Source organism: Populus alba, chromosome 19 (assembly GCF_005239225.2).
Source record: "Populus alba chromosome 19, ASM523922v2, whole genome shotgun sequence".
NCBI lineage: Eukaryota > Viridiplantae > Streptophyta > Magnoliopsida > Malpighiales > Salicaceae > Populus > Populus alba.
In genome coordinates, this window is record NC_133302.1 from 6,648,614 (window position 1) to 6,720,702 (window position 72,089).

The 72,089-nt window shown below is 35.0% G+C and overlaps 2 protein-coding genes across 7 annotated transcripts; both read left to right on the forward strand.

Annotated features, from left to right (window-relative positions):
* The first annotated feature begins 15,583 nt into the window (after positions 1 to 15,583).
* Positions 15,584 to 54,377, forward strand: LOC118050593 (probable DNA helicase MCM9). Of its 6 annotated transcripts, none has more exons than XM_073406486.1 (23): positions 15,584 to 15,803; positions 15,889 to 15,991; positions 16,090 to 16,189; positions 16,284 to 16,422; positions 17,117 to 17,183; positions 17,610 to 17,784; positions 18,557 to 18,656; positions 19,125 to 19,222; positions 19,426 to 19,491; positions 19,688 to 19,780; positions 20,772 to 20,888; positions 21,599 to 21,671; positions 21,836 to 21,902; positions 23,076 to 23,157; positions 23,404 to 23,525; positions 23,615 to 23,682; positions 24,109 to 24,218; positions 24,308 to 24,355; positions 24,423 to 24,575; positions 25,121 to 25,290; positions 25,528 to 25,764; positions 26,072 to 26,287; positions 26,974 to 27,463. In XM_073406486.1, exons 1-20 carry the CDS (start codon positions 15,652 to 15,654, stop codon positions 25,207 to 25,209), a joined length of 2,022 nt encoding a protein of 673 aa, XP_073262587.1. In that variant the 5' UTR covers positions 15,584 to 15,651; the 3' UTR covers positions 25,210 to 25,290; positions 25,528 to 25,764; positions 26,072 to 26,287; positions 26,974 to 27,463. The 6 variants fall into 6 exon arrangements, with proteins under 6 accessions (XP_073262587.1, XP_073262585.1, XP_034916866.1 ...); XM_073406484.1 differs by having other exon boundaries at positions 25,524 to 25,764; positions 26,974 to 27,461; XM_035060975.2 differs by having other exon boundaries at positions 25,524 to 25,735; positions 26,974 to 27,461.
* On the forward strand, positions 32,180 to 37,145 carry LOC118050592 (patatin-like protein 2). Its single transcript, XM_035060973.2, has 8 exons — positions 32,180 to 32,261; positions 32,424 to 32,548; positions 32,844 to 33,106; positions 34,834 to 35,098; positions 35,194 to 35,340; positions 36,012 to 36,287; positions 36,571 to 36,683; positions 36,799 to 37,145. The coding sequence occupies exons 1-8, from the start codon at positions 32,258 to 32,260 to the stop codon at positions 36,845 to 36,847; spliced, it is 1,242 nt and encodes a 413-aa protein (XP_034916864.1). The 5' UTR covers positions 32,180 to 32,257; the 3' UTR covers positions 36,848 to 37,145.
* Positions 54,378 to 72,089: the final 17,712 nt, after the last annotated feature.

Sequence of the window (72,089 nt, forward strand, 5' to 3'; positions counted from 1 at the left end):
TTTATATAGTAATCTCATAAATTTCACTTTTTTTGGATTTTACAATAAATAATGCAAGTATTTTTACTAATTAATCATCAGAGTATTTCTAATGCTAATTATTAGTATACCCGACGTATGTAGAAATTTTTTAAAAAAAAATTGATTACATGTAAATTGATAAATCAATATGATATATAATTACTCAATTATATATTAAGAAATATATTCCATAATTATGCTTAATTAATAATGTACTGAAAGAAATTAAAAAATTATTAACAACAATATATGTGCATGTTTATATATAAAAGAAGTTAGTGTAAGTTATTGTAAGGGGAAAATTACAGTAACCCTCGAGGTATAATGAAATCACAATGATAATTCGTTAGAAAAATCTTATTTTATATCCAAAATATCCTTAAACTATGAACCCTTTCAAAGAGAAATAAAAAACCCTAATAAATAAAGAAAAATACACAAAAATCAACAGATTTGACATCAGATTTGGGATTGTTGACTACAAAAATACAAGAAAAGAACAAAAACCCCTCAAAGGGAAAGGGAAATTATTTTTATTTTTATTTTTATTTTTGCTGTAATTAGACAAGACAAAATAATGCAATGCACTAAACCAATGTTGCCCTAGGCCCATTAATGTGCCTATGTGAAAATTGTCATCTCACGTACCAACAGACACCACTGAAAATAATTATACCCCGGTAACCCACCAGCCATAAAAGCACCATGCAACGTGAAACATGAAATATCTTCTTTTTGTGTTTAAAATATTATAAAAAATTAAAAAAAATTTTATTTTTTATTTTAAATTTAGTATTTTCAAATCATTTTAATATATTAATGTCAAAAATAATTTTTAAAAAATAAAAAATATATTATTTTAATTTTTAAACCCTAAAAAAAAAAAATGAAGACCCATAACCAGACAAATCCACTAACTCCATGGATGTCTGCTTCCTAAGGATTTGTTTCGATTCCTTTTAACTTTGACATGACACTGATATATATATATTGATGTGTATGAAGGAAAACCACCACCACCACCAGCACTGGCTTGATCTTTATCAACTTTGATGTCCTAAGCATATTGAATGGCTCAAGTGTATACTTCACAATAATTTAATTTCTTTGAGTTTTCTTAAAACTAAACACAATAAAAAAAACTTATTTATGGATATATAATAGAGTTTGTTGAGCTACGGCAACATCATTAACCAAGCTCAACGAAATTTTTATTGGCTGAAACAATGTTACTATAAATTTTTTTTTTAAAAAAATAAAGGTTGGCGACAATAATACTCAGTCAACCTTTTAAAAGTTTTTTTTTTATATGTATAAATTGTCTTTTAAAACCCATGCACTTTACAAATGCTTTGACAGTGTGAAGTGTAGTTGCATTTTAGGTGATTAGTAGATAACTATTATGCGATATGCTCCGTGTTGGATTATTTTTTTTTAATATAAAAAAATATTCAATGGTTTTTTAGTAAAAAAATTAAAATTATATAAAAATTAACTTGATGCAACTCAACTAGCTTAATAGATTCAAAAATAGCATGGATAGTTTGACAAAAAAAATAAGACGACATTTAAAAAAAAAGACAAAAATAAATTGGATTGACTCAAATCAATCCAAGTTAATTATCAAATCTTATGACCCAGATCATGAAAATAAAATAATCATTAACTTGTCAAAACCGCGACCAGAATCATGAGACTGAGATAATTCTATATAAACCAAATTAGAAAAAATTATGAAACTCAATTTTCAATCAACCCAATATTGAAATAATAAAAATAAAAAAACAAATTTAATTTAAAAAATATCATAAAACAAACAGCTCAAGTCAACTCAGGTTAATATGTCAAAGCCTCAACCCGAGTCATATGACCGGGATTATAGAAAGTAAATCGAAACAAATTATGAAATTTAAATCTCAATCAATCTAATGTTGAAAGATGAAGTTGAAAAAAATCATTTAAAAAAAAAACTAAAATCAATCTAAGCTACCCTGACAAACCTGCTATATAAATAATGAAACCGAGATAACCTAATAGAAAACAAATTGAAAAAATAAAGTCTAATTTCAAATCAATCAAATATTAAATTATAAAATTAAAAAAATAATTAAAAAAAGAGAGAGAAAAACTCTAAGTTAACATATCAATACCACGACCTGAATCATAAAATCATGATAAATAAATTCAAAATTATATTGAAGAAATAGATTTAAAAAATAAACCTTAAGAATATAAAATAACATGTGAGGAGGGAAGCATTGATTTCCCTCCTCAATTAGTTTATGTTAATATCATGTCTTTTGTTGTTGTTTTGGTCAATCCATTTAATTATTATATGAGTTAAGCAATTGGTAGCCATACCTTATTTGTGGATGTTATAGTGGTGGTCTAATGGACTGTTTTGCGTGCATCTATGAGAGAGAGGTTCTCACAACAATAGGTTACAAGTTTGTCCAAAAAGTAGGGGAAAAGTCATCATGCCGTTTTTTTTCTTTTCTTTTTTCATGTACATGAAAGAAATGTCTCATTTAATGGAGAAACTTCACACTATCAACGCATTTGCTAAGTGCATTTGTTAAGTGCATGGGTAAGTGGCATTAGCCAAGTTATGAGTAAGATTCCTTGATATTTCTAGTTGATTTTATATTTATTTATAAATTGAAAAAATATAAAGGATAGAATTCAATCATAGAATTAAAAACGTTTTTTTTTCAATTAATTTCTCATCACTTAACTATTTTTATGAAGCTACTATTTCACTTGTAGCTTCTTATCTAAAATCCTATTTCTTTTATATTTTTAAAAATTTTTTTAAGAAAATTGAAATTTTTTATTTTTTTTTACTTTAAATTAATTTTTTTTTTTGTATTTTCGGATATTTTTAATGTATTAATGTTAAAAAAATTATTTTTTAAAAAAACAAATTTATTTAATATATTTAAAATCACAAAATATACGCATTGCAGTATGTGCTCCCGCAGGTGAAGAAGCACTACGGTTGCACATGGATTTGGAAACTTAGGATGGGAGGGGGGTAGAAAGAGAGCGGCTAGGTTTATACAATCAAACATATTTATATCAAAAATCGAAGACAAACAATGTGCATTTATTGACTCGATTGAAGAAGTCAGAATAAACTTTCACATTCCATCCTAACATGGAGGGAAATAAAAATTTAGAGTAATAGTGTTGGATCCAAATAGCAAAAAAAAAAAAAAAAAGTTTGATTGCATAACTTCTATGAAGTTATTAGTTTTTTTAAAAAAACCAAAATTAGATGAAGTTTTGAAAAAAAAAACTTGATACATGATTAATTAACGGTTAAAGAAAAAGGTATAATAAACGAGAGTTAAGACTTATTAAGTATTGTTTATATATATTTTGAATCACATGGCAAATTATTTATTTTGTAATTGAAAAATTTTGAGATTTCAATCTTATGTGAATTTTGAAATAGTTAAAATTAAAGATGTTGTTTATAAAAAATTATTCAATCTATCAATTTATGAGAATATACGAGAAAAAAAATGTTTAAATAACATGTTAATATTGTACTTATTTGATAATAGATCTCAATTCATTATAGTTAATATAATATTATAATTATGTGAATGTCTAAATTTGATTTTTATTAAATATTTTTCTCTCACTATATTTTTTTTAATAAAGATCATCTAAGATGGGAAAATATTGATAAATTCCCACAAGAAGACATTTCACCACCCGTCATCATGTCTTGAAACGCAGTTGATTATTGTTTTTGAAGGGCGACTTAAAATAGTACAAGATAAATTTTGAGATCTCTTGAAAAATATAAGTCTCAAACATGTACCTTGTGTTTAATTTTTTTCTTAAGGTTGAACAAATATTTGCATGAAATAAATGAGTGTTTTAAAATTTAAAAAATAAAGTCAATAGAAATTTAATTTAAGATGCATTTGCAATCCCTAATTTATCGAATAAATACATTCATTTATATTGAATACGACCTCTAACTTTTATCTTAAATGATAAATGTAAGGGTATATGCTCTATTGAGTTGAAGAATGATGGAGGAAATATCATGTAAACTTTGTAGATTATCTAGACGATATTCGTTTCAAATTTCTCCATGTGTTGGGTATGTAACTTGTTAGAGTATATATTTTTCAAAAAAATGATTGATCTCTATAAGTGCATCTCATATCTCTTTTTGCAATTAATCTTGGTATATATGTGGAATGGGTGTTTGTATAACTGATTAGTACTTAAAAGTGCATTTTATCAAGGTTTTATATCATTATTTTGTACTTGAAGTATCAATAACTTCTTAACTAAAGCATGTTTTATAATAACATACCTAATAATATAAGATACCTTTAATTTATGGTAAATGTTCATCTTAAATGCAGGCCTATCACATAAATAAAAGGATTGATTGATGAGTTCAAGTATTGAAATTGAAAGGACAAAGAGAGGGTCAAACTTAGAAAAGAGATGTTGGTGCAGTCCAAACTGGAACACTATTCGGTAATTAGATCATATCTCGAGTTCTAGATGTCCAAATGATCTCAAATTTTAACACATATTCAATAAAGACATAGGCCTACAACTTTCATGTAGAGACCAAGATCTAAGAAGGCCGTTTTCAAGTCCAAATTATAGCAACAACGGAGAAGTCCGAATCTGTCCTGCAGCCCAGACACTGTTCAGTGTTCAGCCCATATCTCGAGTTATAGAAGTCCAAATGACCTCAATTTTTTTTCTTGGAAATCTAAGAGAATTTCCTACAACTTTCATAGTAATGGATCCAATTTTGATGCTAGCAATGACGTTTTATTCAGATAAGAAGATAAGGATTTTCACTAAGTCAAGAGTTGGTCACCCACTCAACAATTAGTCATCAAATCAATAGTTCCAAATTTTGGCCAATAAAAAGAGGTATTTGCCATGCATTTGGGGGCTTGGTGGTTCAGATCAAGAACTTGCTCTTGCTCTCTCTTTTTATATTTTTTGTAATTCTTAAGTTTTGCTTTCATTATCTTGTTTATGCTTTTCATTTTCGTTCCTTTCCTTTCCTTAGTTAACTTGTATCTTATTTATGTTCTTATTTTATTTATTTATGTTTCTCTTCTTCATTATGTTTAGCTAAGTTTATTATGTCAATGTGAAAAGGTTACACTAATGGTGTAACAATAAGTATAGTGTAAACTCAACATGGACCTTAATGTTTAATATTAACATGTCTTATCTTTTTATCTTACTAATTCTTAATACCTTGCTTGTTAAATGATTAATCTAGATTTGTGTTGTATAACACTTGGTACAACAAATGTTTGGCACTCTCATAGCCCAACCGTATGGTATTACCTACACATGTGCTATGAAAGGAACTTAATTTGTTGTTAACATAAGTTAGCATCATAAATTCTTGACAATATTTAAAAATTTGGTGTTACATAAATAAGATAATTAATATGATCATGTTAACAATTTATAATGAGCTATTAATGACAAATCATCCGATTGGAACCTTCTTCATGTGTGGTTTCCAGTTGAGTAATAAGAGTTTATACTATACTTGTTTGAAATACCATTTGTGGTTAATTTGTTGTTAACATAAGTTAACATCATAAATTCTTGACAATATTTAAAAATTTGGTGTTACATAAATAAGATAATTAATATGATCATGTTAACAATTTATAATGAGCTATTAATGACAAATCATCCGATTGAAACCTCCTTCATGTGTGATTTCCAGTTGAGTAATAAGAGTTTATAATATACTTGTTTGAAATACCATTTGTGGATCCTCTAACCTTGACATTTGTTTTTATCATTGTTTAATCCTTACATTAATCTTCAATCTCAAAGTTCTCATTAACTTCTTCCTCTTCTTTACTACTACTACTACTACTACTACTACTAGTATTAATATTATTATTACTATTTACTATTATTGTTATTGTTGTTGTTGTTGTTGTTGTTGTTGTATTGTTATTTATAATTTATACAATTAATCTCTCTGTGGTTCGACCCAGTTTTGCCGAGTTATTTATTACTTTGACACTCCTATACTTGGAAAAAGACATCAATCTTTTGGTCGTGTCAATAACCATGTGGTAGTCATGACTTTTTATTTCATACCATCTGTCATCCATCAAATTCATGAATTTAGATATGTGGGAAGCATATCCATAAGAAAAATATAGGCTCTTGAGCCATTGACAGACAAGTAACTGTGCATTATTATTTAAGGAGAAGATGACCTTGGGCTTTATGACCCGTGGGCCCATCATAAATGAACTTTATATTCTTACAGTGAAAAACAAAGGTATATATTTTCTAGTCTTTATGTTATCTCTTGTCTTTCCTTTCATGTCCATCAACATATTAAAAATATTTTCAAACACGTCCTTTTTTATATGTATGATATCTAGATTATGATGGAGTAGTTTATTCTTTTAATAAGAAAGCTTCTAAAAACATACTTCGGCTTTATCCAAATATGAGTTAACACTAAAAACCAAGAAACTTTTGCTTACTAAATTGAAAATCAAACACCGAGTTGTTATATTACGTCATATAATTCTTCACCCAACAGTACTAGTGGTGTAACATATCTTTCAACTCTACCTATAAAAAAATTCTTTTTGTTCTTTTTATATTTATCGGTTGGATTCTACAAAGAAAAAGGAGTTTTGCCACCATCATTTGTTAAGGTGAATACTTCGTTATTTTCTATATAATATAGACACATTATTTTTATGCGTAAATCCTAGTTTGATTTAGGAGTGAGAAATTAGTACTTTTTATTTTGCAATCTGTAAAAAAACCACATAGAAATGCTAGATGCTTTCAGAGTAAAGGATCATAGACAAAGACTTTTAATCATTCACTGCTACATATGTGATTCAAGCAATGGTCAATTTGCCTGAAAATTAAAAGAATCGATAATCAATAAAAGTTGTAACCTAATTAACTAACTTAAGTTTGCTCGAAGAAAAGCTATTGAATTGTTCGCATAAATTAACACATTTAATTCAATTTATATAAATAATTACCTGAAGGATCGAGAGGAGTTGTGAGCTCAATAGTGCTACCATGTCGTCCAGCACTTTTAATTGTATGGTGACCTCCTACAATCTTCCATTTTGCAGCGGATTCTTTATGTGCCAAGCCCATATTTTACGTCACAATTAATTATGTTTCCAAACAATTATTATTTTGTTAATTATGCAGCTAATTAATTGATCAAGAAGGTAATTCTTTTGGGGTAATATGCCACTCCAATCATACACATGTTCCTCTGGCTCTCTATTTCTTTTTTATAAAGCAAAATATATAAAGCTGGAAAAGGCAGAACCAGCAACCCAAAGGGTCTACTGTAAATAAATACATCAAAAGAGAGAGACCAAGCAAGAGAAACATAACCCCAAGGTTGTAGTTTAACAGTGTGGTTGCAGTTGTTTTTTCAAGTATTTTTTATACTGAAATGCATTAAAATGATATTTTTTTATTTTTAAAAATTTTTTTGAGATCAGTGCATCAAAACAATCCAAAACATACAAAAAAATATTAATTAATTTTTGACAAAAAAAATTTAAATTTTTTTGGGAAACGCGGTTTGTATCGCGTTCCCAAACATTCCCTAAACAATAAGAGAACCATCCCTAGTCAAATCCTTTACATCCTCAAAACAATAATTGACTTGGATGTTGGAAGAATATGGTAGCGATTGTTTTTTATTTTATTTTTTTGTGTTTGGAAATGTATCAAAATAAAGTTTTTTTATCTTTTTCAAATGATTTTTGACATTAGCACATCATAAATGATCTGAAAGCACTAAAATATTAATTTTAAAAAATAAAAAAAAATTTAATTTTTTTTTAAAAAATTTAAAATATAAAAACAGTTAGCTCATTTGAAACGTAGACACAACTCCTTTCTTCAACAAATACTTCAATGAACTAGAGGACCATTATTCCATTTTACATTGAAGCATTTGTTGACGAAAGGAGTTGTGTCTACGAAGAAAAACTCTACTATTTTTGCAGTAGCAAAGCTTTGAAAATTGTTTAAATTATAATTTCTAAAAATAGTTTTTGAAATGTAAAACTGAAGGAAGTTTACTGGTGATGACAATGAATGATCGCTTTTGAAGAACTGGACTCAGTTGTGCCTCAACATCACCCCTATAATCATATGGTTTCCCAGAACTATAGCATATAATATATTCTTAGTATATTGTCCAAAAAATATCTCACTATAGTCGGTGGTATTAGCGCTCTTCTAGTTTGTGGGTGACCATGACCTTTTCCTCGCCATCTTCACCTCATCCCTCTTCTCTTCTAACTTCTTCTTCCCCCTTTTCCTTCCATTCGTTAGTCTACCTCTATTAAACTTGACTATCTCTATGAGGTTAGCCTTTTAGATGATACCCAAAAAATCTCTGAAACAGATCTTCCTCTTGTCAATCCTTATCATGTTTTTGCCAAAACAATCTCCTTCTGTTATTCGTAGTATTAAAACTCTCATCAAACAACCTTCCTATGTCGCCAAAGAATATATGTTCAAGCTTCCTTTTTTTTGACAACATAAAATTCATGCTACTTCTCTGGAACAATTTGTTACTCTTGAAATTCCAACTGAATTTCCAGGACAATGGATTTCTCAAGGATACACGCATATTCATTTTGGTGCTATTCGGCTAGCCTTGTCTTACCATGGCCGCAAAGGTTTACCTGTTGTAGCTCGATTAGCTCTTCTAGATACATCAACATGCATGCATTAGTTCTCTTGAAACCACACTCAATTGTGGCACGGTAGTTGTTACTTTCTATCCCAACTTCAATATGGCATTGGACGATCCTCAACTTCATAATTTTTTTAAAAGTCCAATTACATATCACTAGTGCTGATCAAGTTTTAGACACCTATCAAGCCACTCTTCATTATCAAATGGCATACATGGTCCAAAATCATGCCTTTGATTTAGTACTCCCTGTTACCAATGATGCTTTGCTTATCATTGTTTATACCAATTAAAGAGCTACCTGTACTCATGTCCCGAGACAAATCCCGAAAGAGAACTTACAAAAGTTACTCCCTTCTTCTTGGATTACAAATTATGAAAAACCGCATCAAAGCTCTGTCCCTATACAATCCACAGAACCTGAGTTCACCAAAAAAGTTGATGGTATTGTTGAAATCATCTTCAAGAAAGGAGAATCTTCCACTTCTCCAACAAGAATCTTTTCCTCCTCCATCTTGATGGTGCAACCCGCTCAAGCTCCTCTTCTAGTACCTATAAAGTCCTTCTTTAAGGACGGCCTCCTAGTCTATTCCTTTTCTCAGGACAACCATGTTTTTTGGGACATTTATAATTGTGAGAGTTGTTGTAATGAGGACGTGGAAGCTGACTCCCCCAAGCAAAAAGGAAATCCTCCGGTCAAAAGCTAAAAGTAAGATACAATCAAAGAGACTGAACAATTGACACTTTTGGGCAACCCTCTAGCAAATTTGACTATCTTGTCAAATATACTCCTCCCTCTTGGGGATCTCCAAAACAAGTCCCCACAGTCTCTATGTATCAACTTATAAAACCTTATGATGATGATTTTCCTGCTCTATAAGAATAGGTCAAAGACAGGGTTCGAACTCTTCCCCAAGTTCACAACCCTCAAGCTGTAGATGTTGATGGCCACCCTAAACAAGTCATACAAGTCAAAACAGTTCTTAATTGGCAAAGTCAAAATGCCATCGCTTAAAATTCTGTTCTTCATAGAATTGAATCTAAGGTTGACTTGGTGCAGACTAATCTAAAAAAGATGACCGTCTCTATTGATTCTAGAATTCTACATCTCGAACAATTGTGTGCTGAAATTCAACAAAGGATCTCCACCATCCATGAGTATTTTCTCCTTCAAGCTTCTAATGGCATACATGTAGACCCTCAGAAGGAAAACGAGATTCAGTCTCTTAAAATACAACTCAAGTCTCTTCAGGCTGAATTGGTCAAATCTAAATCTAAGCCTTTACCATTTCCTGAACCTCCACAAAATAGGATGACCTCCTATTATCTAGACCCTTATTGGGCTAAACATTCCTCTTCTTACAACCCACAACCTCCACCTGCTACACCTCAATTATTTGGAAACCCAGATACCGAAAAACTTTTCAAGCCTCTCCCTAAAAGAGATAAAGGGAAAACCCCAGTACCAACCATTTCTAAAAAACCCAGATCACCAGCCCTTATCATCTCCTCATCCTCTGACTTTTTTTACTCTAAAAAGCATGAGCCAGTGACCCCTTCCAAGACTTTTAGGACCCTTATCAACTTATAATTTAGAAAAATTAACCTTCCAATCCTATTCAGTCTTTTCTCACCACATATTCCCAACAAACTATTCCTAAGATCCTTACTCATGAACCTTTTGCCACTACATCTGAAGAAGAGACTCCTAATGACGAAACTCTTGTAACTTCTGAAGAATCTTTTACTAAAGATGATTCTTCTAAAACTTGTCGCATGCCACCATTACTAATGGTTGATCCTCATACAACACACTCATCAGATCCTCAATCCTCACGGACCCAGCAAGAGCCTCCTTCAACTTCTACCAGAAGATTTAGTGTGGATGAACCAGTTAGTAGTGATGATAAAGTAAATCTCAATCCTCGCCATTATCAACCTCATATCAATTCTCCAAGTATTGATGGTTATTTTACTCTGGATGATACACCACGAGTCAAATGGCGAGACAAAATCCTTGAATTTTATTCATGGCTCACTAGTTATATGCTTAAGGACAGCGCAACCCTTAGAGATGTGTTATAACAGTTCTATGCCAAGTTCTTTGGCACCTTATGGGATTGGTTTCATGTCTTAGGTGATTATAGGCAAATGCAATTTGTGAACAGTGCATCTCTTTCTAAAGCTTTGGGCTGGCTCCATTATGAATTCCTTGGAGAAGCTTTAAACGATAAGGAAATAGCATGGTATGAGTACTTTAAAATGAAGTGTTGTTACTATTTGAGATCTGATCTTGAAAGACATTTTAAAGACATGTGCCGAAGATACCATATTCTCTCTGGTCCCGATGATCCAAGCCTTAAGCATGCCTTTTTAACATCCATACCTAGAGATCTGGTCGAAGAAACTTTCATATTATTCAAAACCAGAAAAGAAGTTATTGACAACCAATCTCTCGACACTATATTTCATCATGTGTTAGAAACGCTCAACAAAATGTGTGATCAACACAAATATTTTACCAAGATCTTACAACATCATAAAACTATGCTCCATGCTTGCAAAAGACCAGATTTGCTAAGTAAATGCTCAGATAATGTTGATTGCAATTGTCCCCTACAGAAGAAGAAGCATTTCAAGAAAATTCACCGATCTTCTTTTAATGGCCGCCAGAAAAAATGGAAGTTCTTAAGACGTCGCCATACTAGATGCCCCAAGCACTTCACTTCCAGCTTTAACGGATGCTTCATCTGTAAGCGCAAAGGTCACTTTGCCAAAACTTGTCCAAAAAAAAAGGCCCAGTACTTGAAGTTAATTGATTTCCTAGCCCAAAACACAAAGTTCAATCCTGATGATGATAAAGTTGAATCCTTATTCTCACTCATGGATAAGATCACTCCGGATACCATAGCAACTGTGGTAGATGAAAGTTCTGATGATGATATCTATGAACTTTACCAAGCCCAACCTACCATTACCTCTTCACATCAAATACCTTTAGCCCCTGTTACTATTCTTACATCCACCTATGCTAAGCCCATTAAAGCTATAGCCTTATTCGACACAGGAGTCTACAAAACCATTCTTAACCCTAAAGTTCTTCCACCATATTATTGGGTTACCCGTAAAGATTACTTTCGAGCCACTAATAACCAAGTCTTTTGCACCCAATACAAAATAAAAAAGCCCATTACCATACAAATCATGCCCCCAATGTTCTGTCAAAACCCATGTCATTGGTTCTCCTTTACTTGGCAAAGATTTGGTTATTGGGTTTGATGTTTACTTTAAATCCAACTTCAAGATCCTTCCTTATGGTATTCAGTATAAAGCTCATTTCCTTCCCTATACTCTTACCCCTTCACTCTATGAAATTCAACCCTCTTCCATAGACCATATTGCCCTTATCAAAGCTCAAATAATCCAACACTCGTGTTCAAACTCTCATCAGGAATTTCTTGCTAAATGTTCCCATCCATTATGGCAAAATCCACAGTTTTTTTATTATGCTTCCTTTCAAGCTTAATGAAGACATCAATCCAATGGAAAGCTAGTCACTCCGGGATAAATCCTGAGCATAAGATGCTAGCTCAAGAGGAATGTGCCCAATTACAAGCCCAAGGATTAATTGAACCTACAAACTCTCCATGGTCTTGTGAAGCCTTTTATGTTAATAAAAGGTCTGAACCAAAAGTTGACAAACTCATGCTGGTAATTAATTATCAGCCCTTGAATCATTTCCTACAAGATGATAAGTTCCCCTTGCCAAATACAATGACATTATTCTCATGCCTTCATAATGCCAAGGTGTTCTCCAAGTTTGATCTTAAGGCTGGTTTTTGGCAACTTGGCATTCATCTTGAAGACTGATACAAAACAGGTTTCTACATACTAGACCATCATTATCAATGTCAAGTCATGCCTTTTCGTCTCAAAGTAGCACCCTTATTATTTCAAAAAGCCATGATTAAAGTATTTGAACCCATGCTTCGATCAACTTTAGTTTACATTGATGGCGTGTTACTTTTCTCAAAAGACGAGGAGCCACATGTTACTTTGTTAAAACAATTTGCAGGGATTGTTCACCAATATGGCATCATGCTTTCTGAAAGCAAGATGCTCCTCTGTCAAAAGAAAATTGAATTTCTTGGCATGATTTTTGTGGATGGTGCTTATATACCTAGCACCCATATAGCTGAAGAACTCTAAAAGTTTTTAGATAGCCCCCTCACGAGAAAGCAAATCCAATAGTTTTTGGGCATTGTCCAATATCTCAAAATTTTTATTCCTTGAGTTACACAGATGACAAGGCCACTTCAACTCATACTCAAAAGAAATGCGGACCCTTGGACAGAAAAGCAGAGACAAGCTGTCAAATAATTAAAGACAACCACACAAAATCTGCCTATTTTAGTCATTCCATCAATATGACAACACATACTCCAAACTGATGCTAGTGACCAGTATTAGAGTGTTGTACTCATTGAAGGAAAAAAAAAAGCCACCGACATATATGTGGCTACAAAAGTGGGTCTTTCAAGGAGTCAGAAACCCACTATCACTCACTTTAAAGGAAATATTAGCTGTAAAGTATGGCATCCAAAAATTCAAGTTTCATTTGGCAGCTTGTCACTTTATAGTGGTCATGGACTGTTCCTCTTTTCCAAAAATGCTACAGTTCAAACGAAAGATGTTTCCTCATCCATAACTTCTGAGAATAGTAGAGTGGTTTTCCAAGTACACCTTCACCGTTGAGCATATAAAAGGAACCAAGAACTTGATCCCATACATGCTTATCAGACCACCTAAATCATAAAAACTACTCCTTCCCCTGATCCTTATGGCTTCCTCTTCCAATCCACCTCTACCTGAATAAGACTTCTCTATAGATGATTTACCCTCTTTTGCTCAAGACATGGTTCTTAACCACACTCTCAACTTGCAGGCCAAAGACAAACTGTTTAGCCTCCAAGACTATCTTTTTCTCAACTATGATATGTCTTCTCTTTGTTTTCAAAGCTTAGGCATCCATCCCAAATACCCTTTCATTCATTTTTTCACCTTTAAACCTTCTGGCTTGTTCCCCAAAGAACTCTACCTTTTCTTATGGTATTTTTGCCACCTATATCATATTGCTATTGAGTTTCCCACTGATTTCTTTCTCTCTTGGTTTCTCCAAACTTCATGGCCGGCAGACTTTTGGTACTACACCCTCAAATTCTTCACTTGGTTCCACAACCCCACACAATGGATCTCTCTTCTCCAATGGGAGAAATCCAAATTCCCCCATCCACAAACTTGCTGGATTGAAGTACATCGCAGCCTACGTTGTAATAAGTCTGTTAAGCAAGCTTTTGCTCATTTGTTCTCTATTTTCACATTCCATAGGCCCTTTAAAGCTTCTACAGACAATCTGATTATGAGTTTTCCACAGGCTGTAATATACAAAACTCATCCATACTCCCTGTATGAAAACCCCTTAGATAACCTCCCAGAACTTAGGACTTTGCAAAAAACAATGTGTCTTAAGAATAACATTATTTCGAATGAAGTATGGCCCAAAGGAACAAATCCTGATAAAGAAATTGACTATGACTTGTATGACCCTCAATATTTTGCTCAATCTTCAATGACTTGCAAATGCAATACAAAAAACAAAAAATTCAGGCAGATAATTCTGGGCATACCAAAGCTTTTGGAACCAAATGAGATGGAAATGCTTGCCGACGATGAGTATGTGTTGGCCCTACAAGTCCAAGCTATTCGTGATCAGGACAACCTATTAGATCAGAATCTCTCTCCAGATCATGAACCTATTGTCGGTTGATATTAGTATTGTACTAGCTTGTCGTTTGTATCATAAGGGTATATTATTAAGTGTGCTCCAGTACTTTCTTACGTAATGCATGATGTAAGCAAAAGCCTCAAAAAATAGTATAAATAGAGGCTGTGTGTAATATTGTAAGGCAGAACCTTAAGAGGGTAGACCTCGAAGGAGAAGCCTCTTCAGTAAAAGAACTTATTTTTCTAATTCTCTATTCTTCAATCCCTTTACATTAAAAAACTAAAAGATTTTGTTATCATTCAATAAGACATGACTTCAATAAGTAGCTGTTGAGTGCCTCTAAGAATGGACGTGTTAGTTTTTTTTTAAATGTAAAAATAATATTAAAAATATGTAGAATATTTTAAGCAATTTAGTTCTAACAATCATGCTAAAAAACATTTAAAAAAATTAATTTAAAAATTATTTTTTAAAAAAACACATTGTTGGATTGGACAAATAATTATGATCTTTGAGGAAAGGGGTTTCTAGGATGCTTATATTTCTAGTTTTAGGTGCTTTTTGTGTCTTGAAAATATATTAAATTAATATATTTTTTAATAATTTTAATGTAATTATATAAAAAATAAAAAATTATTTTATATATTTTTAAATAAAAAAATATTTTAATCTTTACTACAATCTAAACCCGCAACTAGTGATGGAAGAAAATTTTTATCTCATAAATTTTGTTGTTAGAGATCCAAGTTCAGTTAAGAGAGTGATGGCTATAATGATTTTGTTTTTTTAATTCAATTAAAAATTATAATATTTAATATAAAATATTTGTAGTTATTAAATAAAAATAATAATAATAAATTTATAAATAATTTATATTTTTATTGATTTTTTTAACATATTTAAAAATATTAAAAATATAAAAATATTATAAACTTATAAACTTTAAAAATATATATTTTAAAAAGAATGGATTAAAGAAAGAGAGTACTTATTAACCCAACTTATAATATCATTTCCTACTTAAAAGACCCAATATAACATTTAAAAAATAAAACCAAATTCATTGAGAAGGCGAGTGAAGGAACTGAGCGGGAAAATTCAGCAGACCATGAAACCGGTCAATGAATCCGAAAACATGGAGAAGGAAGAAGACAGTGAAGTGAAGTCCTTAGCTGAGTTTCTGATGACCCATCACTCTGAACAGCTTCATTCCATAGTCGTCTCTCCAGACCCTAAGCTTCATTACCCTCTCTACATCGAGTATGCCATCCATTTACATTCAAAGCTCAAACCCTTCTTTGTTTTTCATAAAAAGTTTGGCCCTTGATTTTGTTCTCTGTTTCAGTTTTACAGATTTGCTGAACGAGAATTCTCGACTTGCTCATCTTGTTTTGGCTCAGCCAACTGTGTACTTGCTGCTTTTCGACCGGGCTGCCTTCTGGGCTCATGTATGATTTTCTTTTCCTTTATTATTTTTACCAATTTCATTGAATTCATGTTCTTAGTAGTTATAATGGTAAATTGAGAATTTTGATCTGGGCTGTAGAAAATTGTGATCAAGGGTTTGAAATTTGGGGAGAAAGGGGTTGAGAAGAAGTTCATTCATGTGCGGATTAATGTATGTGGATCTCCACTTGAATGCCCTGGTACGGTTATGGTTTTGTTTCTTGTCAAATTTTTTGTTTTTAATGTTTTTGGATGGGATCATTGATTGGTTTGTTTTGGTTATGGGGTTCGTAGAGACGTTTCCTAGCATTGGGCGTGTGAGAGTGAAGCATCGCGGAATTCTTCTCACTCTTAAGGGGACTTTAATCAGGTCTGGAGCGATTAAGATGTATGAAGGGGAAAGGATGTATCAGTGTCGGAAATGCAAGCATGTGTAGGTTTATTTTTTTGTTTGCTTGCTTATGTTTTTGTCTAAGTTTCCTTCAGCTTAAGTTTATTGGCCTAGTCCATGGCTATGTATAGGTTTTGGAGGGAAAAGGGTAAGGTTTTCTTGTTGATTTAGTTTATTCTTGGGTTTTGTGAAGAACGGGAATTTTCCTACAAGACCATGAGTGACTTGCTTATGTAAATGGATCAGAATCCAAAAATTTATTTAAGGTTGTTTCTCATCTGATTGACATACATTGACAAATGCTGAAATCGTGTAGATTGGTGTGAATTGCTGGAGTCAGCTTATTGTTATTAGGAAAATCACTATGGGTTTATTTAGATAAGAGAAGCTCTTTTAAAGGAGCTCTTGTCAGGTGACTCAGAGAAATCCAGGCTTAACATGGGTTAAGGTCCTGGAGTGGGATTACTTTTAGATGGTTTAACATGTTTTATTGCAAATAACATTTATATGATTTTTTCTTGAGATACATGACCAAGAAATCTCTTACTATAATTGTATTCTAGATCAGAAAATTTTCCTTGATTTTTTTGTTTCAAACAAACATTTCACTGGTGAATCCAATGGGCATACCTTTTAGGTGCTATATCAATTTTAATTTTTTCACCAAATTTGATTTCATTTAGGGGGAAAATGGAATTTGTGTGCCACTTTTTGAGCCAGCATTCTTCTTGTGCAGTTTCCCGGTTCACCCTGAGTTGGAAAGTAGAAACTCCATTACACTACCTTCGTTTTGCCCTTCTCAGGTTTATTGTCTCTATCCTTGATTGTCTCTTATTGATTCTTATCCCAGTGCAATTTTGCAAGGTTTGCGGACAACACATAGAAAGTAGTTTGCAACACCCTTTTGACAGCATATTATTGAGCACAATTATGAAGCTTCATGCTCAGTCTTTTCCTAATTCATGCTGATACCATTGGCATCTGTGGTGTAACTCTTTGGACAGACATCTTTAATCTTTTATTGCATTGCATTAACGTTATGGAATTATAGATTGAAGGATAAGCTTACTCTTTCTGTTGTACCTTTTCAGGGTGAATTTTAGAATTTATTGATATCTTTCAGTACATGATTTACAACAAGGCATTAGTTGGTCTTCTGTGGTAGATGTAGTCTGTTTTGGTGTTATGAACTTTGAGTTCGACCACTAATCAACTGTATCCAATGACAGAGGTCTAAATCATGTGAAGGCACGAGGTTCGACTCTGTTGAGGAATCTGTAATACGCCATGATTACCAGGAAATCAAAATCCAAGAGAGCACACAGGTGTTGGGTGTTGGGGTCATTCCTCGGTCAATTCCTGTTATTCTCATGGATGATCTTGTTGACATTGTAAAAACAGGAGGTACCACTTTCAAGGAAGCCTTGTATTCCAGTTCTTAGGATTTGCTTTCTTGAATTGCTAATATGAACTTGTACCTTAATTAACATGACGTGAAATCAAGCTGGGACTTGTTCTATCTTTATTAACCGTTAAAAAATATGAAAGATTCAATTCTCAATTCTGCTTTGATTTATCCATTCAGATTACTAATGTTTTTTTGGAAAAATGCATTTTGTATTACAAAATGACTATTTTCAATAAGTATGTCTTGGTTGCTTGGAACATTGAGCTTCTAAATCCAATTTTTGTCGTGATTCACAGCATTTATTGTCTATTCCTTGTTAATCTGGAGACGTTATATCTCATTCTGTATTTAACCTGAATTTATTGTAAAACGTAAGCATTGATGATATCTTTTTTTTTAATCTGATTTTTTTTAAAACATTTCTGTGATATTGGTCCATAATAAATACCTTTACCAAACATGACTTTATGATGTATATGTGTATGCTACACGTATGGTTTTTTTTTCCAATTTATCTAAAGTAATATGATCTTTTAAATTCTTTTTTTGTTAAGAAATAACTACGACAAAACTACTTAATAGGTTCATTATATTATTAAGGAATAACATTTGGAAATTTACCTTGGCATTCTTGTTTCAGTATCTGCTTCTTGTCCTTTCATATTAACCCTGTTTTATACATTGTTTTGGAATACCAAAAGGAGTCCCTCATTTCTGTGTGGATGGGGTGTGGTGAATTGGGGCATTATGGATATGTTTTTGTTGCAGATGATATCATTGTTACTGGGATTTTGACTGCAAAATGGTCTCCTGATTTAAAAGATGTTCGATCCAATCTTGATCCTGTATTAATTGCTAATTATGTGAGGTAATGAGATCTTTCTTATGGGTTCTATCTTATTCTGTTTACTAGGTTATTGTGGGCTTGTACCTTTGTTAAGGATTTGGCAGCCAAACTCTATCTATTGATGCATCTACTGCTTCACCCTGTAGATAACTTATTATTTTACACCACTTTCCACAGTCACACCCCTGAAGACTTGCTTCTGAGTGCATGCTTTCTTAGTGTCCATTGTCTTTTGCTTTCCTAAGAGTGCAGTTATTGTTCTTTCGTCCTTTCATTCTCTTAATTCTCTCCACAATATTTTCGGTTCCTGCTGTTTTTTAATTTATTTCTTGACCAAACCTTTTCTTTTAAATTCTTAAATGTGAAAGTGGAATCTATAGCAGTATTGCCCATTTTGAGCACATGTGGAAGTGTTTCTAGAATATATCCCTGCCATAATATTAAATCTGTATCTTTGTCCTTCAAATTTTTTCTCTCTGTTGTTCTCAGGAGAACTAACGAGCTGAAAGCAGATATTGACATCCCCAATGATGTTATAATGAAATTCAAGCAGTTCTGGTCAGATTTCAATGATACTCCTTTGAAAGGTAAAAACTATTCTCAATGTTCTTATCTTTAAGATGTTTACGTAGAGTAGTAGTTCATCTTTATAACCGTTTATGAGAAATACTGAGATAACACTCCTTGGATGTTATCCTTTCTTTTGACTTATTGCATATGATTTTACTGTTAGATTTGGTCCTTTAGCTTATTTTTTCTATTTCAAGTTTTTAAATGAGCTTGGTATCAGGGAGAAATGCCATTCTGCGAGGTCTCTGCCCCCAAATTTTTGGACTCTTCACTGTGAAGCTTGCTGGTATGTTGTCATTTTGTGTCATTCCATTCTATTGTTTTAAAAGATGGAAGTCTGACTGTATTACACTACTTTAACATTTGTGAAACTGATGATTATGTGGATTGAACATAATTATGCAATGATGCATGTTTTCTCATGTGTTAGAATTCTTCATTATTGTTTACTTGGTTGACACATTGACATTCCTTAAATTTAGTTGCATTAACACTTATTGGAGGGGTGCAACATGTTGATGCTTCTGGTTCAAAGATTCGAGGAGAGTCTCATTTGCTTTTGGTTGGTGATCCAGGTGAATTTTCCTCTTTTACTGGTACATGTATATTTATTTTATAACAAGAATTGATTCCTTGAATTCTACTTAAATCGGAAAATTTGCCTTATGCTTCATTTTTTGAGTTAGCTGCATGATTGTTTTTGTTGGAATAAAATTTATTTTATCTATGGGAAGACTGTTGAACTAAGTTCATGCATAGCATATAAGAAGAGTTATGCATTTACCCGGCGGTAAGCAATGGTGGGTTAGGCATTACAGGTGATTGCTGATCGCTTTCCTAATGTGTATCAAAACTGGATGATAGCTCAAATACTCTCATTGTTCACATATATTTCTGAAATTTGCCATGAATTGACATGCATTTTATTGGTTTTAAGCTGCAAGACTAATCTGTGATTTAATGCCTTGCATTGGGAATTTGGGATTCATTTACCCTGCCAACACATCTTAGACTTATGTCAAGACACAATCCCCTGCTGGGAACGTGTGCAAAGAGATCCAGCAATCATGTGCTTTGTTTGCCCATCCATTCATCCTTTCAATGAAAACTAGGAAAGCAGAAAATGCTCGAACAAGATTAAACCAATTTCTCCAATTATGTGAGTGAGATTTTCCACATGGTTCTGTTTAGGTACACCATACATATTATAGAGTGAAGTGAGATCTACCTTTGAGTTCCTGATATAAATGTTTATTGTCTGAGCTGTAAGTGAGATAGTCTGTGCGGTTCTGTTTAGGTACACAATACATATTACAGAGTAAAGTGAGATCTACCTTTGAGTTCCTGATATAAATGCTTTTTATCTGAGCTGTGCGATGTAGTTATTATGATTAACGACTCTTGCATAAATCTGTACTTTGAACTTAAAATTTGACCTTGTCCATAATGATTGTTTGGCTTTAATAGACTACAAGTTTCATTATGCATAAATTAAATTCCTTGATTATTATGATGCCATCTGAAAATAAATAATAATGCTTAGGCAATATGGAATTAATCTCACAGGTACGGGGAAGTCTCAGTTCTTAAAATTTGCTGCAAAGCTGAGCAACCGGTCTGTTATCACTACTGGGTTGGGGAGTACTAGTGCAGGATTAACTGTCACTGCAGTCAAGGATGGAGGTATTTCTATTCCCTGAAGCTAAAAAATTTGGAACTTTGTCCATAGTTGTAACAGTTTCTTCCACTGATTCCCTGTTCTCTATTAATCTGAAATTACCTAAATGGGTTAAATTCTTGAACTCAATTTGGTATTTTACTATTAGCTTCTGAAGCCTTCCAAGGAATCAATGTTGCTGAAAAAATTTCTGCTCATGACAAGTGTGTGCTTGGGATTGTTGTACGAGTGCTTTTCAATTGAAAATACATCAAAATGATTTTTTTTCAAATTTGTTTTTCATTCTTGATATCAGTACATTAAAACCATTCAAAAACATTTAAAAATGCTTTTTTGGGTGAAAAACAATTTGAAAGGCATTTTAAAAAACTGATTGTAACACAAAAAAAATGAAATTTTATGATGGAAATCACGTGGTCAGTTACGATGCGCTTTGTTATATATGCTGTGCAATATCTTTTTCATGTTTTTCTGACATCTTCTAAAGATAAATATTCTTGGATCAAAATTTGGCATTGTAAGAAAATACAATAACAGTTTTTTCCTGTTTGTGCTCTGTTGCTGAATTGATATTTTGGCCATTGCCTGGAATCTTGTATCTTTCGTTTGAGGAACACTGATTGTTATCCATGGAGAATACTAGCATGCCATATAAATGAAATTATGCATTATTTTGAAATCTCGAAGGACTAATCAATGTCTTTGACGTAAATAGGGGAGTGGATGTTGGAAGCTGGAGCCCTTGTTCTGGCAGATGGAGGGCTTTGTTGCATTGATGAATTTGACAGGTAATCTCAGCATGAAACCACTCTTTATTAGAACTTGTAATTTTGTATTCAATACAGATCACCAAAGATTTGATTTGCAGAACTGATCACCAATAACAGAATAGTTTTCCACCGATTATGATTATGAATGCTTGATATTGAGCTAAACCAACTTCTGTTGGCAGCATGAGGGAGCATGACAGGGCAACGATACATGAAGCAATGGAGCAACAGACTATAAGTGTTGCTAAGGTTGCTCCTCTGTTTTTTTTTTTTTATATATATTTACTTTGATGTCTAAATATGATTGCAGAATGTAATATAGTGTTTTCTCATTTGTCTTTGTCACAAGTATTCATTTGTTCTTGAAATATCATCTTTTATAGAAACCATCCCATAGGTCTTCAAACAAGAGATTGTTATTTGATATTTACGTTCAATATGCCCCAACAATTAAGATATCCTCCTTTTCAAGCCCCATTGTGTAGCCCAAAATCTGTTAGCCTCGCAATAATTCTCTTTCACACAGCATATAGAATATGCATTGACTAAAACTTATGAAAATAATGTAGCAATTACTATGTTAACTTCTAATGCTCTGTAGAATTCTGCCTTGATTGAGTGATGGAAAATGAAGAAAAATGATATGGGAATTAACATTTGATTGCTTAAGATGGAGGCTTGTTTGAGATTCTTAGAAGTATCAATATCTACCATTTAGCTGGGTTTTTTTAAAAAGAAACAGGGGAGAAGCTTTAACCCAAGACTTCTTAAACGAGAGGGATATGGGTGGCAATTGAGCCACATGCTCATTGGTTATTTAAATAAAGTCTGTTTTACAAATAATATGGTTATATCTCCTATCTAGTGGGTTTTACTGTTGTTTAGTTTCCCTATAGGATTTGGCTTACATATTTCTATATGCATTATGTCCATGAATAGCACCCTAGTTAAACATTAGAAAGAAACTCTTGTTCAATCAGTACAGTTTTCGGTTTCACCTAAACAAGGAACTGTAGGAAGTTTCTCAGGCTCCTCTTACTCCATGATCAATTGATAATCTAGAAGATTGATAAATGAGTTTTCAGAGATTTGGTTCTCATGAGTTTTGGAGGTTGTTTCCTTAATGTTCATAAACTGGTTCTGCATCATTGAGGGTGGAAGAAATACAGATCATATTGATGACAGAAAATACATGTTGTATCATCACTTCATGTGTCATAGATGTTATCACGCATCAAATTTTCATACATGTATCCATGACCCCTATGGCTATACTACTGTATGCTTTATATGCTTTCAGTATTCTGTTTGAGATTCTCTGAAATTTCTTTTGATCATTTTTTATTAATTGTTCTTGTCTATTGACTGCTTGGTCTAAAGCTTGAATCCAATTTTGTATTTGTTCTTTTTTTTTTTTTCCAGGCTGGTCTTGTTACTACTTTAAGTACGAGGACAATTGTCTTTGGTGCAACAAATCCCAAAGGACAGTATGACCCTGATCAATGTATCACTTCCATCAACTCAATTAATCAAACCAAATTGTGTCAACAAGAAAAAAGAAGAATATATTAACCAATTGGTTGTCACTGGCCGTTTAAGTTTGTTTACCCACCTATGTGATTTGGAGGCTGAAATCACTCTTATCACCTCTATTGTTGGACATTGTTTGAAACGTAAATTGTACTTCCCGCCACACACACACACACACACACACAAGTGATAGTATTGCTTTGTCCTTTACTTGATCTAGCTCTCTCTGTCAACACCGCACTCTCGGGACCATTATTGAGCAGATTTGACATTGTTTTGGTCCTCTTGGATACGAAGAATCCTGAATGGGATGCTGTTGTATCGTCTCACATTCTCAATGAGGTGATAAGAAATCAAATATGGGTTCAATGTTATGTCATAAAGCAATTGACTCATTTAAAGCCTCACTGTTTTCTGAAACTTATTTGTAGGGTGAGTCAAACAAAGGAGATCATGATGAAGATTTGGGTAATATCTGGACATTTTCTATGCTTCGCAGGTAAAATACTCTTTTGGTTCAATAGTAAATGGAGAGAGAGTAGAGCATAGTGGTCATAATTGACTGTCTGGTGACTGGGGACTCAGGTCAACAAGACAACTTTTCTAGGGAATCATTTAACTCCCATGCTTGGAGGGTAACGTTGCACCTCTCCTCCCTGTTTTGGAGTGAAATGTTATCATTCATGATTTTCCTATTTCTTTTGTATTCTAAATTAGTTAAATGGGGGATTTGATGTTACTCTGGTAACATTTTGGCCCCGCCAACTTAAAGAGGGAATTCTGGCGTAACTGTCTTTGAGACACACACACATGCATGCATGCATGCATGCGCACACATTTGTGTTTCAATTAAGCACATTATGCTGCATAACCTGTTCCTGTTTCAGAAAGGCAAGTGCTCAGCTTCTTCAAAACATATTTGCAGGTATATTCATTTTGTTAAGGGGTACTTCAGGCCTGTGCTTACCAAGGAAGCTGAAAAGGTTATTTCAAGTTATTATCAACTCCAACGAAGATCTGCAACTCACAATGCAGGTTCCTCAGTAAATTACTCTTTCAAGCCTATTATTATTGTTGCTTTTTTATTTTTCCTTTTATTGTATCGTACTATTTCTAATTTGTAGCAAGGACTACCGTGCGCATGCTGGAAAGTTTGATACGCCTAGCTCAAGGTATTTCAATATTTATGTTGATTATTTGTCCATTAAATTATCAGAATTTGACTTCTCAATGTTGCAGCACATGCAAGACTTATGTTCAGAAATGAGGTCACTCGGATAGATGCCATTATGGCAATTTTATGTATCGAATCATCTATGACTACATCAGCCATTGTTGACAGTGTTGGGAATTCCCTGCACTCAAATTTCACAGAAAATCCTGATGAAGAATGTATCCTTGTTGGCAATCTGGGCATGCTTAACTGGACATACACGCTTGCAAAAACTGTGATTGGCTGGTATCTATCACAGCATTTATTTGTGCACGCTAAATATTATTACTGAGTGAAAGATGTTTGGTTTTCCCAGCATGATGATGCATGAATTTGTTCTCTAGTTAATTATTCTCACTACACTTTCTCTTTTATGACAAATTAGTTCCCTCTTTGACAGCATTCAACTATTTTGCTAGAATTTTAGACACTTCTTTGTAGAGGCCTATCAAAGAGTAGGTGGAGATCCTATAGAAAGTTTCTCAGTAAAATTTCTTGGTACATGAGCTTGGCACTTGAGCCAATTTTTGTCCAATACCAAGCTTCTATAGTCCTTTCTCTTGTTTAAAGTAGTAAAGAATTTCTCTCTTTCTGTTGTTTAAATGACATAAAGATTACTGTATGTTTATTTTACAGATCATGATGCATATTCATGTTGATCAATCCATAGTTATCTTAACTCTTAAATGCATGGTATTGAATCTTAACTACACCTAATACCTAGATGCCAAGCAGGAGGGACTAATACTTGAAAAGTTGAGATCGTTTGATGAGTATTCTGATGTTAACATCATAGAAGGATTGTCTAGATGACAATACAGAAATCAAAAGCATCTTCACCAGCAGTATGATTTCATTCCCACCTGCTTTTCATAATCAAGCTTTTATCCTAAGGTGACTGCCATTTTGTTTTGTAGCTTTTTCCGTGACTGTATTACTGCTTGACATGCATTTCATTGAAATGTTAATTATTGTATAGAGTTTGGCAATGGTCAGATTAAGTAGACGTGGAATTGCTTTTCATGCTTATTTAGCAGAAGTTATAATTTGAGTGCGTAGTAGAGCATGGAAAATCATATTTGAATTCACAGGAGGGGTTTAAACTGATTTCATTCCATTTTTTCTAGGAAGACAAAAAAGTGGGACGCAGCACGTGGAATTTCAAGGACCTCAAGTGATTTTCAGAGAAAACTGCATTTTGATTGAGGGAAACTATGTGTGGGAGAAGTAGAAGCTGGGAGGAAAGAAAATGAAGGAGAGGAAAATATAAAATCAATGCATTTTCTCTTTATTGGAACAACCATGAGGGAAAACAGAGGGAGAAGATTTTGCCCCATAGGTTCACATTTACCATTGTTTAATTTCCAAGTGAGAGGAAACCTAGTAAAATTTCTAGTGTCATTGATAAATTACAACTTTGTAGTTTAAATTAATGATTGTGTTAGTCTATATTTTGTCAATTGTTTAGAAAACCACATGCAAACATAGCTTGCTTTGAATGAGAGATGTCTAACCATATGATATAGTATCTTAATATCATTTGATGGAGCAGTTTTCCTTGTTATTCATCTGATTGATTGATGATTTTGGATGAAGGTTTCCTTGTTTGTTGTTGTGTTAACTTCTAGTCAAATCCTGAAGCTTTGTGTGATCTTTTATTGAATGTTATTGCCAGGTTGAGGAGCCACAAGTTGTTAATACCTTCAACAAATTAAGATCAATCAGAGAACAAGATTTGGTGACAAGATTGTACTCCATCCAATATCTTTCTTGGAATATCTTCCAGTAAATGTCTGATTTATATGTATAGATTAATATACCAAGACCTAGCAAAAAATTATGATTGTGATCAAAATAACAAGACGGCGTACTAGGAGTACACTAAATAAAGGTATGATTTACTGACCATAAATTTCACCATGTTTCTTGTTTATTTCTCAAGAAATTTGTTCATTACTATAGAATTCGAAACCATGGTTTTGAAGGTTAGATGTAGCTTTTTCTGCTCTTAAGTGCTGTAATCCAAAGTATATTTTTGTAAATGTTGGTGAATATAATAGAAGCCTAAAATTGCGTGGACCCAAAAGAATACGTTGTCAGGTTCAGGTTTGTAAAAACGTTTAACCTGAGATGCTAGGTTAATGAAACCATGAACATAAACGACGATGATTGGACCCCAGAGAATGAAACAGTTGTGCTTCGAGGAATTTTCTTCTTTTTATTTTCCTGCGTTTTTCTCTTTCCTCAGTTGTGGTTTGAGTCTAAAAGAGAAGGCTTTAGCAGGTTTGGTGCTTGTCAGGCCATGAGTTTGTGCAAAATTTTGCGTGTTCTTTATTCACTAGGGCTGTTGTGTCTAATTCGATTTCACAAAAACCTTGGTAAAGAGAAATTGTGATTTGTCGTTCGATTCACTAGGGCTGTTGTGTCTATGGCACTGTTCAATTGCAGTTTCCAGATACCAATTTGTAGTACAAGAGGAAATATAGTGGTTTAAGATTTTTCCCAGCCCAGTGACTAAGTTGCATTGTAAAAAGCAGAATGTGAATTATAATTTGTGTTCTACATGTTTAAATGTAGAAGAAGAAGAAAAACAAGGCGAGGATGAATATGGTTACGTGGCATGGAGGTGGCTGGTTTGTGGTCATGTTGGGAGGGCCGACATGAGGTTGGCGGCGGCACTGGTAGTGATGACACGACGGAGGAAGAGAAGAATAAGGTTGGCAGATGAAGAAAACACTAGGAGGCTGATTTTTTACGTACTTTGCACTTCAATTTCTTGTCATTCAATACAGCGGTGGTAGGTTTGTCAGGATGACCTCGGGATGCACTTCAATTTCATTATCTTCAAAAAATTATGCTGCTAGGGATGCTCGGGATGACCTCTTTAGGGCAGTGCTGCAGCGGTTGTAGGGGCAATTAACCTACAAGAATTATGCTGGAGTGTGGTACAATGTCAAGTCATTATAATGATGTATGGTTTGTCAGGTTTGGTCGAGAGATGAAGCATTAAATGCTCTTAAAAAAATTGGGGGATGATAAACAATTTTTTTTTGGTTAAAACGACACTATTTTGGTTAAAACATGCCATTTCATTTAAATAAAACAACATTGTTTTGGCTTTTTAGGTTTTAATTAGGGATTTGACTAAAATTTAATTTAGTTCTTTGATTTTTGATTTTTTTTAATTACATCTCTAATTAACCTCGAACTTTGAATTATATATAATTTTATCCCCGTCAAACTTCAATGTCGACTTTGAATTTCAGAGCCTTTTTCATTGTGGTACATGGTTTTGGATTTATACAAATTGACCCTTAATTGACCATTAAACATTTAATTTTTTTAATTTCACCCTTCTCTTCAATAGAATTAAGTTTCTGAACTTTAATGTTATTTTTAAAAACATCATTGATTGTGAATTTCTTCAATTTAATCTCTAATTGATCTAAAACTTTGATTTTCTTGTAAATTTATCCTTGATTTCAATCAATTTTGTAAAAACTAAGTTTTGTCCTCTAAAATTCTAATCTTCTAGATTAAACTCAAATTGGGCTTTAAAACTTAATTTTCACTAATTAAGTCTTTAATAAAATTAATTTGACCTATTTAAAAGTATGATTAAGTCCTTGCATCTAATTAAATCTTTTAATTTGACCTAAATTAATTTTTAAACATAATTAAACTTTTAATTTAGTCAATGATTAAATCAAATTGGTTTATTAAAAATCTAATTATATCCATGGATAAACTTTTTTTTTATGTGGATTCATCCAATAATTGATTAAATCTTAGTTTTTACGGTCTTGGGTACAATGAGGTATAATTAAGCTCTCAATTTTATCCAAAACTCCATTATGACGTGTATACATATATATATATATATATATATATAATTGACAATGTTGTATGATTAATCAACATTGAATACTTTATTGATCGGAATAAACATTAGCTTTTTTAATTAGAGGCATGATTTAGATAAAAAAAAAAAAGAAGAAGCAAACGCAGACATATATTTTGACTCTCACATATATCTTTGAACTAATTTATATGTCAATCGAGACATATTAATTATTAAACAATCTTATCGTATAAAGTGTCACACAATTATAAAATAGTTCCTCGTAACTAAATTTTCATAGAAATTAATTTTAATTTTTCTTTTCTTTTATTTATATGTGGTACTTTTTTTAATTGATAGACTCCAACCACTGAATAACTAGACGAATTTATAGGAACTTTTTTTTTTTCCCTATACCATCATTTGAAATTAAATATTTATAGTTAAAGATGAAATACACTCCCTTAAGATCGTCACCAAGGTAATGGTGTTGCTTCGATATTAGTTTCCAAGCTTACAGCATAGGGTAAATCTCCTGATGAGGGAACGCTTGAACAACCACTATAAAGTGAGAATTAAATCATTTTTTGTTCAATTTTCTCCAAGACATGTTAATATGATTAACAAAGATCATAGATATGATTACTTCAGTTAAACAAACCTACAAATCATATTTGTTAATCCTTATTTATGTGTGTAACACGAGAAGAAACAAATGATAAAAAAGTGCAGAAGACACAAGGATTGGAAAGAAAAAACTTTAACAAGAAAAGCACATTCTTACCGTAAGGAGTTAAAAAGAAAAGCAATCATAATAAAAGAAAATTCGTGTCATAATATTCGAAGCAGCAGAGATTGGTCTCATGACTAGCTGACATGGTGAATATGCTTATTATCAATTTGTTTTTCATTTAAAATATCCGTTCGCTCTTTTTACATATTCTTGGGAAGGATATTTAATTTAATTTATAACTAAGCTATTACGTATAATAATTGCTGCTGTTAATTTTGATGGAAAAAAATCTAACGAATTGCTGTATATTAAAAAAATATAAATAAACTCATATTTTATATAAAAAAGAAATTACGTTATCAACCAAATTTTATTGACCAATATGGACATGGTGTTCATGAAGCACCTTTGTTGGTCCACTTGTCTAAGAACTTTCTTTTTCGGTTAGAATCATTCATCTTGTCCTATCAATGGATCAAGGCGGCAAGATGAATGAATCATTCATCTTGTCTAAGAACTTTCCTTTTCTTGCCTTTTTTTCTTTTCCATGAGTGAATTTTCTTATGTTTGTATTGTTGAACAAGTTTTGCTTGGATTTTCGTGTGGAGTGAGGATTTGGAGTTAGTTGTATATTTTGTGGTATCATAAATATGTACATTAACAACATTATATGTTGATTCTAGTAGGATGAACCAAGCCTAAAATTCATACATAAACTCGACCTTTTCTTCTTTACCAAAGTGATATGGGGAATTGAATTTCTTTATTATTTTGATCATAATTTATTTTGGGTTATTCCCTCCAAATCTACTCTTTTTTTCTTTTCAAAATAAAAATAAAATAATAAAATAATAACAACAAGGGGGGTACTGGTGTTATGGAGGAATCAAGGCGGCAATTTTGGATGAATTGAGAGTCTAATTGTACCAAACATCGAAAAGACAATGCAGATTCAATGTTAAATTAAATTATTATTGAACAAATTTGCATAAAAATTAAACCTAGAGACATAATTAGATTTTTAATAGGCCAAATTGATTTAATCATGGATCAAATTAAAATTTTAATTATATTTAAGAATTTATTTGGGTCCAGTTAAAGAATTTAATTAAGTGCAAGGATTTAATTATACTTTAAATGAGTTAAATTAATGTTATTAGAAATTTAATTGGTGAAATATTAAGTTTGGAATCCTAATTTGAGCTTAATTGAGAAGATGAAATTTTAGAGGACCCGCTTAATTGTTAAAAGTCAATTGGTTCAAATCAAATGTGAAATTAGAAGAAAATCAAAAGTTTAGGGCAATTTGAGATAAAATTAAAGAAAATCATAGTTAAGGGCTTTTTTGTAAAGGTGTTGAACTATAGATGCCCAATTAATTGAAATCAGGGGCGAAATTAAAAAAAATTAAATGTTTAATTGTCAGTTGAGGGTCAATTTACATAAATTCAAAATCATGAATCAAAAGAAAAAAGGCATTGATATATAGGAGTGATGTTGAAGTTAGTTAGGGGCAATATTGCACAAAATTAAAAGTTTAAAGCCAATCAGGGGTGTAATTAAATAAAATTTAAAATTGAAGGACTAAATTGAACTTTAGCAAAACCAGGCTGTTTTGGTTATCGTTCATCATCTTCTTTTTTTTATCTGAAAAATCTATTCAAGCAATTACTTTTCAAGAGCATTTAATACTTCTTTTCCCAACTAAACCGGTCAAATCATATATCAACATGATGACTAGACATTTTTAAAAACATAATGTATTTTTTTTAAAAAAATAACACAAACATATATAGATATGTGCATGTGTATGTTTGTATATTTTGACTGTCACTTATATCTTTGAACTAATATATATGTCAATTATGACATATTATTACAAAATCTTTGTGTGTAAATTGTCACACAATTAATATATATATATATATATAGAACACGGTAATAACTATAGGAATTATAATATTAGAATAATCCTCTACATATAATGAATATGGTGTTGCTTAAATATCGTGATGAGAGAATGCTTGAACAACCACTATACAAATCATCTAAGTAAAATGAGACATTATTACAAAATCTTATCGTGTAAAGTGTCATAATAAAATAGTATAAATCTTATCGTGTAAAGTGTCACACAATTATAAATTTAAAATAAAATATTTCTTTGTAACTAAATTTTCATAATTTTTTTTTGTTTTCATTTTATTTATACATGGTACTTTTTTTTAATTGAGATTCATATATTAAGATAAAATTAAAATCCTTTAGTCTGGTTAAAAATAGACTCCAACCACTGAATAACTAGACGAATTTATAGGAAGTTTATTTCCTATACCATCATTTGAAATTAAATATTTATGGTTAAAGATGAAATAGACGCCCTTAACCATCGTCACCAAGGTAATGGTGTTGCTGTGATATTTAGTTTATTTCCAAGCTTACAGAATAGTGTAATTAATCTCCTGACGGGGGATGCTTGAACAACCACTATAAATTGAGAATTAAATAATTTTTTGTTTGATTTTCTCCAAGACATGTTAATTAATATGATTAAAAAAAGATAGATATGATTACTTCAGTTAAACAAACCTAAAAATCATCTATGTTAATTAATCCTTATATATGTGTGTTCCACGAGAAGAGAGAAATGATAAAAAAGTGCAAAAGACAAAAGGATTGGAAAAGAAAAAGAAAGCTTTAACAAGAAAAGCACATTCTTACCGTAAGGGTTTAAAAAGAAAAGCAATCATAATAAAAGAAAATTCATGTCATAATATTCTTGTAAGAAGTCTGTATATAGACACGAATAGAATCAAGTCACGTCAAACACATACATTATAAATATAATTTATAAATACTAAATTTGGAGGATGTACACCGTGTAATTATTATTTCTTTATTAATTTTTAATACAATTCTTAGGAAGGATATTTAATTTAATTTATAACTAAGCTATTACGTATAATAAATGTTGCTGTTAATTTTGATGGGGAAAAAATTGACGAATTGGTATATTAAAAAAATATAAATAAACTCATATTTGATAACAAAAAGAAATTACGATCACCAATCAATCGTAGTGATCAAGATGGACATGGTGCTTATGAAGCACCTTTGTTGGTCCACTTGTCTATGAACTTTCTTTATCGGGTAGAATCATTCATCTTGTCCCATCAATGTATATCACCCTTTTTTTGCTATAAAAAGGGGTAGAATCGGTCCTTGCTCATCAAGTGCTTGTAGCAACCACTAACCAATCAAAATAATTCCAGTTTGATCTCCATACTATGGGTGAGTACCTAAGCTTTCAATTGATGCTCAAGAATTTCATATATTCTCCTATCTATAACATCTTTTGTAGCAAAACCTATGTACTAAAACATATATTTGATCATCCATATCATCAATATATTGCTGACACTGCTGTTTTATTACTATCTTGGTAAATTTTAGGGGGCATAGGTTCAAAACAATCAGATCCTCATGAAGAAGTTATCACAGTCCTTAGCATTGACGGTGGAGGAGTGAGAGGCATCATTGCTAGCAAAGTTCTTAGCTATCTTGAATCTATACTCCAGGTTTTGTTGATCAATGCTTATACATATGCACACAGGTGTTATGTATGTGTTTGTTTGTGTGTGTGTTTTGTTTAGGAAAGAAATTCTTATGTATTTTTTAAGTTACATAAAATTTTACATAGTATAGGTGAGGTCTCTAATGTCTTTGAATAATGTCCGAAGACATTCACTTCGTGTGTTCATCTGTTGGACTAGATTTATTATAATGTTTATATATGCACACTATATACGACTTCAAAAAGTAGCAGTCGTCATAATTTCTATTGCTAGAATGATTTTATTTCTTTTGATATAGGGGTTGGAGAATGATAAGGAAGTAAGGATTGCAGACTATTTTGACTTCATTGCTGGGACAAGCACAGGAGGGCTCATCACAGCTATGCTTACTGCTCCTGATCATATGAAGCGACCTTTGTTCACTGCAAAAGAAATTACTAGTTTTTATATTGAAAATAGCAAGAATATCTTTTCAAAAGAGTCAACTGATGCAAGCCACCATGATCAAGCAGCAAAGCCGAAGCCCCAAAACCCAAGTACTCTTGAAGTTGCACAGAACATGTAAGTAAAATAGATGACATGGTTTTTTTCCTGTTAAACAATATCCCTGAAAAAATAATCTTTTCTCTAGAAAAAATCCATTATGCATCTGCATGCATATGTAACTAATGTTGTAACCCATTTTTGGGTCCCCATAAAAAAATAATAAATACAAAAAAAAAAAAAAATTAAAAAAAAAAAAAAAAAAAAATCTCAAAACAGTGCCGTTTTGAACGGCACTGTTCCCCTTTCTTCCCCGCCGAGCATACAGTAGGAAAAAAGGGAAAAGAATGCATATTTAATGACGCCGGTCCCTCAAGCCCACCGACCGTCGGTCCCTCTAGCCCACCGACCGAAGACATTGGCCGACCACCTACCGCACCGCCGAAACTGAGGGAGGCACGCCTGGACAGCCGCACCCGACCAGCCGCCGTATGACCCATTCCTTGGCTCCACAATGAAAAAAACATGCTCACGGGCTCTATAAATAGAGGAGGAACAGCAGAAGAAAAAGGGAAGAGAAGAGGAAGGAGAGAGAGAGAAGGGTCAAGAGAAGAAAACAAAAAAAACAGAAGGAGAGAGAGAGAAGGAAAACCGCCGGCCACCGCGAACAGCCAGTTCCACCGCCGCCACCCCTACCACATCAGTTGCTGCCAACATCACCACCGCTCCAGGTAGCCTTTCCCGTCGTTTTTTTGTTCAGCTTCATCTGCATGCAGAACGTTTACGTTCTGCAGCAGATGAAGATTAATTAGCGAGTTACTGTGCTGTGCACAGTAACTCGCTAATTAATTCACGGTTACTGTGCATGTGCACAGTAACCCGCAGATTAATTCTTTGGTTACTGTACACACAGTATCCCGGTTACTATGTGCACAGTAACCAGCTCATTCTTTGGGCCAAGTTCGGCCCAGCCCATATTTTTGGGCCTGATCCGGCCCATTAAAAAAAATCAAAAAATATTTGTTTCAGCATTTTACACTTTTTTCCGCGTAATTTTTATGTCATTTTGATTAATATTTGGTGGTATGTTTTTTTATGTTGTTAAAAATACAAAAATCTGATTTTTAAATACCCGGTTTTCGTCAAAAACTTCCACAAAAATACAAAAAAAATAAAAAAAAAAAAGAAAAAAATGTTTTTGTGCATACGGCCAAGTGTCTCAAAGCTAAAAATTCATATTGTATTTTTTTCATACACAAAAAAAATGTTTTAGCATGCATTCTGGCTTTAATAACCAGTTTATTAAAGTCAAGAGAATATTGGCCAATATTTCAAAAACAACAAAAATTTTTGTTTGGCTCTTAGTATCCGGGGTATGACTTTACACGTAATGCATATTCCGGATATTTAATTCTTTTTTTTTTTAGACAATAGAACCTGGGGTATGACATTACATGTAATGCGTATTCCGAACAATAAAAAACCACAACACGACCTTAGATTTTATCAGACATTAAAACAATGCAGCTTACCTTAGGTAGGGCGTAGTTGGGGTGCTAATACCTTCCCTTTACGCAACCAGTCTCCGTACCCGATCTCTAAAGACCAGTTAAGGTTCCTAGTAACCAGAATACTAGGTGGCGACTCCCTGTCCATATTTTCACTTGTAGAGACAAGAATTTCCTTGTCTCTCCCTATTTGCCAAGAATAAATATTTTCCGATGTTTTTTCCCTGAGGGTGGACGATCGCTGCGCCGCCGCACACGTGCGACAACTAAGATGTATTATCTTGTGATAAACTATAGCGTACGCAATATAAGCACCAGCAGCAGCAGCACAAACATTTTGGATAATATCTTGAGGGAAATTATACGTTTGGATATTATTCCTCAACCAGTCCGTAAAATGGCTATGTCTATCCTACAACCAAAATATGATGGTTGCAATCTGCATGAGACCGTCAAGGAACGCTTAGCAAAGGAACTCGTAATCAGTGACACTATCACTAATGTGATAATTCCCACTTTTGACATCAAGCGTTTTCGGCCAATCATCTTCTCTACCTTGAAGGTCATTCATCTTGATTTTCTAATAATTTCGTACCATTGTTTTTAACATATTTATCAAAAGGTTATCTCATATTATTTTTAATGAATAATTCATAGGCGAAAAGAGATGAGTCAATGGATCCTCCATTGTCCGATGTATGTATTGCGACGTCAGCAGCACCATGTTACTTCCCCCCTCATCTTTTGACAGCCAGCGCCAAGGAATTCCACTTAGTTGATGGTGGTATAGCAGCCAATAATCCTGTAAGCTGCTATTACCCTATAGAAAAAAGGCATTTGTGTTGAATTAGACATGTTAGTACTGAATTCCATATCGTTTAGGGGTATGAACTATGAAGAAATAAATTTGCTTATAGGTAAAAGTGAACCAGAAATCCACTTCTTTAGGGTTTCTGGATGATTAAGTTATAATTTAGTCCTTGTAGATTGTTAAAACTAATTAATTTGTCCTCTTAAGATTATATATTAACTCCTATGATTGTAAATCCATTCACAATTTAATCCTTTTCGTTTGTTTTAATAATAAAAAAAGTAGATAATCTGGAAAGATTGATGAGGAAAGAAGACATTTAGATTAATTTTTCAATTCATAATTAATTTGTTTTTGTTAATAACAATGCCTTAATTTGAAGCTATCATTCTGGATTGAGAAAATATTTTTTGTCTATTCTTTGACAATGCTGCATCTTGGATTTGTTTTTACAAACCTTGTTTCATATACACTTTGTGAGAATGGAGTCGTTAGTTTTCGTAATTTATGGTGCTACCTTTCCTCTTCAACTTTTTTGTTTCTTGCTGGATTTTCACCCTCTAAATGGCCAGCTTTATAAATATTAGCTCGATGTTCAGAAGAAAATAAGTAAATAACAATGCCTTAATTTAATTAATTGACTCACCTGTGATAATTTTACCAGTCTTTGCTAGCCGTATGTGAGGTAATTAAAGAGAAGAAGGTCGATTACAGTAAGATTCTTCTTCTGTCCCTTGGAACTGGAGAACAAAAAGGAAAGGATAAGCTGGAGGTTGGAGAAGATCCTAGCAAGTGGGGGATCCTTAATTGGCTTTGGCAAAACGACAATTCCAATCCATTACTTGATATTCTTATGAGTTCAGCAGATGAAATGATTGAGATGTACATGTCCAGCATCTTTCAATCACGTGGATTAAGTGAAAACTATCTTCGTATCCAGGTACCATTGAGTTGCATTTAAGATATAGAATAAGTTGTGATATTCTCACGTAAGCATTTTATATCAAATATTTTTCTCCATGCCATTTGAAAATAAAAAAAAAAAAAAAATAAAATTGAAGGTTGCTCGAGCCAAGATATATAGTGTATGATAAAAAATTTATGATTTTTTTTATGAGTAAAAGATTAAAAATAATTTAAATTAATATATGAGAATAATATCAAACGAAACCTTAATTTAAAATTCCTACTAAACTAACTTTATATCTTATGGTCACAATCAGGCTGACCTGAGTTATGTTGAAGCCGCGTTGGACGACTCAAGTGATGAAAACCTGAACCGTCTCTTGAAGATTGGTGAAGATCTGGTGGAAAAGAATGAAGACATACTTACATAGTACGATTAACATTTTTTAATTTGTCTAGGTTTATTTCTTATGAGTTGTTTAGTACGTACCAATACAAACTTCTTCATGCATATTTATTGCTGCCTCTGGATTCATGTTGTGCAGCTTCGCGGAAAGATTGGTAGACATAAGGAAGGCTCGCTCTTCAAAGTAAGTCAGATTCATAGAAATGTTGCTGATGTTCAAGACATGATTTCTGCAATTGACGATGCCATGGAATATTAAAATAAAACTGAAGTGCTAGTATCAGCACTTCTTGCTAGGCTTGTTTGTGAGTTGTGTGGAGTGATATAAATTCATGTACACCTTAAAATGACTAGGAAACAAGACTCTCCTTGAGTTTCCTAGAAAAAAGTCCCCATGTGTTGTGCCTTTTTTTTTCTCTTTTGGAGTGAATTTTCTTGTGTTGTATTTGCTTGGATTGTTGTGTGATTTGTATATTTTATGTTTCATCATAAAATATAGTACTATAAGAAACTACAGTTTACATAAATTAATATTGGTCTTGTAATATCCTAGACACTTACACCGAATGAGTTTACATTGATTATTGAATACACGTGTTCTATAAGGCTGTGTTTGATTGTAGGAAAGTGAATTCCTGGAATTCACTTTCCTGCTTTTCCTGTGTTTGGCAGTAATAAAGGAAAGTGGTCAAAGGAAAAAGGTTTCCGGTCAACTTAAAATTAATAACATTGGGAAATGAAAGTGTTTTCCTTCCGTTAAAGAAAGGAAAACACTTTCCTTTTTTCTACACACTCAGCTGAACGAGAATACACAGCTTTGAAATTTTTTCTTCAAAAATCACACAGTCTCTTTTCCTTCAAAATCAATCGGGAAGCTGAGCAGGAACAAGAGTATTTCTCTGGACCAAAAAATATCAGGTATTTTTTTTCTTCTTTCATTTCTCCTTTATGTTTTTCTTCTGCGTAGATATGAAAAAATGAAGGCATGAATCTTTGATATTCTGCTACTGCTACTGTTATATTTTTTCCATAATTCTTCTCATCAATCTCGTCACATTCAACTAATCAAGCAACCCAAAAACAAAAAACACATTTTACTACCACTGTTACTGTTCTCTTCTTCACGAAGGAGAAAAAATTATGCAGCTCCCTAACCAAACAAAGAGACAAACCGAGGGGGGAGATAACTGTGAATAGAGCGATTGATTTCTGATGACAGAGAGGCCACAACGGGGGGAGGGGGCGATTGATTTCTCATGACAGAGAGGCCACAACAGGGGCGAGGGGGCGGCGATCGATTTCTGTGGGGGGGGGGCGATTGATTTCTGTTGACAGTGAGGCCAAAACGGGGGGGAGGGGGGAGATCGATTTCTGTGGGGGGGCGATCGATTTCCATAACATCAAAACGAATGGGGGGTGGGGGCGATCATTTCTGTGAGACCGAGAGACAGAGAGACCAAACGGGGGGGGCGAACAAAACGGGGGGGGGGCGATCAATCTGCTACTGAGAGACGGGGTGGGGGCGATCTTTTAACAGTGAATAGGCAAACTTTGCAAACAAAATGGGAACAGAAATGAGAGGGGATTTCAGTGATTTTGTTGAACTGAACCGAGAGAGGAGAGGGGAACTGAACCGAGAGAGGAGAGGGGAATGGGAACAGAAATGAGAGTGGATTTCGGTGAACTAAACCGAGAGAGGAGAGGGGAACTGAACAGTGAAATAGTTCAATGCTAATGGAGAATAATGGCAGAAACGGTTATAATGAAATTATAGGGAAAATGGGAATGAAACAGTGTAATTGGGGATGTTAATGGGGAATTTGTGTTTTATTTTGCTTTGATTAATTTATGATTTGTGTTTGATTATATTTGTTATATATGGATAAATTTGTGTGACTATGCCGGTAATTTATTGAATTGATTGTGTTAGTATTTTATATGTTTTTTTTAATATTTATTTTCCTAAATTTTTAGGTTTCGTTATCAGAAAACTTCACTTTCATGTTATGGATAGTAAGATAATTCATGCAGCATGTATGGGAGCAGCTGTAACTGTGATAGCTACAGGGGTAGCTATTATTGAACAAGAAAGAAATAGAATTAATATACCACGAGAACCACGTATAAATGCAATTGCTCAACGAGAATTCTATATTGACAGCATTTTGAATCGAGGTGATAGACATTGCGTTGAACAAATTCGTATGAAACCTGTTGTCTTTTATAGATTGTGTGATGTTCTCACAAGTCATAACCTATTACGATCAACTCAAAATGTGTCTATTAGAGAGCAAGTAATTGTGTTCTTACAAATTATAGGTCAAAACCAAAGATTTCGGGTTATTAGTGGTATATACTATAGGTCTGTTGAAATTATCCATCGTTACTTTAGAATTGTTTTAAAAGCAATTCTTAAGTTATACAAACACCTTATTAAAGATCCAGAGGATACAGTTCCAGCAGAGATAATGAATAATAGAAGATTCTATCCTTATTTTAAGGTATGAAAACAATACCACTATTTTTATGAATTAATTAATTACATTAATAAGAAAATGTTATAAATTATTTTTTCATGTTTATATAGGATTGTGTGGGAGCAATTGATGGTACCCATGTTCCTGCAAATGTTCCTGTTGAGATTCAAGGAAAGTTTCGAGGACGAAAAGAAGGAACAACACAAAATGTTTTAGCAGCTATAACTTTTGATTTAAAGTTCATATATGTTTTAGCTGGTTGGGAAGGAAGTGCACATGATTCACGGGTTTTAGGTGATGCATTATCAAGATCTAGTGGTCTAAAAATTCCAGAAGGTATATAATAAATTATTTTATTATATGCAATAAACATATTAAATGTGTTATCAGATAAAGATAGTAATAAGTTTTATTTTTTTTAATTTGTAGGGAAATATTATCTTGGTGATGTTGGTTACGATATTCGAAAAGGAATAATTTCTCCTTTTCGTGGAGTTCGATATCACTTGAACGAGTTTACAGAACGTGCACCAGAAAATGAAAAGGAGCTATTTAATCTTCGACACTCTTCATTGAGAACCGCTATTGAGCGAGGGTTTGGTATTTTGAAGAGTCGTTTTAGATCAATTGATGGAAAATCTTTTTGGTCCTATGAAACACAAGTAGATGTTGTGCTTGCATGTTGTATTATTCATAATCATATAATGGGGGTTGATCCTTATGACTTTATTATGGAAGAAATGTGTTCGGATAGTGAACCAATTAGACGAACAATCAACTTAAGTCAACGGGAGGAAAGGGAAGAGAATAGGGAGTGGATAACAAAAAGAGAAATGATTGCATCAACCATGTGGAATGACTATAACACTCAAAGAAACAATTAATTGAGTGTTAATTATGTGTTTGTTTTTATTATGTGTTGCTTAAGTTTGTGTTATCTTTGTTATGTATTTGGAGTAGATATTGACTTTATTATAATTTTTCTTTTAATTATTAATTGTAGTTTTTATATGAAATTTATTAAATCTAAATGTTGTATGATTTTATTTTGTATAAATTTATAATTTCTTTTTTGTAGAAATGAGTTCCACGCAGAATGAAAAATGCAAGGGCAAACACTTCACATGGTCTAAGCCTATGTCTCACATGTTGCTTGAGATATTAGCTGAGGAGGCACTTAAAGGAAGCAAACCTTCTTCCACCTTTAAAGCAGAATCTTTTGTTAAGGTGGCTACAGAAATCAGTCAAAAGTTCAACGTCCAATGCGAGCCTAAGCATGTGGAAAATCATCTCAAGACTGTGAAAAAAGAATGGGGAATAATAACCAAGCTTAAAAATAAAAGTGGCTTTGGCTGGGATGATTGTTTGAAGATGATTACAGTTTCGAAAAGATGTATATGATGAAGAAGTAAAGGTATGATAAATATTATACTCTTTGTAATTTTTTATATTTACTTTTGTTTTTAAAATGTTATACAATGAACTAAAAAAATTGCATATTCTAAACTTTATGAACAGGCACATCCCAATCATGACAAGTTTCTCAACAAAAAACTTGATATGTACGAGGCAATGGCAATTGTTGTTGGAAAAGACATGGCAATCGGAAATTATGCGAAATCATATGCTGATGTGAACTTGGAAGAGAACACTGAAGAACAATCAATTTCAATTGAAAATGAAGGTGAATATGAAGAAAGTTATAAGGGAAAAGAAACATATTCCTCTAGTACACAAAAGAGGCAGCATAGGAAGAGAAATCGCATGTATGAAGATGATGGTATTGAAAAGTTGTCTAAACAGATTGGAGATGTAGCATTTGCAATTCAAAGTCTCAGCAAAAATCAACTTGATGTTAATGCGTTGTATACGGAAGTGATGAAAATTGAAGGCTTTGATGAGATCACTCTTGGGGATGCATTTGATCATTTGGTCCAAAATGAGATGTTGGCAAAAGCATTTATGGCAAAAAATGCTAATTTGAGGAAAATTTGGGTTCAAAATTTTGTGAACCGACACTGCTACAGGCCTGATTGCTAATATGGTTTGACTATGTTTAAAATTTGGGTTCAGACTATGTTATTTAACGAGTATGTTTACTTGTTTAATTCGGTCTAGCATGTTTATGTTTGTAATTTGAACTAATATGTATGTATAAGACATCGAAACTTAATATTTATGCATGACTATGTTTGATGTTAGATATTTATATTTATATCTTGATGTTTATTTGATATAGATGGAAAGGATATTAAAGAGATAATTGCCTTTACCCGTACAAAAAAAAATATTTATCCAAAAAACCCATAAAAATATTTTTGTATGTATTTATCTTTTAAAAAATTCTTTATACCAAAAAAAAAAAACTCAAATATATAACTCTTACCATAAACTAATTTGGCTTTCTTGATATGAAAAAAAAATTATTTTAAGCTTTTAAAATTGAAAAAAATATATTAATAGGTTTTACGTAAAAAATATTTCACAAGCTTATTTTTCTATAATATGATATGATATATATATAGTTATATTTTATAAAATAAGTTATGTATGGATATAGGATATAATAAAAAAAATTCATCATTATACTTTTTAGATTTTATTTTTTTTTATTGTAAGTGATTAAATATTTTATATATATTAGATAAACTTGAAAAAAAAAATTAATTCATTAATAAATTATTTTCCAGTTCATTTTCCATAACACAACCAAACACTGGAAAGTGTTTTCCAGTTCATTTTCCATAACACTGCCAAACATCGGAAAATATTTTCCCGGAATTCACTTTCCAGGAATTCACTTTCCCCGGAATTCACTTTCCAAAAGGAAACCACTTTCCTGCAAACAAACGGAGCCTAAGTAAGTGTCCATATGTAAAACAAATACTAACTAACCTCCTGGAAAATAGGTCTCAGGCAAGTGATAAGGTTGTTGTAGAGTTGAACTCTAATTGATGTAATTGGTTAGTCTTTGTGTTGTTTCTGTAGTATAAATAACCCCTCATTTAGTGAATAGGAAAGTCAGTTTTGTTCACAAACTGTATGAGTGATTCCTCAAACACAACTCTTGTGATCATTAATGTCACAGCTCAAGCTCCGTTGAAACTAAACAGCACCAATTACTTGTCATGATGATTTCAATTTCAAACACTCTTTATTGTCTATTGCGAGGCTATATAGACGGCGCCAAGCCATGCCCACCACAATAACTTACCACTAACACAAACAACATCACCACCTAAACCTTAAACCAAGAGTATCGCACTTGGATACGTCAAGACCATCTACTTATGAAAGCAATCATCAGATCCATTACACAAACCATTATACCATTTATTGCTCAAGCCAGAACATCTCACAAAGTGTGGAACATCCTTGCTGCCACATATACCACTCCATCTTGGGGTTGCATCAAACAAGTAAACGCCAATCTAAAATTGCTGACCAAAGGCACCCTTAGTATTACAGACATCCTGCAATCAGTCAAGGCTATAGCTGATAAACTTGCAGTCCTAGGGGTGCCTGTTGACAATGAAGATTTGATGGACAAAATCCTAGAAGAACTAGGTGATGACTACCGAGAATTGGTAATGGTAGTGCAAGTCAGGGAGAATGCTATTAGTTTTGATGAACTTTATGAAAAGCTATTGATGTTTGAAGCCTCGCTCCAGGAAACCAACAAGCTCGTTAATTGTTTTCCACCTACTATGCATCCCACCAATCGCTCGCACCAGTGGCCGGGTATCTCTTCACCAATTTTGGTCACTCCACGCCTAAAAACTCGGGAGGAAATTGGCGCTCCTCTGTCGACCAACAACACTGCTACCAAGGACAAAATCAGTTTGTGGCCTCCCACAACATAACCAATAACAACCGACCTCTGTCAAGGCCATACCTGAGTTGATAATAATGTCTCTATTAAGTTCTTACCTTAGTGTTTTCTTGTGAAGAACTTGTTGATGGGGGAAATTCACGTAAAGGGTAAGACCAAAAAAGGTGTGTACAACTGGTTGTGCATTGTCACTCCTCATGCTTTTTTGAGTCTCAAACTCGCTCCAATAAATTGACATTTTCGATTAGGTCATCCAGCTTTTTCTGTTTTAAAAACAATTTTGACTAAGAATAATTTAGATTTGTCTTTGTCACTATAACAAGAGTCACAAGTTACCATTTTTTGTCTCCACTTTGATTTCTCACAAACCTCTTGAATTAATATTTTCTGATGTATGGACCTTACCTCTTTCATTTGTTGATGGTTTTAAGTATTATGATATTTTTGTGGATCATTTCACTAAATACATATGGTTTTATCCGCTAAAGAAAAATTCTGACATCAAACCAACTTTCATTCGCTTTAAAGCAACATTGAAAAATTATTTCAAGGGAAAAATTGTGACTCTGTATTTTGACAATAGAGGTGAATATATTGTGTTAACAGAGTTCTTTGTTACGCATGGAATATCTCATATGACAACACCACACACTCCTAAATACAATAGTTTTGCTGAACACCGTCATAGACTTATTATGGAAACAGGCCTCTCGCTTTTAACTCATGCATCCCTATCATGTTTTTTTTTTGTCTTATGCTTTTGCTACCGTGGTCTATCTCATTAATCGCATGCCTACTACGACGTTACAAAATCTTTCACCTTATGCACTTATTTTTCAACATTCCCCAAATTATGAAAAGCTTCGTAGTTTTTGGATGTTATGTTATCCTTGGCTTCGCACATAAGTTAGAACCCCAATCTAAGTAATGCATTTTCCTAGGATATTCTTTATCATAAAGTGCTTATTTTTGTTTCGAACCCGAGTTCTTCAAAATTATTGTGTCTAGGCATGTTTCTTTTATTGAGCATATTTTTCGATATCATTCTTTAGATAAACAGGAGTCTCAACGGGAATCTACAACAGTTGACATGTGGATTTCACTAGCTATCACCATTCTAGCATCCATTATGCATCTTCTACACATTCTTCTGCAGCTGCACCTGGTGTGAGGACTCTCACCCCAACATCTCCCTTGCCAGTGGTCCTTCATACATCACCAGATCTAGAAAACCTTTCGAACATATCTTCTCTGCCTTCTTCCTCCACTCCTATCCCTACACCGCCTACCCCAACTCTAGCAGCAACACTACCCACCAGAACCACTTCCCTGTCATCCTATGACCACCAAATCCAAAAACAACATTCACAAACCCATTAAAAAACTCACGTTCACTACCAAACTAAACACTAAACCTCAAGAACCTGCCACCCTTGCCCATGCCATTAAAAATCCAAATTGGTGTACAGTCATAACTGACGAGTTTAATGCTCCGTTATGCAATGAGACTTGGACTTTACCTACTTGTGCTTTAAATTTGGTTAGTTGTAAGTGGATTTTCAGGATCAAATGAATCTCAAATGGGATTGTGGGTCGTTACAAAGCTAGACTTGTGGTGAAAGATTTTCATCAGCGCCTTGGCCTGTACTATCACAAGACATTTAGTCCCGTGGTAAAACCTATGATAATTCGACTAGTTCTCAGCATTGCTGTCAGTAATGGATGGAAGCTTCGCTAACTAGACATTAACAACGCCTTTCTTTTTTTTTTAGAAGTATAATATTGCATTAGAAGACGCCAATAGTTGACGAGAACATAGAGATTTTGTTTACAGCTCACCTAAACAAAACTATGCAATGAAATGAACAACATACCAAGAAATGAAAAGAACAAATTGCAGCTACAATATACAGATTTGATGCCAAAATATCAAAGAAGCAGCTAAAAGATGCAGATTTGGAGCCACACCAGGATGAGAAGCCAAACAGACTTCTACCGATATCCAGATTAGAAGTAAAACAAAAATCTTTCCATCTTGCCTCTTCTTATCCGAAACAAAAGACCAACCATGGACTTTTCATAGAACAGTCTTTGTCAACTTAACAATAAGAGATTAATAACGCCTTTCTTCAAGGCATCCTTACTGAAGATGCCTACATGGTCCTACTTTCAAGGTTTCATGATCCAGAAAAAAAGTTGGGTTTGTCTGCAAGCTTAGAAAAGCTATTTATCCCTTAAAGCAGGCGTCTTGTGCGTGGTATCATGAATTGCAAATTTTTTTGAATACTTCAGGTTTTTTTAACTCCTTGCCGATACATCTCTTTCCATCTTCAATCATGACTCTCATCTCATTTATCTGTTGGTTTATGTTGACGACATCATTATTACTGGGGATAATGAACATGCTATTAATCAAATCTTTAAATGTTTAGAAGCTTGGTTTTCATTAAAAGACTTGGGTTCTATGACATAATTTCTGGTCGTTGAAGTCCAGCCTCATTCTATTGGTGGTGTGCTTCTCTCCCAGAAAAAAAAACATTTTAGATCTTCTCGAACTAATATGACTTATGCAAAATCCATACCTACTCCGCTACCTCCTGGTTGTAAACTGACCTTGGACATAAGCGTTCCTCTAGCTGATCCTACCACCTACCGTGCAACAATAGGAAACCTTTAGTACTTATCTCTCACTCGGCTTGATGTTTGTTTCTTTGTAAACAATCTCTTACAATTCATGCACAAGCCCACCGATGTTCACTAGAAATTAATTGGTGAAACGCCTCCTTCACTATTTACACAGTACTGTCCACAACTGTCTGCTTCTTCATTGTCATTCCCCTTGTTTAGTACATGCCTTTTCTGATGTAGACTGGGGGGGGACAAGGAAGATTTATCCTCCACCAGCGTCTATGTAATCTATCTTGATCGAAATCCCGTGAAATCCCGTCTCCTAGTCCTCCAAAAAGCAACACCACACTCTCTGTCAACACCACACTCTCGGGACCATTATTGAGCAGATTTGACATTGTTTTAGTCCTCTTGGATACGAAGAATCCTGAATGGGATGTTGTTGTATCATCTCACATTCTCAATGAGGTGATGTGGAAATCAAATATGGGTTCCATGTTATGTCATAAAGCAATTGACTCATTTAAAGCCTCACTGTTTTCTGAAACTTATTTGTAGGGTGAATCAAACAAAGGAGATCATGATGAAGATTTGGGTAATATCTGGACATTTTCTATGCTTCGCAGGTAAAATACTCTTTTGGTTCAATAGTAAATGGAGAGAGAGTAGAGCATAGTGGTCATAATTGACTGTCTGGTTACTGGGGACTCAGGTCAACAAGACAACTTTTCTAGGGAATCATTTAACTTCCATGCTTGGAGGGTAACATTGCACCTCTCCTCCCTGTTTTGGAGTGAAATGTTATCATTCATTATTTTCCTGTTTCTTTTGTATTCTAAATTAGTTAAATGGGGGGATTTTGATGTTACTCTGGTAACATTTTTGGCCCTGCCAACTTAAAGAGAGAATTCTGGCGAGTTGAGAATAATGGAATGTGTTGGGTTGTGCCTTAGCCAACCTTCCTATTTATATAGAGGAAGTAGAACACTGCAGTAACTGTAATAGAATCCTATATTAGAATCCTATTCTATAATATGCCCCCTCAAGCTGAGGGTGGGGAATCAACCCAAAGCTTGAATCGAAAAGCAGTAAAGGATGCAACAGGAAGCGGTTTAGTGAAGACATCGGCAAGTTGATCTCGAGAGGGAATAAAACGAATCTGAATTTCTTTCTTAGCAACACGGTCACGAACAAAGTGATAATCCACTTCAACATGCTTAGTACGAGCATGAAAGATAGGATTTGCTAAGAGATAGGTAGCACCAAGATTATCACACCAAATGGTAGGGGCAGAGACTGAGGGAACCTGCAAATCTGTTAACAAGTATTGAAGCTAAATGACTTCAGCGGTACCATCAGCAAGGGCTTTATACTCAGCCTTAGTAGAGGAGCGAGCAACAGTACGTTGCTTGCCGGATTTCCAAGAAATCGGCGTCTGACCAAAAAAGACAAGATAGTCGCCCGTAGACTTGCGATCATTAATACTACCAGCCCAATCTGCATCTGTAAAGCCATGTAGAGCAAAAGAGGAGCCTCGAGTGATATGGAAACCATAAGATGCCGTACCTTTAAGATAACATAAAATACGTTTGACAGCGGCCCAATGAGAATTTGTAGGAGCATGCATAAACTGACAGACTCTGTTAACAACAAAGCATATATCTGGACAGGTGAAGATAAGATATTGAAGAGCACCCACGATTTGACGAAATTGTGTATGATCAGAGAATGAATGATCCGATAATAAAATGACTTTCGAAGGGGAGACTGGAGTATCAACTGGTTTGCAAGAAGTCATACCAGCTCGAGTGAGGATGTCAAGAATATATTTATGTTGACGCAACATTAAACCCATACTGGTAGACTGAACTTCAATACCCAGAAAGTAGTGAACAACACCTAAGTCACGAAGCTTGAACTCAGAGCTGAGTAACTGTATAAGGTGATGAAGCATAGCAGAGTTGCTACCCGTGAGCAGAATATCATCAACATACACCATGAGAATTAGGCTAATATTTCAAAAATTCTAAAAAAATTCTTTTAGTTTTCTTTTAGTATTTGGGATTACGAATTTATACGTAAAACGTATTCCTAATATTAAAAATAAAGTTTTTGTATAGACGTTAGAATGGTTAAGATTTTACCCGATAAGATAAGGACCTCCTTATTGAGGAGGACTTTTCTTGAACCATAAATAGACCAACAACTAGAAACACAATAACACCTTAGTTTTTATCAGACAATCAAACAATGCAGCTTACCTTAGGTTAGGCGTATTTGGGGTGCTAATACCTTCCCTTTACGCAACCAGTCCCCGTACCCGATCTCTGAGACTAGTTAGGGTTCCTAGTGACCAAAATACTAGGTGGCGACTCCCATTCCATTTTCTACCAATAAACGACAAGAATTCCTTGTCTCCCTATACTTGCCACATAGATATAGATTTACATTCCTAGATTTAAAATGGAAAACAACAATTATATTTTTCGTCGCGACGCCGCACATGTGCGACAAGTACCATCAGATAAGATAAACAGGGAGGTGTCAACCTTGGAAGCTCGGAAACCGATGGAGAGCAAAAAATCACTTAGACGAGTGTACCATGCTCTCGGTGCCTACTTCAAACCATACAATGATTTGTGCAATCTACACACATGAGATGGAAGAGAAGAGTCAACGAAACCTGGAGGTTGTTTCATATAGACCTCTTTAGTAAGAACACCATTGAGGAAGGCATTATGAATATCAAGCTAATGAATCTTCCAATTTCGCGAAACCGCAATAGAGAAAACCAATCGGACAGTGGCTTGCTTAATAACTGGACTGAAGGTTTCAGAATAATCAATACCTTCCTGCTGGGTAAAACCTCTAGCAACAAGGCGCGCTTTATGGCGCTCAATACTACCATCAACATGACGTTTGATCCGATATACCCATCTACTTCCAACAACGTTCATCAAAGGATGAAATGGAACCAAAGACCAAGTGCGATTTTCGCGTAAAGCGGCGATCTCATCATACATAGCATTATGCCAAACTGCATATCGGTCAGCATCAGAGAATGCAAAAGGCTTAGAAGAGGGAGAATACAGTACCTGTGTGGAGATAGAAGTAGCGGCAGTGGAAACAACTAGATTAGTTGTCTTCGGCTGCCGCGGTCTAAGAGTCATAGGATGTCTGTTGTGTGCTAGTGGAGACGCAGGGGAAGACGGTTGTAGCGAGGAGACCTGTGGCAGCTGATAAGAAGACAAATCAACCATAAGTTGCAGACCAGCGGGAGAGGATGATAAAGAAGTAGCCTCAAGCATAGGACTGTCAGTAGAGGAGGGGCTGGAGGTAGAGACTAAAGCGGCAGGAGTGCTAGCCAGGGAGGGCGAAGCAGAGGAGGGACTAGAAAGTGCCCCAAGACCATGAGGAGAGGAGACCAATTGACGATCTGAACCTGCATCATAAGGGTTAGATAAACAAGCATGGGATGATGGCCAAGGGATGGGTGGAGGCTGTGGTCGGGTGGCTGTTTGGAGTGGCAAAGCGGAGTGTTGTGGGCTGTTTGGGTGGCTAGTGATAGCGGGTAGCGATGGGTGGTTTAGCAAATTTGGGAGGGTGACAGTAGTGGGTGGGGTGGGGGTTGTGGTGGAGACCTTTGCAATCTGTTCAGAATTATCAAATGGAAACACATGTTCATGGAAGCGGACATGACATGAAATATAAATACGGTGAGATGCAATGTCAAGACATCGATAACCAAGATGCGAGGAACTATATCCAAAAAACACACATGGAGAGGAACGAAAATCCAATTTATGATTATTATATGGACGCAGAAAAGGAAAACAAAGACACCCAAAGGTACGCAAAAAATGATAATCAGGAGACCGTTGAAATAAACAATCAAACGGAGAGTGATGGGCAATAATAGGAGTAGGCATGCGATTTATAAGATAAACAGAGGTTTCAAAAGCATAATTCCATAATCGAAAAGGTGCTTTACATTGCCCTAAAAGAGTAAGACCTGTTTCCACAATATGCCTATGACGACGCTCTACTGTTCCATTTTGTTCATGAGTGTGGGGACAAATCAGACGATGATGAATACCAATGGTTTGAAAAAATGTGGATAGTTTTCGGTATTCACCACCCCAATCAGTTTGAATAGATTTTATTTTTAAGGAAAATTGACGTTCGACAAGAGTTTGAAATTGATGAAAAATAGAGTAAACATCAGACTTGGCAACTAGAGGATAATACCATACATATTTAGTATAAGCATCAACGAAGATAACAAAATAACGATAGCCATCTGAAGAAAAAAGAGGAGCAGGGCCCCATACATCACTAAAAATTAATTCAAGTGGAGCAGAAGTTTTGTGACCAGTAGGTCCTAAAGACAAACGCGATGATTTTCCTAAAGGACAACTTTGACATTGAAAATTAAGACGTTTTTTGTTACAAATAATCTTATTTTTCGAGATTAACAATTGAAAGATACGTGAAGTAGGATGACCTAGTCGACGATGCCATAAATCGGCAGAGGCAGAAGTGCAGGGAGACCAATAGGCTTGAGGAACTGACATGACAGAAGACTGGGTCAGGGCATAGAGACCATCTTTACTCTGACCTGAGAGAAGGACTTCATGGGTGTTGAAATCCTTGACATAAAACACACGAGGGTGAAATTCAAAATAAACATTATTATCAAGACAAAATTTCTGAACAGAGAGCAGAGGTTTTGTGATTGCAAGAACATGAAGAACATTAGATAAGGTGAAAGAACGATGTGGTGTATATATTTTTGTATGACCAAGATGAGATATAGGAAGGCCCTTACCATCACCAACATGCAAATTATCATTACCAAGGTACGGTTCTGAAGCGGTCAAGGTGGAAAGATCAGGTGTGACGTGTTGATTGGCACCGGTATCTGGAAACCAATCAACAGAACCGGTTGAGGAGAGATTGCGCTGCACCAGGTTGGCAGTAGGTTGTTGGCCATAACCTCGTTGCTGGAATTAAGGGCAATGGGGAGCTGTATGGCCGAAATTCTGACACAGTTGACAGCGTGGATTCTGCCCCCTATTACGCTGCCAAGAGCCTTGCCTATTGTCACCGAAGGAGGAGTTTTGAAAGCTGCGGTGATCAGGTATGGAGCCAGCAAATCGGTTGCCTCTGTTGTTGGACTGGTTAGGACGCCAGCCACCGTTGAAGCGGCCCCTATTACAGCCAAAATTGCCAAAAGTATGGCGCTGTGCAACAAGAGCAGAAGATGGAATGCTGGGTGTGGGTAGTAGAGGAGCATGTATGGAAGCAGAAGATTTGTGAAGAAATTCATGTGTGAGGAGATGGCTGTGAAGATCTGCATATGATAAAGGTTTAGCTTTGGTAATAAGACTGCTAACTAAGTCTTTAAACTCTCCTCGAAGACCACGAAACACATATAAATTGAAATCTTCAAGTGAAATTGGCCGACCAGCAGGGGCCAATTCATCAAATAAGGCCTTCGCTTTTTGCATAAATTGAGTTACTGATTCATCACCCTGTCGAAGATCCTGAAGAGAGCCGTGAAGTTGCATAATACAAGAGTTGGAGGTGGAAGCGAGAGCTCGCTCAAGAGTGCCCCAAGCTGAACAAGAACTTTGACAACCAACAACAAGATGCAAAACTTCCATAGATAGGGAGGAAAGAAGAGCACTTAGAATGAGTTGGTCCTGTTGTTTCCAGGTTTGAAAAAGCGGATTTACCTGAAGAGAGATACCATCATGGGCAAGAACATGTGTTGATGGACATGTGTTGGAGCCATCAACAAAACCAAAAACTCCTTGGCCTAGGAGATAAGGTAGCATTTGCATACGCCAATATAAATAATTGGTGTTTGTTAATTTGAGGGAGATGACTTGATGAGTGTGAGAAAGAGAGATAATGCTTGCGGCAGTAGAGGCAGGGCTGCAAGAGGAGGCGTTCACCAGCCATGGCAGAGGAGAATCCAGGCGGTGACGTAGTAGAGGAAAGCAGAGGAGGCGCTGCAAGAGAAGAGGGCTTCACTGTCGGAGAAGAAGAAAGCTGGACTGCTAGTGCTGCAGAATTTGAAGATGTATGTGGTGGCTGTTCCATTGAAAAAGGGAGGTTGGGAGGCTATAAGAAAATTATGTTTAATTTATTTTAGGGTTTTGTAGCTCTGATACCAAGTTGAGAATAATGGAATGTGTTGGGTGTAGAACACTGCAGTAACTGTAATGATTACAACATCCTATATTAGAATCCTATTCTGATAGATACATGAGTAACTGTAATGATTACAACATCCTATATTAGAATCATATTCTATAATATGGCGTAACTGTCTTTGAGCCACACACATGCATGCACATGCACACATTTGTGTTTCAATTAAGCACATTATGCTGCATAACATATTTGTTTCATTATGCTTACCAAGGAAGCTGAAAAGGTTATTTCAAGTTATTATCAACTCCAACGAAGATCTGCAACTTATAATGCAGGTTCCTCAGTAAATTACTCTTTCAAGCCTATTATTATTGTTGCTTTTTTTATTTTTCCTTTTATTGTATCGTACTATTTCTAATTTGTAGCAAGGACTACGATGCGCATGCTAGAAAGTTTGATACGCCTAGCTCAAGGTATTTCAATATTTATGTTGATTATTTGTCCATTAAATTATCAGATTTTGAAGTGTTGCAGCACATGCAAGACTTATGTTCAGAAATGAGGTCACTCGAATAGATGCCATTATGGCAATTTTATGTATCGAATCATCTATGACTACATTAGCCATTGTTGACAGTGTTGGGAATTCCCTGCACTCAAATTTCACAGAAAATCCTGATGAAGAATGTATCCTTGTTAGCAATCTGGGCATGCTTAACCGTACATACACACTTGCAAAAACTGTGATTGGCTGGTATCTATCACGACATTTCAACAGTCCTAATGATGCCAAGTGTCAGAAGATTAGCAATTAATATTATTAGAATGCTGTTAGTATTGTTTGTTAGAAAAGAGAATATGTTAGCATTATTATTGAATGAACATTCTCCGTGTGGTATCTTTCCAATATTGCATAATGTAAACACTTAAGCAAAAGTAATAGTATAACTGTGCATGAATTTCATCTTCTGCTTCTCTGTATAACAGATTCATTCTCTGTTCTTCTTCCTTTCTACTCTCTGCTCCTTCTTCATCTTTGTTTCATTTATATATAAATATCACTGTCTATCATGGTATTAGAGCTTCCCACTCCTATGCAAATAACACACCAACCTTGGAAGGATCCGTAGTTGCACTCATCACAAACTCGCACAAGTGTGCAAGGATGTACATAGGAATCGCAGATTACACATTTTCCATCACACTTCTCACAAAGGCGTCCAATAGCAATTCCTAGCTGCTTCCGGCACATAATCAAATCAGGATGATGCTTGGCCATGATCTCTTCAAGATCTTAGTGTTACTGTGTGCACCTGCTGAAATCGATTTGAGACTCTGTTGCTTTTCTTTCAGCAGAGAGAGGGGGAAACCTGGAGAAACTTCTGCACTCTATGATTTGTTTTTTTTTACTCTTGTTTCTGATTCTGGCTTCTTTCTCATCTTATTCATGAAATTCTTCTGTGTTTGATGGTGTGTCTATTATCTGTTTGATATATCGTCAAACTGACACTTCTTCTTCAAATCTTCAACTTTCTGCAAGATTCTTCCTTCTCAATCTTTGATTCTCTTCTTTTCTATCTCATGCACTCTAAAAATAGCGATTACTTCTCAACTTCAGATTGTTCAAATCTAATAAGAGAATATACACATAAACGTTTTCTTCTTCCTCTGCACTGCAGAATTTCTCTCTACTTCTCTTCATCTCTATTCTCTGCTTTTCTTCATCTCTATTGCAATATCTCCCTTTAATTCTATTCACTTCTCTGTTCCTCTCTTTGACGATTCTTGCAAGCTTTTCAAAATATCTCTGCTATCTCCCTTGCTTCCAATCCAGTGTTCCATTCCAGGATGAAACATCTCCAGATCGATTATCATTTTGTTAGGGAACAGGTTATCACGAATGATTTACTGGTCCAGCATGTCTCCTCTACTGATATATCCTCACCCAAGGTCTTTCCATTTCTTTGTTTCAGCATCATTTCTCCAATCTCATGCTTGGAGCAACCACGAGGGAAAACAGAGGGAGAAGATTTTGCCCCATAGGTTCATATTTACCATTGTTTAATTTCCAAGTGAGAGGAAACCTAGTAAAATTTTTAGTGTCATTGATAAATTACGACTTTGTAGTTTAAATTAAGGACTGTGTTAGTCTATATTTTTTCAATTGTTTAGAAAACCACATGCAAACAAAGCTTGCATTGAATGAGAGATGTCTAACCATTATGGTTAAACCATATGATATAGTATCTTAATATCATTTGATTGAGCAGTTTTCCTTGTTATTCATCTGATTGATTGATGATTTTGGATGAAGGATGAAGGTTTCCTTGTTTGTTGTTGTGTTAACTTCTAGTCAAATCATGAAGCTTTGTGTGATCTTTTATTGAATGTTATTGCCAGGTTGAGGAGCCACAAGTTGTCAATACCTTCAAGAAATTAAGATCAATCAGAGAACAAGATTTGGTGACAAGATTGTACTCCATCCAATATCTTTCTTGGAATATCTTCCAGTAAATGCTTGATTTACATGTGTAGATTAGACCAAGACCTAGCAAAAATGTATGATTGTGATCATAATAACAAGATGGCGTACTAGAAGTACACTAAATAAAGGTATGATTTACTAACCATAAATTTCACCATGTTTCTTGTTTATTTCTCAAGAAATTTTTTCTCGTTAACATGGAATTCGAAGGTTAGATGTAGCTTTTTCTGCTCTAAGTGCTATAATCCAACGTATATTTTTGTAAATGTTGGCGAATATAATAGAAGCCTAAAATTGCATGGACCCAAAATAATATGTTATCAGGTTCAGGTTTGTAAAAACGCTTAACCTGAGATACTAGGGTAATGGTGTAGGTTAATGAACCATGAACATAAACGACGATGATTGGACCCCAGAGAATGAAACAGTTGTGCTTTGAGGAAATTTCTCCTTTTTATTTTCCTACGTTTTTCTCTTTCCCCAATTGTGGTTTATCTTTAGCAGTTTTGGAGCTTGTTGGAAATAAGTGTTGGTGCTTTAGCAGTTTTGGTGCTTGCCAGGCCATGAGTTTGTGCAAAATTTTGCATGTTCTTCATTCACTATGGCTGTTGTGTCTAATTCGATTTCACGAAAACCTTGGTAAAGAGAAATTGTGATTTGTCGTTTGTTGATAACAGATAACCTAAACGCAAAATGCTGATAGCTTGCTAATGGCAGACTGTTCAATTGCAGTTTCCAGGTACCGATTTGTAGTACGAGAGGCAATATACTGGTTTAAAATTTTTCCCAAGTCTTTAATTTGCTAAAAAATTGGTTTAAAATACGTTTAATTAGTATATTAAAGACTAATTTAATTGTAAGGTTCACTCATAATTGGGGTTAAGAATTTCTTCAAAATAGATATTGTAACATGGAACATTAAGATATTTAAAGTGTGAATGAAAGAGAAAAATTAAAAGGGTACTTCTATTATATGGTAGTTTTGTAAATAGTCTATATAATTTATTTTTTATTTCCTATTATGTTGCTGTGACATGTAATCTTATATATTAAGTCCAATTTTTTATGTTTCTGATTTTTTTTAAGCTTTCTTCTTGAAAATAAAGCACTGGAGAGTTGTTGGGTTCTTTTTGTATTTGATTTTGGTGCCTTGTAAATACACTCTTCAATCACTTGACATTGTTCTCACACAATATTGTCTAATAGCTAATTGATCGAAAGATCATTTGAACTCTTTGTTAAATCTAATTCAACTCTTAATTTTGTAATTTTTATTTTCATCCATCAAACTATCCATGACTATTCCATAAGCAAATGCATGACTATTCCCTCGCAATTCTCATGGATGTAACCTTTTCTTTTTTTTACATAAGCAAATGGATGGAACCTAAGGGATCAAGAAGTGATGAATTGCATTGAAAAAGAAAAAGAAATAAAAGAAAAAATAAAAAAGCTAAGAGTTTCTCGATCAATTAACATGTCTAAAATTCGTACTTAAACAAGAGCTTGTTTTTTCCTCTCCCAAAGCCAACATATTCCGCCATTCGCTCCTAATCTTGATTTTACTTTTTTTTTTGGTAGAAATTACTTATACAACTTCGTAAATATAATTTACTATGAAAAAATCTATCAAAGAGTCCTTGTAAATTGCGTTTTATCAAAAATATAATTTTAAAAAACATCAATCAACTGCCACCTTATGCCTATTGTCAAATTTTTTTTTTTTCAGTTAAAATATCTGTTCACTCTTTTTTACATTTTAATTTAATTTATAGCTAAGTTATCATGTTAATGAAAAAAAATAAAACCATTGGGTGTTTCTGTCTCATTTTTTTTTAAGTTAAGATTTAGTATTTTTTAACAAATTAATTAATTTTAAACACATAAAGTTGTTGCCCATGTTGTCAACGCATTAGCGAGTGGAAGCCACTCTTGCTTTTTAGATGGCGCATGTGACGACTTTCAATGGCCAAACCACCCATTCTGTTGTGTTAAAAAAAAGTGTTGTTGTGTTCTTTTCCTCGTGGAGAGGCACATGTCTATGATGGATAAGAGGTTTGTCATTGATAACAATTTTTTTTTTACTTTTTTTTCTCTCTCTCTCCTCCCTCCAAAAGTACACATTGATCCTTCTTCTTTTTTTTTTGTTTCAATTTAAAGTACACGTTGATCCTTCTTTTTTGTTTCAATTTATTTTTTATTCTTTTGATTTCTAATTTTTTTCTTAGCCCTTTATAAAAGTTTTGTTTGTTTTCAATTTAATCCTTCAATTACAATTTGTCACATAAGTTTTTTCAATTTTGTCCTTATTCTTTTGATTTTTATTTTTTTAGCATCATAATTAGTGTCGCACCCTCGCGGTGACCCTTGATTGATTTTGAGTTTTTTTTTTTGTGTAAAGGAGTCGCTACCTAATATTTTGGTCACTAGGAAACGTAATTGGTCTTTCAGGGATTCTAAGGCAAGGGATTGGTTGCGTAAAATGAAGATATTAGCACCCCTAGTACGCCCTACCTAAGGTAAGCTGCTTGGTGTTTGGTTTGCTTTATAATTATTATGGTGTTGGTGTTTTCTAATCCCATCAGTTTTCCTAGGTTTGATTCAAACTAAATTTATTAAGATAGAAATCCAAGGAGATTCCATGTGCTTTAAAGGCTCATTTTTCCCTTAGTATTTGAAGAGTTTGCGACTCGTAAATCACAAGGAGGAGGGACAAAAATTTAGAAATCTAGGGCGCTTTAAAAACCTATTTTTTCCTTAGTGTTTTATACTCTCACGGCTCGTAAACCGTGGAGTGAAGCATTAAAATGTCCTCAATTATAATCAAGGCTTCTTTCAAGGATGTGTGATGACTTATTATTCCTAGAAAATTATTTTTGATATTTACCACTTATTCTTTTGTCCTTATTCGTTTGATTTTTATTTTTTTAGCATCATAATTAGTGTCGCACCGTCGCGACGACCCTCGATTGATTTTGAGTTTTTTTTTTGGTGTAAAGGAGTCGTCATTTAGTATTTTGGTCACTAGGAAACCTAACTGGTCTTTCAGGGATTCTAAGGCAAAGAACTAGTTGCGTAAAGGAAAGATATTAGCACCCCTAGTACGCCCTACCTAAGGTAAGCTGCTTGGTGTTTGGTTTGCTCTATAATTACTATGGTGTTGGTATTTTCTAATCCCATCAGTTTTCCTAGGTTTGATTCAAACTAAATTTATTAAGATAGAAATCTAAGGAGATTTCATGTGCTTTAAAGGCTTATTTTTCCCTTAGTATTTGAAGAGTTTGCGAGATGGTCCATGGTGCCCCCCCAATGTTGGGCTTTTTCTTCTTTTGGTTTTGAGCATCTTTATATTAGCGATTTTTATGACACGCTCAATAAGGATTTTGTTTCATGCCCCCCTGTGTTGTTTAGGCACTTATATCATTTGAGGACTTTTTATGCCCCCCAGAGTTGTTTGGGCACTTTTAGTCTTTTTTTTTTTCTGCACTTGCCCCCCAATGTAGGGTGTGATCCTAACCAAGGTTATTTTTCAAGAAATATGTATTAGGCTCAAAAAGGGACTGCAAGGGATTTTTAGACTTTGTGAAAGGATGATCAAATATGGCCTTTCTTCATTTCAAACGCATGCATTCAGAATCGTCAAGCTTTGCTTTCTCTCCTGTAAATATGCAAAAATGGTGTCTCATTATTCATGCAGCCAAAACTCAACTTTGAGGTTATCTCATGGTGTTCGGGTTGTCTTTCAGTTTTTATGGGTGTTAAGATATCACTTGAATTTTCAGATTTTATTTGCTAAAACAAACACCAATTTGATTTCCTTTTATTAAAACTTTGATTTCCCAAAAATCCTTGTGAAAACATGAGATCATGCATAGTTTTTAGGGGAAACACACTAAAGAACTCTTGGCCAAACTTCAATTTTATTGATTGATAAAGGTAAATACATCAAGCATAGTACTTCTTACAACATCTGAGTTTACAGGTCTGGGTAGATCTTTTTCATCCATATTAGTAAGAATTAAGGCCCCTCCGGAAAAAGCCTTTTTCACCACATATGGTCCTTCATAGTTTGGTGCCCACTTACTTTGATCTTCTCCTGATGCTAGTGAGATCTTCTTTAACACCAAATCCCCTTCCTTAAACACCCTTGGTTTGACCTTCTTGTTGTAAGCCTTTGCTATCCTGCTTTGGTATAACTGGTGATGGCAAATAGCTGCTAGTCTTCTTTCATCGATCAAATTTAGCTGCTCAAATCTTAACCTTGCCCATTTTGATTCATCTAATTCTACATCTTTCAGGATCCGCAGTGATGGGATTTCTACTTCTAGAGGCATAACCGCCTCCATTCCATATACTAAAGAATATGGGGTTGCATTCGTAGAAGTTCTAACTGTGGTGTGGTACGCATGAAGTGCGTATGAGAGCATCTCATGCCAATCTTTGTAAGTGACCACCATTTTTTGGATGATCTTCTTGAGATTCTTATTAGCTGCTTCAACTGCCCCGTTCATCTTTGGTCTATAAGGGGAAGAATTGAGGTGTTTAATCTTCCATTTGGTGCATAGTTCATCAATCAGCTTCCCATTAAAATTCTGAGCGTTATCAATTACCAATTTTGCTGGCAAACCATAACGACAGACCAAATCCTTTTCAATGAATTTCTTGACTACTTTTTGTGTTACATGGGCATAAGAATTGGCTTCTACCCATTTAGTGAAGTAGTCGATGGCCACCAGAATGAATCTATGCCCATTGCTCGCTTTAGGGTTGATTGGCCCTATAACATCCAAACCCCACATATCAAAAGGCCAAGGTGAGATCATATTGAACAGAGGTGTTGGAAGTGCATTTATTCTATCACCATATATCTGACACTTATGGCATCTTCTGACATAGTCTATACAATCTCTTTCCATGGTCAGCCAGAAATATCCCAACCTTTGTATTTGCTTTGCCATTGTATGCCCATTAGCATGTGTAGCACAAATCCCTTCATGGACTTCTTTTATTGTTTGTTCAATCTCATTTTCATTCAGACATCTGAGTAGAGTTCCATCAAATGACCTTTTATATAAAATTTCTCCATCTAAGTAAAAATTCATGGCCATTCTCCTCAAAGTCTTTTCATCTGTCTTGGAAATCCCTTGAGGGTATTCTCGATGTTGGAGAAACTTCTTGATGTCACTATACCATGGTTTCCCATCTGGAGATTCTTTAATTAAGCAACAATGGGCTTGGGAGCTTCTAACTTCGATATCTATTGGCTGGATCTTGCTTCTAATATCGACTTATGTCATTGAAGCTAAGGTTGCCAAGGCATCAGCAAACTGATTCTTATCTCTGCTTATATGGGTGAATTTGATCTCTTCAAATTCATTAGCTAGCCTCAAGAGATAATTTTGGTACAACTTTAATTTCTCATCCTTGGTTTGCCACTCACCTTTGACTTGGCAAATGATTAATAAGGAATCCTCAAAAACCTCAAGCTTTTTGGCTTTAAGTTCTAAAGCAGCTTCCAGGCCAATAATGCAGGCTTCATACTCAACTGTATTATTGGTACATTCGAACAATAACCTTGCCGAAACAGGATACTGTTTATTTTCTGGGGAGATTATTACCGCTCCTACCCCATTTCCTGATATATTTACCGCACCATCAAAGTAAAGGGTCCACGTATCGCTTTCGCCACCTCCATCCTCAATTACTATCACATCTTCATCTGGGAGGTCAAAGTTTAGAGGCTCATAGTTTTCCATGGCATGGTCTGCAAGATGATCGGCAATTACGCTTCCTTTTACAGCTTTTCTTGTCATAAAGACAATGTCGTATTCTGCCAACAACACTTGCCACCTTGCTATTCGACTTGACAGGTAAGGTTTTTCACAAATATACTTGAGCGGATCTAATTTTGAAATCAACCAGGTTGTGTAGTACAACATATACTGCCTAAGTCTTTTTGCACTCCAAACCAGGGCACAACACAACCTTTCAATTGTTGTGTATTTCGACTCACAGTCATTGAATTTTTCACATGTCACCGTTAGCTGAGATATAAACCGAGCTATGTAATTTAAGCGCCCAAGAAAACTTCTTACTTCTTTTTCTATCTTAGGTGCAGGCATCTCCTGAATAGCTTTAGCTTTGTCAGGATCCACTTCTATTCCTCGATCACTTACTATGAAGCCCTATAATTTTCCTGTTTTTACCCCGAATGAACATTTTGTAGGGTTCAACTTTAATTGGTATTTTTGCAACCTTTCAAATAGTCTCCTTAATACTTGCACATGATCTTCTTCCTTCTTTGATTTTGCAAGTATGTCATCCACATAAACCTCCACTTCTTGGTGCATCATATCATGGAATAAGGTGACCATTGCCCTTTGATATGTGGCTCCAGCATTCTTTAATCCGAATGGCATTACTTTATAGCAGAATGTCCCCCAAGGTGTGACAAAGGTGGTCTTCTCTTTGTCTTCTTCCGCCATTTTGATCTGGTTATAACCAGAGAATCCATCCATGAAAGAATATGTAGCATTTCTCGCAGCATTATCAACTAGAATGTCTATGTGAGGTAAAGGAAAATCATCTTTTGGGCTTGCCTTGTTCAAATCTCTATAGTCCACACACACTCGGATCTTACCATCCTTTTTTGGGACTACAACCACATTAGCTACCCACTGAGGATATTGGACCACATCTAAAAATCCTGCATCCCACTGTTTTTGAATCTCAACCTTTACCTTAAGCAACATGTCCGGGCGCATTCGCCTGGTTTTTTGCTTAACTGGTTTGCTTCCTTCTATTAAGGGAATTTTATGTATGACTATGTCAATATCTAAACCAGGCATATCTGCATAAGTCCAGGCAAAAACATCTGCATATTCATGTAAAAGAGAGACTAGTCTATTTCTTTCTTCAGTTGTAACAAGGGTGCCAATCTTTAATTCCTTCTTTTCTTGCTCATTTCCCAAGTTGATGACTTCTAATTTCTCACTAGCAGGTTCCCAGGACTTCTCGGAGTGTTCTACCAACCTAGTAAACTCTTTTACATCTCCTTCCTCCCATTCTTCATCGTCCATTGCAACCATATTATCAAAGTTTGGCCAATAATTCTTAGTGTTGTGGTTTTATGAATCGATGGAACTTTCAGGATTCCTGAAAGTGCAAGGTGTGCTCGTGTAAGTGTGATTCGTGAAAGGGTAAAAGGATGGAGACACATAATGGATGTAAGAAAATGCATGATTTCATTAAAACAAAAGTGCTCAGTTAACATAGAAAATCTTGTGATATCATGAGCTAGATAACCGACAAGATCATCACAAGTCAAAACAAAGCAAAACAAATCCGAACATGATTAAACAGGAGCAATTACTTTTTAAACACAATAGGAGTAGGCTCCATCTTCCAGTTCTGGTACACCTCTCCTTCAGCCAATTTTCGCACGAAAGATCTAGCAGGAGGTTCATCAATGGTGTGAATGGAAAGTTGTGGCAGGACTTCATCCTTCACTTCCAGACCCACTTCTTATATCTGCTTTTCTCCTTGGCCCTCCAAGGTATTGATGTGGAGATCCATTATGCCGGATCTAATCACTTCTGTAGCCCTTGGGAAAGATACTTGGAGCGGTGGGATGGTAAATTCTTCTTCTTCTGGCTCTCTTCCTTCAATCCTTGCCATTCTTGCCTCCTTTTTTATTTGGGCAACCCGTTTGTAATCGTCTTTCTTGGGCTTATATCCAAGCCCAAATATTTGATCCACATTCTCTAGCTTAATCGGTCTAGTCTTAGGATTATATTGGAAAGGAGCCCCATTCTTCAAAAAGCATCTAGCAGCCATTTTTGATGCTTCAGGGATTCTAGGCTTTCTCAACACTGCACCCTCAGGAACCCATTCCGTATTCACAATTTCAAATGCATGAATATTCCCATCTCTGCAATCTTCCGCTTGAATAAAGGGTATGGATACATTTCTTATCATGGAAACTATTTCTTCAGCCTTGACAGTTATCAGCATTCCATTCATGATATACTTTAAACACTGGTAGTGAAGAAGTCACTGCTCCAGATGCATGAATCCATGGCCTCCCTAATTATATGTTGCAAGATGGGTGAATGTCCATTACTTTTAATGTTATTAGAAACAACTGTGGCCCTACATATAGCTCCACTTCTAGGGTCCCAATTATTTGTCTTGGCGAACCATCATATGCTCTCACCATTAATGTGCTAGGTTTCATATGCGACTCATCGATAGGCATTTCTTTCAACATATGCCTTGGTAGGACATTCAGTGCAGAACCGTTATCGACGAGTACCTTTCCAATTAGAATGTCCTTACACCGCACTGTAATGTATAGTGGCTTGTTATGCCCTGTACCATCGGGACCCAATTCATCTTCTATGAAGTATATGTAATTTGAGGCTTGGATTCTTCCCACCAAATGTTCCATGGCTTCTTGATTGATATCCTGGGGAACGTATGCCTCATTCAACACCTTCTGTAAAGCCTTTCTATGTGGCTCGGAGCTTAGAATCAATGACAACAATGATATTCTTGCAGGAGTTTTCTTGAGCTGTTCAACAACACTATATTCACTGTGTTTCATCAGCTTCAAGAATTCATTGGTTTCCTCCTCAGTGACAGGTTTGTTTATTTCCTCGGTCATGTCAACCCCCTCTTTACCCTTAGCTTTTCTTTGTTTTTCCAGTTCTTCTGGAGTGAAACATCTGCCGCTACGGGTTAATCCTCAAATTTCTGCTTGAAAAATAGGCGACTGCTGAGTGCTTTTGAAGGAATACCCATAATCATGAGGTAAGGCATTGTAATTTCTTTCATGTGCCACTACTGGTTTGAATAAGACCAGTTTGGGCGGCTTCCCTGCTACGAATTGTACTCGACATACCTATTTGTTTGGTGCTTCTATCATGGACACCTCCTCACCTGTTGCTTTCTCGATTCGTATCAATCCACGACTCATCATTTGCATTACTTTTTTATGAAAGCCCTCACACTGGCTAATCACATGGCCTTTTATGTTATGGTGTTCACAACACTTCTCGCTACCCTCTTTGTATCTTGCATCTACCATCATTTGGTAGATCCTATCCATTGGCACCCTTAATATTCTTGAGTGTTCTATTTCTAACATGTTTACAGACCCACTACCTGAAGCATGATTTGGTAGGGGGTTTGTATTCACATTAGGGGCATCTTCAAGTGTTATCCAACCTACTTTGATCAATTGTAAAAGCTTTCTCTTAAAGGCGTTGTAGGTGTGGATGCTATGCCCAGCTACACCGGCATGGTATTCGCAAGTAAGATCTGGCTTATACCAGCTAGGGTAAGGCGGTTGTAAGGGTGCCAAAGGTACAGGGGCTACTTGTCTGATACTTAGTAGCTTTTTGTACATTTCATTCAGGGGTAACGACAATGAAGGCAATTGTTCTTGGGTTCTTTGGTAGTTCTTTTTGGGGAAACTTTCAGCTTGGTTTGTTACGTGGTAGTTTTGGGGTTCAGGTTTTTTGGTTGGGATCGGGAAGTTGAAATTGGTGTTGGCAATTTGGGATGGAAAGGATGGAGTGTTATATCTTTGGTATTGGCTTTTCTTGCTATTATAGTTACTTTCGACATGATCAATCTCCCTCTTTTTTACTCCAAAACCCTTCTTTTCCACGGGTGCAGAGATTCTCCCACTTTTTACTCCTTGCTCTATTCATTTTGCGACTGCGACGACATCAGTGAATTGTTGAGCTGAACTACCCATCACGTGTTCATAGTATGGAGCTTTTAGAGTGTTAGCAAATAGAGCAACCATAACCTTTTCTAGGAGAGGGGGATGTACTTGTGCTGCCAAATCTCTCCATCTCTGGGCATACTCCCTTATACTTTCCTTATCCCCTTTTTCCAGGTTAGATAGACTGGTTCTATCCGGAGCAATATCCATGTTGTATTTGTATTGCTTGATGAAAGCATCTACGAGATCCTTCCATGTATGAATCCTGGTATTATCTAACCTCATATACCAGCTTAATGCTGCTCCACTCAAACTGTCTTGGAAAAAGTGCATCAGTAGCTTCTCATCGTGCACTACTTCTGCCATTTTATTGCAATAGGATTTGATATGGGTAACAGGGCATTGAGTTCCGGTATATTTGATAAATTCAAGAACTCGAAATTTCTTTGGTACCACCATATTAGGGACTAGACACATTTCTGCAGCTCGCACTGGGTCATATAAATCTTCTCCCTCAATGGCCCTAATCCTGGCCTCTAGTGCTGCCATCTTGTCTTGATCAATGTCATCAAATGGCTTGGCTTTGTGAGACTCATTAGCAAATGCATCGGCGACCGCAGGTGTCAGTCCTGGTGTTGTTGATTGCACAAATGCTGGATTGTGTCGGGGCTCTTGTGTCTGTTCTCCCATTGTTTCTTTGGGTTGATTTGCTGGGAAAATGGTAGGTCTAATGGAAGGGCCTTCACCAGAGGTATTCCTTAGTGCTTACTCGAGTAAGCTGGTAAGGCGAGCCACACTAACCTTTAAAGAATCCAATTCTTCTTGGAAGTGAGCTTCACGATAAGCATGCTCTTCATCTTCCATGTTTCTTGCTCGGAGTCGGGTGTTGTAGACTCTTTAGGGACCTATATTTTGACCTGGCGTATGCATGAATGAATGTATGAATATGGATGCAAATGAAAAAGATGCATGTATAAGGATTAAAGAGCTAATCCATGGCTTTCTTTGTCAAATACAGGTAGAATCTGAATTCTGATATACTCAAAGAGGTTTTACCCAAGTCCTTTGATTGATTGAATTCCATACATATTGCAAAGCTTAAATTCCATACACATCGTAAAAGTTCAAAAGTAGGCCTAATACAGATGGTCTAGTAAAAGTTCAAAAGTAGGCCTAACATAGATGGTCCATACAAAGTGCCTTTATTCAAATGATATTCCTCTATTGGCTACATTCCTAATGAAAGAGGAAACTTCATTCAAATACTCCTCGTATCTATGACGGTTGTTGGCAATCCTGGCCGCCTTCATTCGTAGCTCATTTTCCTTTCGAGCCACCATGTCGATTAGCCTGTCAGTTTGTTCGATCTTGTAATGGAACAATGTGTTATCTTGAAGCAGTGTTCCATTACTGGCGGCTAATGATTCATTGTTTGTTTCCAAAATTTGAACCATCTTTTCCAACTGCTGAATCTGCTTTCTGGCCCTTTGCAATTCCTCCTTCTCTAAATCAAGCTCGGCCACCTTAGTGTTTAATTGTACATCGAGGCTGCTGATATGATCTTGCCATTCCTCAAACTGTTCTTGCATCTTCTTTGCTTCTTCCTCTCGGGACTCAAGCTCAGCTTGTATCATAGAAACTCGGTTTCTCATAGCATTTATTTTGTCTAGGTACTCCTTCATGTTTGATTCAGCTAGCCTTCTTGCTTCTCTCTCATCATCAGCCTAGACCTGATACCGAGTTCTTAAACTTCTTTCTTCTTCAATGGTGAGATCAGCTAATCTGTTCTTCTCTTTTTCAGCTTCCCATTTTAATTTATACTGGTCCCTTTCTTTCTTCAGAGAAGCTATTGTTTCTTTGTCAGCAGACTTTTTATTTTCTAAGGCCCTTTTTAGAGTAGCAAATTCTTCCTCCATCATTACATGTTTGTTCACCAACTCATCATACTTGACCTTCCCTTCTTCGAATTGCTTATTTGCTTCGTGCTGGTTCTTTCTTAACTCAACAATTTGCTCATCTTTTTCTTTCAATTGCTGATCTAGAGAGGCCCTCATCTCATCTTCTTTCAAGAGTTGGTTTTCCAGGAATTTCTGGTGATTTTTGCTTTTACCAAGCTCGATCCTCAGCTTATCCAGCTCTTCTTGGAGATCTTCCTCGTTGTTGACCCTTTTTCTTTTAAGCTCTGATGTCATGGATGACTTATCTCGGATTTCCCCTTGCTCTTTTATCAATGAATTGCCGCTCCTCCATCTTGAATAATTAGGGCTAACCGAGAACTCCTTTTGATGCTCCTCTTTGTAGACCAAAACAGGCTGCTTCCAGTCATTTCTGATGGTGTCTAACTTATCCAAAGAACTGGCTTCTTTAAATGGACCGATATATTTGGCTAACCCCCAAGTTCTTGGCACATATTGTATTCCTCCAAATTGTCTGGCCACCAATGAGGGTGAGTAGTTGATATAACCAGTCAAGCCAATTAATGGGACCCATGCTTTGTCGCCACAACTCATGAGATAAGATGAACCATTTACCCAAGGAGCTTTCCATCTGAAATTACTTTGGGGAAGTTCTTGGTATTTCTTTACCCATGCCTTTTCATTCAAATCATTCCACTCTTTAGTCAGCACCAACTCAAGTGGCCTCATGTTAAACCACCATAAATTATTGAAGACTTCTTTTGACGTTTCCAAATGGCTAACCATCCACATGAATAAGAGAGGAACACAACATCGCATCGCCCCTTTCCCATGCAGTCTGCAATGATTTAGAGACATGAAGGTTTCAGCTAGGATAGCTGAAGTAGGATTATTCTTTGTTTCTTCAAATTCAAGGAATGCATTAGCAGCTTCTATGCTAATAATTCCAGCAGCTTCTAAAGGAAACAGAACCAACCCAAAGATGGAAAAGGCAATTATCTGATATCTTTCTTCACCCAACTTCCCCTTTTCCTTATCTGTCTTTAATTTATTCTCGATCACTTTCCACTTGAACCCTCCATTAGATGTCCTGTACCGATCAACTTGGTCTAGATGTAGAAGTTTTGCAACTGCTATAGCTGTACTCTCGATTCTTTGACTAAAGTACACTTTGTAAGGGTCGTTCGGAAAAGACAAGATCTGAGCATACTCTTCAAGGGTAGGGGTCATATCCATATCCCCAAAAGTGAAACATCTGTAATTTGGATCCCAGAAATGCATCAAGGCTTTGACTGCTGAAATCTGAACAGGAACTCTTATTAGATGAGCAATTCTTCCATACTTCTTCTCAAACAGATTCTCATCTATATATCCCAGAATTGGGGCCAAATTCTTTATGCTGTCTACGGAGCACTGCACTTTGGTTATGTGCGGTAATTCTTCAACCTTGGTTCTTGAGCAATCCCCTTCAACTAATTGCATCATCTCAGATCTTTCCCCATATTCCGAAAAGGTAAGGGAAGCCATGGTCTTAGCCCAAAAATCCTGTGGAGTTCAGACAAATTCTAGGTTATTATATGAGGGAAATGTTTTCTAACTAGTCTCAAAAGGTCTATGAACTGCCCAGTGACTACCTTTCGTGAAGGCAGTATGGGGGTTTACAAGGAATGGTTGGGGCACAATGTGACCGCCATTACCAAGTAAACACTCAATTCATAGTTGGATGTTTCACGAATCTGGACCCCGACTGAAAGTCATGAGGCAGACCGCTACTCCCCACCTATCCTAGAATTGGGTCTTTTTTGGCAAAAAAATGCATGAATGCATTAATATTTATGCATGAACAAGAAATAAAAGTGTTGAAGCAGTAAAGTTGACAAGACCAAAACAGATAATCAAACAATCAAACAGACAAAGCTTAGTCCGACCAAACAAGGTGTCCCCAGTGGAGTCGTCATCCTGTCGCAGGGGCGCCTTATCGTGCCTCCGGTGTGAGGTGTGGTGTGTTAGGAAGATTTTTGGATTTAATCATAAAATTATGATTAATTTTTAGGAGTCGCCACCTAGTATTATGGTTACTAGGAACCTATGGTCTGCGGGAGTCTGGGTAAGATACATCACCCCCAGTGCACCCTACCTAAGGTAAGCTGCATTGTTGTTTGATTGTTTTTTTCTAAGTTGATTTGGTCTTTTCTAAGCTTCTAGGCAGATCTTTCTTCATGAGAGAGTCTCTACCCTATTCGGTTAAATCCTAACCATTCTAAAGTCTACATTTTTACACATTGTATCTTTAATACTCGGGGTGTACTTTATCGTGTAATTTTACACCCCACAAATATTAAAGTCTACATCTGGGTCCTAAAAAAATATTGAAAAAAAGATTTTTGACTTGTTGGCCAAATCCTAATGGATAATCATAAACTAGTTATAATATCCATTTTTTTTATGAAAAATATGTTTGAAAAAAAATTTAGGATTTGGCCGTATGCAATAAAATACTTTTTTTCTTTTTTCTGAATTTTTTTTTAAATATTTCAGGAAAAAAAAACGGGTATTTTAATATCAGATTTGTATCTTACAGTGTAAGTATACAATCCAATATTGAACAAAATTGGTAGAAAAAATATTTCACAAAATTACAAATTTTTTTAAAAGGATTTTTGAAGGATTTTTGAAATTTTTTTCGGAAAAATTTTCATTTATTTTATTTTATTTTTTATTTTTATTTTTAATTACATATTAAGTAATTAAATGTATTAAAGCATGTGGGATGGGCTCAAGACAGGCCCAAAAAACAAGTGTATTGATTATAGGCCCAAAATGGTTGGGCCGGCCTTGGCCCAACATATTTTCTTCCTGCATTTTAGGAACGGGCTAGGCCCGGCCTAGCCAACTGGGATGGGCTAAGGCAGGTCCAGCCCATAGCAGCTTAGTCACTGGGCAGCCCAGTGACTAAGCTGCAGAAACAGTGCAACGTGAATTATAATTCACGTTGCACTGTTCACGTGCAGCTATGGTGACGAAGAGAGGAAGAAGAATAAGAGAGGAGAGACTCACCTGGCGCTGAAGGAGCTGACGGTCTGGATGGTGGCGCCTGGTGTGACTGGAGGTGGTGAGGCCGGCGGTGGGCTGTGGTTGCAGCTGGAAGAAGAAGACGCCTGCAAAGGAGAAGGGAAGCTCACGTTTGCAACTGTTGGAGCGGCTGAAGAGAGGGATGCTGTCCTGGCGGTCTTTGGGAAAGGCAGAAGCTTCTGGTCGAGGTGGTTGTTGCGGTTGCAGTGGCTGCTGCTGCTACTGGGGGCTTCGGTGACAGGTGAGAAAAATTTTGCAGAGGAGATAGAGAGATGGTGCAACGACCGTGTGTGAAGTTTTGATGGCTGCTTGAGGTGGAGATGACGGTGAGAAGACGAGTGATGATTCTGGTGGTGGCCGAGGGCCACGGCGGAGAGAGACAGAAGAGAAAGGGCTGGTTGCAGGAAAACTGGGCAGGGAAGGCTGGTTTTCGGCCAACTTTGGGTTCAGTTTTCTTCTCCCTCAGAGCATAAAAGGAGCTTCTATTTATAGGCGGTGGAAGAGGGTAATCTCTTCTGCACCGGGGTAAAATTTCAGCCCTTTATTTGGTTGGGAAGGATCCCAACCGTCGGTTCAAAGTAGCCTCCCTGAGTTGTCAAATCTGCAGGTAAAGGCTGCCTGAGTTGACCTATTCACGCCGTCTCTGGCATCGCCGTGCTGTCATTCATCCTGAACTGTTCACGTGGGGTTGTAGAGGAACTGCAGGGGATCCGTTTCGTGCAAGTTTGGTTCGATTTGATGGAGAAATAAGGCATTAAATGCACCTGCAAAGTAGGCTCCCACGCTGTTTCCTTCGGGTAAAACGGGGAAGACAATGAACAGTGACCAGACGACGCGTCGTCTGGTCCTCTTTTTTTTTTATATATATATTCAAAACGGCGTCGTTTGGGTTTTAATTAGGGATTTAAAATTGAATTTCAGTTTAGTCCTCCGTCTTTCAATTGATTTTAATTAGACCCTCGATTGACTCTAAACTTTTGATTTAATGCAATTAAGCCCCTGATGAACTTCAATTGGAACCCCGAAGTTAAGCGCCTTTTACAAAATTGTCCTTAGTCTCGGAGTTTGTCAATTTAACCCCTAATTGACCATTAAACTTTTATTTTCTTGCAATTTGGCCCCTAATTTCAATCAATTAACTTGGTAAAAATTAAATTTGGTCTCTAAAAATTCCAATCTTCTCAATTAAGCCTAAATTAGGATCCCAAACTTAATTTTTCACCAATTAAGCCACAAATAAAATTAATTTGACCCATTTAAAGTATAATTAAGTCCTTGCACTTAACTAAATCATTTAATTGGACCCAAATTAATTCTTAAACATAATTAAAAATTCAATTTGGCCCATGATTAAATCAAATTGGCCTATTAAAAATTTAATTATGTTCTTGGACTTAATTTTTCACTAATTAAACCCAAAATAAAATTAATTTGACCCATTTAAAGTATAATTAAGTCCTTGCACTTAATTAAATCCTTTAATTGGACCCAAATTAATTCTTAAACATAATTAAAAATTCAATTTGGCCCATGATTAAATCAAATTGGCCTATTAAAAATTTAATTATGTCCTTGGACTTAATTTTTCACTAATTAAACCCAAAATAAAATTAATTTGACCCATTTAAAGTATAATTAAGTCCTTGCACTTAATTAAATCCTTTAATTGGACCCAAATTAATTCTTAAACATAATTAAAAATTCAATTTGGCGCATGATTAAATCAAATTGGCCTATTAAAAATTTAATTATGTCCTTGGACTTAATTTTTATGCAAATTCGTCCAATAATCATTTAATTTGACCTTGAATTTGCATTGTTTTCTCCCTTTTTGAGCATAATGGGGTACAATTAGGCCTTGAATTTCCTTCAAAAATTGCAGCTTAATTCCCCAGCCTACTTTCTCCATATTGCCAGCCTTTATTTTATTTTTTGATTTTTGTTTTGAAAAAGAAGTTATTTGTGTGGAATAACCCAGAATTAGGTTATGACAATAATAATAATAGTATTAGTAGTAATAATAATAATAAAAAGAAGAGGAGGAGGAAGAAATTAATGAGAACTTTGAGATGGAAGATTAATGTAAGGATTAAACAATGATACAAACAAATGTCAAGGTTAGAGGATCCATCAATGGTATTTCAAACAAGTATAGTATAAACTCTTATTACTCAATTTGGAAACCACACACGAAGGAGGTTCCAATCGGATGATATGTCATTAATAGCTCATTATAAATTATTAACATGATCATATTAATTATCTTATTTACATAACACCAAACTTTTAAATATTGTCAGGAATTCATGATGTTAACAAGAAATCAAGTTCCTTTCATAGCACAGGTGTAGGTAATACCATACGGTTGGGCTATGAGAGTGCCTAGCATTTGTTGTACCAAGTGTTATACAACACAAATCTAGATTAACCATTTAACAAGCAAGGTATTAAGAATTAGTAAGATAAAAAGATAAGACATGTTAATATTAAACATTAAGGTCGATGTTGAGTTTACACTATGCTTATTCTTACACCATTAGTGTAACCTTTTCACCTTGACATAATAAAATTACCTAAACATAATGAAGAAGAGAAACATAAATAAACAAAATAAGAACATAAACAAGATACAAGTTAACTAAGTAAAGGAAAGGAAATGAAAAGCATAAAGAAGATAAATGAAAGCAAAACTTAAGAATTACAAAAAAATATAAAGAGAGAGAGCTCTTGCTCTGAACCACTGACACGACCAAAAGCTTGATGTCTTTTCCCAAGTGCAGGAGTGTCGAAGTAATAAATAACCCGGTAAGATCGGGGTCGAACCACAGAGAGGTTAATTGTATAAATTATAAATAACAATACAACAACAACAATAACAACAATAACAATAATTATTATTATAATACTCAGTACGTGGCGTTGTTACACCTGAGAATGATCCAAAGATCGGGTCACAGGTTTCCAGCCTATATACTGAGTTTATGAAAAGATCAAAGGGATATATTACAAAATGTAAATAACAACAACAATAATAAAAATAATAATAGTAGTAGTAGTAGCAATAGAAGAAGATGAAGAAATTAATGAGAACTTTGAGTTGGAAGATTAATGTAAGGATTAAACAA

What these genes read in the sequence shown, in the direction of transcription:
- LOC118050593 (XM_073406483.1), top strand. Translation starts at nt 15,652, where the DNA reads ATGAAACCGGTCAATGAATCCGAAAACATGGAGAAGGAAGAAGACAGT. An exon ending in TGTCGGAAATGCAAGCATGT is followed by an intron (nt 16,423 to 17,116) that starts GTAGGTTTATTT and finishes CTTCTTGTGCAG; the next exon opens with TTTCCCGGTTCACCCTGAGT. An exon ending in ACAGTATGACCCTGATCAAT is followed by an intron (nt 23,158 to 23,403) that starts GTATCACTTCCA and finishes TACTTGATCTAG; the next exon opens with CTCTCTCTGTCAACACCGCA.
- LOC118050592 (XM_035060973.2), top strand. An exon ending in GTATAGCAGCCAATAATCCT is followed by an intron (nt 35,341 to 36,011) that starts GTAAGCTGCTAT and finishes TAATTTTACCAG; the next exon opens with TCTTTGCTAGCCGTATGTGA. An exon ending in AATGAAGACATACTTACATA is followed by an intron (nt 36,684 to 36,798) that starts GTACGATTAACA and finishes CATGTTGTGCAG; the next exon opens with CTTCGCGGAAAGATTGGTAG.